At 37.8% G+C, this 72,089-nt stretch overlaps 1 protein-coding gene across 1 annotated transcript; it reads right to left on the bottom strand.

Moving 5' to 3' along the window:
* Nucleotides 1-27,103: 27,103 nt before the first annotated feature.
* On the bottom strand, nt 27,104-50,175 carry VRK1 (VRK serine/threonine kinase 1). The gene is given in 14 exon segments (XM_070931547.1): nt 27,104-27,377; nt 27,380-27,510; nt 32,118-32,211; nt 32,506-32,617; nt 36,732-36,904; nt 37,411-37,469; nt 38,951-39,071; nt 40,812-40,944; nt 43,621-43,713; nt 43,805-43,913; nt 45,229-45,316; nt 45,885-45,954; nt 48,717-48,772; nt 50,018-50,175. Coding segments are annotated over 14 exon segments (1,551 nt in total). The 5' UTR covers nt 50,175; the 3' UTR covers nt 27,104-27,222.
* Nucleotides 50,176-72,089: the final 21,914 nt, after the last annotated feature.

Here is a 72,089-nt window from a genome sequence, read left to right as displayed (position 1 = left end):
AAATGGGGAGGGAGATTTTCAGATAGTGAACATTGTCATAGGAATATTTATGTACCTTTTTCCATCCATGAAATGTAGAGAATAGATAGTGTGTTGTCATCAGTGAATGCTAGCTTTTCACTATTAAACTCTAATTTATCCAGTATTTTTCTTCATCTCAGAGAAGTATATTATGCATTTAAATATTACTGATGAATGGATTGATTAATTGCTTCAAAATCAGGTGATTATTCAACAAAAACAATTCTAATGGGTTGATAGTCCTTGGAATTGTTATTTTGAAAATGACTTCCTCATTATTCTGAGATATTAAATTACCAAACATCCACTGTGCATGTAGTGAGGAAGCTTTGTCTGTAGAAAATACATAATACACAATCTATACTGTTCATGAAAGAGTGCTGTGATTTATTCTCATCCAAAGGATTCAACCTTATCACCTCAGTAATTTCCCTTCTTTTTTTACTTAAAAGTTCTAGCCAAGTTACTACAGAATTCAGCTAATCCAAATGTTGTTTAACAGAGTCATATGCTAGCTTTCAAAATAATTAGCTTGATGGTAATGAGGACTTAATAGGGTTTGGGGCACTGTGGAAGGATGGAGGCAAATTCTTTGTTTTTTAACCTACTTTGGGCTAATGACCTCAGGTGGGAATATGGGAATCTTGCATTTGGAAACCTACATAATGAAACACCCTGAATATTGGCTGTAAATGTGCATCAAATTCCTTGTTAGAGGAGGTTAGAAGGAAAACAGGCCTGGAACTCAAAAGATCTTTGTGTTTTGTAAAAGAACAAACAACATAGGATAGATAAGCTTTGCTGAACTTGATCTCTAAAATTAGATTTTTAAAAAAACTAAACCAAGTTTGTGGAGTCCTCCTTTAATGACTTATATTGTTTTAAAAAGAATTGGTTGATTGATGATTGAAACCAGCTGAAAAACAAGGCATTGCATAAAAAGGTATATCCTGTGGTAACAGAAATGTCTATATCTGAAGTTTTAGTACTGCAGTAGGATAGAAAAGTAGTATCCCATGATAGGATGATGGTGGGATGAAATACAAACTAAATGGATCACCATGCTGTAGCTTCTTCTTTGGTAATGTTGTACAACTAACTAGAGCATACAAAACATTTGCTAGACCAATTCTTGAATACAGCTCATCTGTCTGGAACCTGCACTGCATATCGGACATAAATACAACCGAGAGAGCCCAGAGATATTTTACGAGAAGAGTCCTCCATTCCTCTAACTGCAGTAAAATACCTTATGCCACCAGACTCCAAATTTTGGGCTCAGACAACTTAGAACTACTCCGCCTTCAGTCTAACCTAAGCATAGTACATAAAATTATCTGCCACAATGTCCTTCCTGTCAATGACTACTTCAGCTTCAACCACAACAATACATGAGCAAATAATAGATACAAACTCAAGGTAAACTGTTCCAAACTCGATTGCAGAAAATATGACTTCAGTAACAGAGTGGTCAATGCCTGGAATGCACTACCTGACTCTGTAGTTTCTTCCCCAAACCCCCAAAACTTTAACCTTAGACTGTCTACTGTTGACCTCACCCCATTCCTAAGAGGTCTGTAAGGGGCATATATAAGTGCACCAGCGTGCCTACCGTCCCTGTCCTAATATTCCTTTTTACTGACTCTTTTCATGTATTCAAATTAGGTTTATACTTTTACCTGTTATCTTATATATGCTTGACAAAATAAATAAACTTAAACTTAAACTGTTGTTCTTTTCTTTAGAAAAACATGCAGTTTTTCTAAAGTAAGGGCATGGATTTACTACGGATTGGATATCCCGCCAAATTGAACTGCCATCTGCATCTCTACCTTCTTAAATGAAACAAGAAGTGGCCGGCCAACTGAAACAATGACAAGAAAACAATTTTGCTTTGACAGTTCTTCCGTGAGTTTACCCTGGGTACATTTTGTAATATCATGGTCTTAACTTTGAGTGATAGCCCATACTTAAAAATAGGGAAGAGCTGATCAGATCCAAAGCTAAAGTAGAATCAGGTTCCTGACACAGGATCTAAGGGTCAAAATAATGAAGCTGCAAATTCTGAGCCAAGGCATAAAACTTTTCTTTTATACACTTGCATAACATGATCCAGTGGTTCTGAATTTCTGGTCCAGGGACAATGACCGATGTTGAGAATTCCTCAGATATCAAAATATTACCAATTCAGAACTGATTTTTTTAATTGATTGGTTATTCTTTTTTTTTTATTCCTAACAATCACATAGCTTTTCTCTATTTATCCTTAACCTATTCTTTCAAGTCTCCCTATCCTGCACTCATTGCCACTGTAACTAACTCCATCCACCTTGCTGCTCGTTGTCTTCTTCTTTTTCCTTCCACCATTCTCAGCATTAGAGACTTGCCATCTAGCTAAATATATGATTGTATTAATGACAACCAATGGGATAGTAAAAAGCAAAAGAAGGAAGAGACAAGGAGTTGTCACCACTGATAGCCAATTGTAGAGAACTATATTGGGTAGTTATACCCAGTCAGCAACTGGATATGTTCAGAAAATCAAGTCCATCTATCTTCTACCGTATTTCCAGCACCAAATTATATTTCTTGCTTGCAAGGCTGGAATTGCTAAGTGGCACCTTAAGGCATACGAGTATTCTCATTCTCCTTCCAAAGAAATAGATCATGGCTTGATCAAGTTGTAGATAGGGAAGGCTTTTGTCTTCAGCCCCTGGTATGTGTGACTAAAATACAGGCATCCCTGAACTGTAGAGCTGGGATGGCACATATTTATGTTCCCCCTATCCCAAATATTCCATTCTATGGTATCTCTATTGCAATTTGAAAGGCCTGAAATGTCTTTCACTGATTGGAATCCAAATTATCATTGAGGAAAGTCAAGGCTGCCTTACAGAACATTGCATTTAAAACTCAATTCCAAATCTTGAGGCTACTCTTGAGCTATGAGGAAATGCAGTAGAAACTCAACGCTAGATAAAGAATTTTTTTCTTCCCTATCATCTTGTTTCTTTTGCTTAATTTATGCATTAGGATGCCTGTCCCGTTTTTATATAACTTTAATGTATTCCATTTAAATTCCAGACAAAAATGTCTGGTTACTTCAAGTAAATAAGCTGGCTGGTGCTATTGCGCTGCAAATAAAACCAAGCAGGAAGATGAAAGAGATCCTCTGGGAGAAGCGCTAAGAACCGTGTTTTTCACTTGGGTCTTTTGGGCCATGCCCTTAATTGGAGCTTAGTGTCCCATTAATGATTTGGCCCACTGGGAACATTGTGGCCATTTTGGCCTGCCTAATGGACAGTTGAACATCTTCAGTTCCTTGTAACTTTATCCCAAAGGCTCCCGCCGTATTAAATATACAGCATTCCTCAATTAACCCAGTGCTTATAAAACAAAGTGGCATGAAAGCTTTAAGGTCTATCTCTTTAGGAAAGTCTTTTGCTTAAAGAGATACAGTATAATTGTCCCTTTGTGCAAATATGTCCATTTGCAAAGACCAGCTTATGCCTAATGATAATGGAATGGATATCTCTACCTCTGTGACTAAGCAACAGAGATCTTTCTATACTAAGTGAGCATCATTTGTAAGGTATTAGGAAACAGCATAATGAATTTGATTATGGGGCTCTTCAGTCAACAGCAACAAATTCAACAAAGTGGGAGAAATTCTATTAATATGTTGCAAAGATAGATTTGTTTGTTTGTTTGTTTACAACTATGCACCTGTGTTTGGTGTACTGGCTGTTAGGCCTGCTTCCATTCAAAACCCAAGAAAGAAAACCCCCAACTCCATTGAGGTAGAGAAGGGGTACTTTTACTGAGTTTGAAATGATAGCAGCAAAAGCAAGGCAAGATCTGATTTAAAACACATGGAAGTTACAGATTGAAAGTTTCCCCAAATCCCTCCCCCCAGGGTCCAGTGCTGAGGGTCCAATCAATGCAGGGGTGAAATGCTCCCGGTTTGGACCGGATCGCCCGATCCTGTAGCGATGGCGGTGGGTGGTTCGGAGAACCGGTAGCAAAAATCCCTGCACCCCCCCCCTCCATGCCCAGCTGAGCCGCACGATCATCAGAGGCTTTTTTTTTTTTTACTTTTAAAAGCATTTTTTCTACAACTTCTTCCACCGAAAAAATGCTTTTAAAAGTAAAAAAAAAGGCCTCTGATGATCGTGCGGCTCAGCTGGGATCGTCAGAGGCTTTCCAAAGCATTTTTTTCTGCAACCTCTTCTGGGGAAGAGGTGGTTAAAAAAATGCTTTGAAAAGGCTCTGACGATCCCAGCTGTGTTGCCTGATGGCAGAGCCTTTTCAAAGCATTTTTTTGCATTTGCAGAAAAAATGCTTTGAAAAGTTTTTTTAAAAAAGTTGGCCACACCCACCCAGTCACATTAGCCCTACCACCACCAAGCCACGCCCACAGAACCGGTAGTAACAAATTTTACATTTCACCCCTGAATCAATGTCCAGTATGATGTTGTGTGAAGCTCACCTTCAGGTATGTCACCCATCTGGAATCCTAGGACAGTTGGCCTTGACAGGGTGTAAACAACTTCACTCAGCAGCACAATAATTCTTGAGAGCAAACCTCCCTTCCAGTTCACATGGGACTTCACCTCACCAGCTCACTTCCCCAACCCAAATACCATGCCCCCCCACCTGTTACTATGGCAGCCGATAGCAAGCATGAAGCAAACCCCATGCTGGAGATCTGGCTGACACTGGCTAAGGCACTGGGCTGAAAACTGGGTGATTATGAAGTTGAAGCTATGATTATAATCCTCAGGTCCAGGAAAATATAATGATTAATGGTATCAAAACTGCTGAGAGATATAGGACCATGCATTCCTTCAGTTGCATTCAACAAATTGTCCATCAGAATAACCAAAGTCATGTCCAAAAACTATTAATTATAGTTTCATCTACTCTTCCAACAAAAATGCCACCACTTCTACTCACTTCAGTTTGAGCCCTATAAACCTTCTTCACTTTGCACTTTACTCTCTTTTTTTCAGTTTGGCTGCAAACATTTAATAGTTCACTTCATCCTCCTTTTTGTCCTTTTGATTATGTCTTCCCCTTGTCCTAAAGTGCTCTTCCAAATTTTACTTCAAAATTTAAGTCACACACTTTTCTTCAGCACAAAGTACATATTTTCTGTTAATGAGTTTGATTTTCTTTATATCACACTCCATCCCTAATCTTTTTACCATGGTCCTTTATTTTTACTTAAAATAATCCCCTACTCTCCATAACACCAAACATGTCTCTAATACAGCTCCTGTTTCAGAACTCTCAAGAGCATTTATAGAAAATTAAGAATTCTAATATTCTTGTTCCACCTGTTCAGGTGGAATTAATTAGCTCTGATCTTAGAAACCTCTAGGTGGCACTAAGAAAAATATTGCAAATTAAAGCTGATGGATTCTACATCAGATCTCAACATATGCTTACATTGGCCAGTACTATTCATTCATTCATTCATTCATTCATTCATTCATTCATTTATTTATTTATTTATTTATTTATTTATTTATTTATTTATTTATTTATTTATTTATTTTTCTTGTATGCTGTCACAATTGCACATCTCTAGGCAGTTCACAAATTTAAGTCATAAAACAATAAAACCATAAAATCACATCATAACACTCATTAAAAAGAATACAAAATTAAGATACCATACTGCCAAACAGATGGCAGACTAAGTGTAGATATTAATCTCCAAAGGCTTGTTAAAACAGCAATTACGAAGATGACTAAAGTAGAGACTAACCAACTCTTGGGGGTGGGGAGCTTATCTTGGATGCATCCATGATCTGTCTCCTTACCTTCCAGACAAGGAGCACACAGAGCAGTTCAAGCCAGCTAAAGTTATCTTGAAAGAGATTATCCTGTAGATATCCTGGGCCCATACCCTGTAGGGATTTTAGGTGGAAAATGCCATTTGAATTGTACTCATAAATCATCTGGAAAGTGGTGCAGTACTTACAATATAGTCATTATATTGCTGATTTTCTTCATGTCAATTATTACGAGGGCTGCTGCATTCTGCACAATTTGGTAACCTGGGCCTCAAGTTGTTGATGGTAATGCCTATTTGAAGTAAAACCGCATTCACTATGATTTAGAGGGTGAAGGTGGTGTTTCTCACCATTGGATAATTAATGTTACTTCTGAGTCTGTCCCTAGATAAGATTGAGCTATAGGGACAGATTGGATAGTCTGCTAGTACACAAGCTGCTCAGTAAGCTAGTAGCTGCTAGGACACAAGCTGCCAGCAGGCTCCCCCCCCCCCCCGCCCCCGCCGCCCTTTGATTGGAATTTCATTGCTTTTTATTGTTGGGTGACTTTGGTCATGATCCTCTTGGGTTTGGTTCATGGGCAAATGTCATAAATTCATGGTCTCCATGGGCTCATCCCAAATAGTGGTTAAACTGTTGAACTAGAAATTGGACGCCTGTGATTTCTAGCCCTCTTTTAATTATGGAAATTGGCAGAGTGACTTTGGAACAGTCACTCTCTCACTCAACCCATGTTATAGCAATTGTTATGGGGAAAATAGGATGGAGCAATATGTATACACCTTGACTTATACAAAAATAAAGACAGGATATAAATCAAATCAATCAGTCATCTCAGATGCAACACATAGACAGGCATATCTTAGATCTTGTATTTGTTTCAGAGCAAATCTGCTGTAATCTGGATACTGGGTGCACCAGCCATGGTCAAATAATTTTTTGGTATAGTTGAGACTGACTGCCAGGTAGAACCTCTGTAGGATGAATGAGCCACAGGCATATGATGGATCTTTATGATTTCCCAGTGACTTTGCAGATAATCCTGTTATTTGCCTGATTAGCCATTAGTTACAGATGACAACTTGGGCACTTGATATAATTGCTTCCAAGTGGCTTAATCTCTGCCAGTTGATTCTGGATTTATCCAGGGCTTATCAATGCCTTCTGGAAACGCAAAGGACGCATCAGGAATATTGGTTGAGAATAGTGGTGGGTTTCTACCAGTTCGCACCGGTTCGGGCAAGCTGGTAGCGGCGAAGGTGAACTGAGAGTGAACCAGTTCATTCCGACCGTCAACTGGGCCATTCCGCCCACTCCTGCGCTATACCTATCTAGATTCCTTCATTTTTAGCCCAGCTGATAGGCGCTGCAGAATGGATTGCTGTGCCTCAGCTGTCCTGAAAGGCAATGCGCTTGCACAGAACACAACTTGGCGTGCATCTGAGCGAAGTGAGCAAGCACAAAGCATGTGTGCGAAGCAAACCAGTTGTAACATCGGTTGAAACCCACTACTGGTTGAGAAAGATGAAAAGTAAATCTTACCAACTTAGGTACAAGCTGAGGTTCAAGCCTACCCTGCAATGATAAGAGAAATGGAGCATCATTACCTCTCCTCCTTTATTCCATTAGTAGGTTGTTGGCTACTGTTCCCTTTTGGGGTCAATAGGTAAATCTCCTGGCTTTTCTGAGGAGATGGCAAATTACAAATTTTTCAGTCTTAACTCTTTGTAGGTAGAGACCATTGTGATGACTGGGGCAACATGCCACCTGGAACTCTTCTGGGCTGTGCACTACGTAGGATAGGGTACTTCTCTCTTACCACATCTGTTTTGCTTCTCTCTGATCACCTGTAAGTTGGATGCATGCCTTCACACATTCTAAGACAGGGGTCTCCAATCTTGGCAACTTTAATACTTGTGGACTTCAACTCCCAGAATTCTCTGGGAGTTCGCTGGCTGAGGAACTCTGGGAGTTGAAGTCCACAAGTCTTAAATTTGGTCCCTGTTGGGACCTGGAGATAGTTTCCTAGGCTGGATCTGGAAAATTATTGTTGCCTTAGCGTAGAGATGGTGGTGCCAGCAATCCATAGGATGTCACCTTTGTAACTCCCATATTTGATAACTGTCAGTCTCTAACTTCATTTTTTGAAGAAGATAATAGAGACTGTATTCAGTATTGATCTGAATCAGAACATAATGAGAGTATGGTAATGTCAGGCTTCTCTTCTGTTAAGACAAAACATTGAAAGAATATTCTTCATAGGACACAAATAAGTGAATAGGGAAACAATGGATGAAGCTGTAACAAAATAATTCAACCTGCCATTACAGACTTAAAAAGGAAATGTTTCAGCTCTGAGGGAATCTTTACAAGGAATGAAGGCAGGCATGCTGAGGAAGATTGAATTTCTTCTTACTTGCTGTCAGTTTTCAGTTGGGCCAGATTCTTGTCGGCAGGCTGGAAAACACAAGTGCTTCATAAATTATATGGGCCAGAGTGTGGAAAAATTCCACTGTACTATATAGAAATTATCTAGAATTCCAGGAAAATAAATAAACTGAGTGGTCAGGGGCCAAGGCTTGGATGACAAGAAAAGAGGAAGCAAAGGGCTGCAGCTGTGGTGCTATTTGGAGACCAGACAAACTCCATAGAACAGGGCTGTCAAACTCCCGACTCATGGGCCGGATGCGTCATGCACTGGCCATGCCCACGCCCAGTTTAGCGAAGGTGGAAAAAGTCCCAATACGTCACATGACATCGCTGTGATGACGTGAGTTTGACACCCATCCTATAGAGAAAGAAACAAAGGTAGGCTTATTCTAAGCAACCTGTGTGCACTTTTCTCCTTTACAGAGAAAGGGGGCGGGGACAACAATTCTTAGGCAGCATTATTATCCTGCTTTGAAAAAGATGACTGTTGCCTCTAAGGTAAGTTTCAAAATATAACTACTAAATACACAGCCAACCAAATGATCAGCCAATATTAAGGTCAACCTACCCATTTAAAAAAAAAAATTAAATGATTGTGGAAGTTTCTGTTCTGCACTACCCTCTTGTTTTGCTATATAACTGAAAACTATTTTCCCATATCTGTAGTGCAAAACTTCAGTGGATTTCTTTGTCTGAATGTTGCAGTTGGCTTATTTTTGAGTTCAAGTCTTGGAAAAGAGAAGCATGTTTACTTAGGATAGCACAGAAGGCTCTGTAAAAATACATTATCAAATGGAGAAAAATATAATTTCTTAACAAACAAGATGTCACTGCAATAGTACAAATGTCATATTTAAATTCATTCTATTAAGATGTATGGCATTTAATGGTGGGGCATGGAAATGACTTTATAAATTGAACATTATTCTCCTACAAAAGGGATGGTATATTTTTAAATCAAGCTTGTAAAAACTCACTCATCAGTGGTTTGTGAAACTTGAGTACACTGATGCTTCAGTACTCAATTAATGTCAAGCAATATGGATTTCAATCTGGCCTGAATATATTTAAACAAATGAACTAGAGACAAATGTTGGCTCTTCGGCCAGCCAGAGTTAAAAAATCCATTTTCTAGCCCATTTATAATAAGAGCTAATTTGAATGTAATTTATCTGAAGCACAATGGGTTTCTTAATTCTTACGTGCATCTATTACTTACAGTTTAAGGAATGGTTATATTATGGATTTGAGGGCATTTAAATAAATTTCATTGAAGTGAACTGCATCATCCAACCCTTCAAAAATAAAATGATATAAAAAGCTAATTTAGTATAGAAAGCATTTGAGGGTGCTGGAACTTGAAAGGTGTTCACAAGCAAGCCATAAAACAGGTATTTGAAAGCATTGTAGGGGAAAAAAGTGTGCTAAAATCAGGAGGTGTTTGGTAGAATACAATAACAGAGTTGGAAGGGACCTTGGAGGTCTTCTAGTCCAACCCCCTGCCCAGGCAGGAAACACTACACCACTTCAGACAAATGTTTATCCAACATCTTCTTAAAAATTTCCAGTGTTGGAGCAATCACAACTTCTGCAGACAAGTTGTTCCACTGATTAATTGTTCTAACTGTCAGGAAATTTCTCCTTAGTTCTAAATTGCTTCTCTCCTTGATTAGTTTCCACCCATTGCTTCTTGTTCTACCCTCAGGAGCTTTGGAGAATAGTTTGACTCCCTCTTCTTTGTGGCAACCCCTGAGATATTGGAATACTGCTATCATGTCTCCCCTAGTCCTTCTTTTCATTAAACTAGACATACCCAGTTCCTGCAACCGTTCTTCATATGTTTTAGCTTCCAGTCCCCTAATCATCTTTGTTGCTCTTCTCTGCACTCTTTCTAGAGTCTCGACATCTTTTTTACATCGTGGCAACCAAAACTGAATGCAATATTCCAAGTGTGACCTTACCAAGGCATTATAAAGTGGTATTAACACTTCACGTGATCTTGATTCTATCCCTCTGTTTATGCAGCCCAGAACTGTGTTGGCTTTTTTGGCAGCTGCTGCACAAAAGATGGTAGCATCTTTTCAGTCCAACAAACTATATTAAGGGGCATAAGTTTTTGTGAACTACAGCTTATTTCATCAGATGTAGTGATGAAGCAATAGAGTTTGTGATAGTCTTTGACTTTTAATAAAAATGTTCATTTGGAAGGATACTTACCAGACCTTCTGGTATTTGAAAGGAAACATTTTCCCTATTCCTATTGTTCTGGAATTAAAATGAAATTGCTCCTTGTTCACTTTAACCTATTGAAATTATTAGAGTTTATGTCTTACTGATATATGTGAAATTATGGTCCAGTCCTGGTTCAAGATTTTGGCACATAAGAGAGAAATCTCAAATTATTATAATGACTTTGGACATCCTTCTTAACATGTCTCTTCCCAGCAAAATGCAATTATTAGTAATTAGTGGTAGAAAATTTCTTTCAGATAATAGCAGCCCAATTGAAGAGTGCTCTTCTCAGATAGGTTCTTCTAGTGCTTAACTACCTTGTGATCAATAGATCTTTGTTTCTGAATTTTCACACACATTTAAACTTTGAGGATAAAATTCAGATTCTGAATTTAGACTCTGAGGACTAAATTCAGATTTAGTCTTATTTAAGAAGAGAACCATTTAAATAAATGGTTTTTAAGTTATTCATGATTAACTTAGGCTAAATCAAAGCAGCTACGCTTGTCCTATTATGGTTGCATTTTAATCCGAAATTCATTGATTACAAAAATCATTCATTGGCTATGTGGCAGATGTTCTTTAGGATATGAACATTTGCAGCATGGATGGATATTTCTGGTCATGAGACAGTCATGAGACAGTTTTGGAGGCCTCTAGGCTAGCACACGTAACACCACTATTACGTCACTGGCTGCTGATCTGCTTCCAAGTGCAATTCAAGGTGTTGGTTATTACCTTTAAAGCCCTTTATGGCATAATCCAGGACACCTGCGTAACCATCTTTCCCCACTTGTGCTGGTAGAAGGGGTCTACTGCAGATCTCATCAGCTAAGGAATTTTGGCTGGTAGGATCCAGGAAAAGTTTCTTTTCAGCCATGATTCCTGCCCTTTGGAACATCTTGCCACAGGAGGTAAGATTCACCCCCTCTTTTTCAGTCTTCAGGGAAGCCCTTAAAATGTGGCTATGCCAACTGGCATGAGATGTTGAAGAGAAGCTGCTGGCTGGAGGTGATAGGTATACTAACAGAGAAGGCATCCCACCCATCATTTTAATCCCTTTTTATATTTGTAGTTGTTTGGATATTTTTATTTATTTATTTATTTATAATTAAATTTGTGTATTTTATCTCATTATAAGCCATCAGAGTCGCTTCAAACCATGGGAGGCAAATAAATTTTATTATTATTATTATCTTTATTCATTAAATATGAAACTCAGTCAACTGAACATTCAAAAATGCATCACAAATACCATTGACTGGTGCTAATGGTTGATACGGGTTGCTGCCAGCATCCTAGGTATCAACCAAGTACTTTCTTAAGATGTATGATGTTCCAGGTAGCGCAGTTTTTTGCAGTTCCACTGGTGTTATTGCAGGAAGCTACAATTTGCTGATGTATGTTGTTGTTGTTATTATTATTAATAATAATACTAATAATAATATGGGAGCTAAAAACTATGAAACCATATTGAAAGGAGAAATCTATGTGTGATAGAAGCACTGGGTTCTTGATCTGTGTTCTTTGTCAATTGAAATCGTGCATTTTTAGGAGAGGGAAAAAAAGACAAGCTATTAAAAATTAAGTGTATAAAAACTAAAGTGGTTGGGTTTGACTGGGAAGATGGCGTGAACAATTATAATTATACAAAACTCAGTGGTTTTTCTACTCCTCCAACTGCATGAAATGTGAGAAAATATCTAAGCATTTAACCATATGTCTTGATTTCCCCCTCCAAGGCAGAAAAGGGGTGTGCAACAGATCCAACCTAGCCCAGCCTATCCTGTGACATTGCTTCTCTGGGGACTTTTCAGGCAAGAGTTTTCCGATTTGAGAGAAAAGGCTGGAAGTCAGAAGGGATCTGATATCTGCTGTTCTGTGCTGGATGATTTTTTCTTTTTAAAATAAACTATGTAGCGGATAAAAGATAGATGCCACGAAGCAGGAAAGGTCTTTAAAGCACAAAATTGATTCAAATAAGAGATATGAAATCAGCTATTTGCAATGGGAAAAAAAATCCTCACTGGCGCTAATGTGAGATTTCCTTCCATTGTTAATACAGATAGTTAAAATGAACCTGCCAAAGGTACTTATAACCCAATTTCAAAGTTATTATAGTTGTACCCCACTCCCAAAGTCACGTGATTGCATTTTGGGCATTTGGCAACTGACTTACCTTTATAGCCATTTGCAGTGTCCCACAGTCATCACAGTGATCACAATTTTTGACATTTTTTTGCTAGTTTCCAGTGTTTACTTCCAATTTCCAGCAAAAAATGCCCATTGGGTATAATCGATCTACACAATACTTAAACTACATTTAAAAATCCCAAATAAAAGATGCTCATATCCATATGTCCATAATGGTTACACATCTCGTATTAACCAAGAGGCTGGATAGAAAGCCAGACCTTCAAGGCTTTCTTGGGGGTTGCCACAAAGAAGAGGGAGTTAAGCAATTCTGAAAGGATCTGAAGGCAGGACAAGAAGCAATGGATGGAAACTAATCAAAGAGAAACGCAACCTACAACTAAGGAGAAATTTCCTAACAGTGAGAACAATTAATCAGTGGAACAACTTGTCTCCAGAAGTTGTGAATGCTCCAACATTGGAAGTTTTTAAGAAGAGATCGAACAACCATTTGTCTGAAATGGTGTAGGGGGTTGCCTGAGCAGGGGGTTGGACTAGAAGACCTCCAAGGTCCCTTCCAACCTATTCTATTCTATTCTATTCTATTCTATTCTATTCTATTCTATTCTATTCCATTCCATTATTATGACTTAGGGGGAAATGCTGTTTCAAAGGGCAGGCCCCAGAACAGAAAAAGTTGCTTCCTGATCCCACAAGATGGCGCTGCTTAAGAAATGGGATCCATGGCATACCAACCAAAGCAGAAATTGAAGAGAGGCAGTTCCTCAAACATCCAGGCCCAATGCCAGGTAGGGCTTTGAAGGTGCGATCAGCACTTTTAATTGTACCCAGAAATTGTTTGGTAACTAGCAGAGCTCACAAAGTAGAGATGTTTACATGGGCATTCACACCCATTACTATTCACACTGCTTTGGAACCAGCTGTGGCTTCTGAGTACTTTCCAAAGGCAGCTGAAGGTAGAGTGCATTGCAATAGTCCACATGTAAGTGTTCTTGGCATAGGTGATGGTGACAAAAAGCCTCCCAGTTTGGGAGAAGAAATTCTTGCTTGCAATAATAACTTGCTCCTCAGTCTAAGCTGCAACGATGGCAAAAGCGAAGAACTAAAACCCCATTTTTCTCTGGTCATGATCTAATTTAAGCTTCCCTATGCTGGATTTTTTTTTTATTTTTTTTTTTAGCAAATGAGTCATGGAAAGAGCTAGTGACATTTGGAGAAAATTAAAATTACAAGCTGGACAGCATTATGCACTCCTAACATGCCAGGGACATCTGCAAAATACTTTTGAAAAAATGTGTTGTGTTGCGTTCTTTCGGGGTTGTATTTCTAATTGATGTTCAGTGTGCTACTCAGAGTCACTTTGTTTGAGTTGGACAGCAATATAAATGCTGCAACTAAAGGAACCAACTAACTTCTCTTATCCTCTGTAATCTCTGGCTGGGGATTTTAGAAGTTCCTGGAAGAACAATTTTTTCATGGCTCTGCTGCTTTCATAGGAGCAACACTAAAAGAACATTGTAGAATTGGGAAAAGTCTCAGTCAACCTGGAAGAATAGACTGACAAGAAAGTGCAGTCTAAACTACAGAAAAGAAATCAAGGAACAAAAGAAAACTGATAATAGTATTATGAAAATTAAATGTATTAGTCAAAAGCATGTGGTGGGCTGTATGCTAAAGTAAAGCCAGGTCATGACACACACTTGAAAGTAAATCAGGAAGCCTGTAATGGCGGAGTGTGTCTGGCAAGAACAAAGAATGCTTATCTACAGGAAATATGCACGTGTAAACCTTGTAACAATTCTGGGTAGTTAGAGAGCTGACAACTTGCAGATCTCAGCTAACAATTAGGAATAGTGATGGCCTGCAGCCAATAAAATGTGTATTAGATAACTCCTGGGGCATTCATAGCAAGGTTTAGGAATAGGGACAGCTAGAGACAAATAATACAAATTGTAGAATTATTACTAAAATGTTTATTAGATGATATTTCTTATTATCTCACCTTGTCCCGCCTTCTTTTTTAGTGAAAATGTATAAAGCTTACTTAATCCTTGATTCTTGGTTCTTGGCATTTTGGCCAGGAGCCCTTTTCCTTGGAGTACTCCAATAAAAAGGAATCAGAAAACCTGCACCTCGTGTCTGGCGTCCATCATTGGCTCCGGCACCAGACTTCAGACCCGAACTGGAGACAACACATGAAGCACTAGAATTTATTCTGCATTGCTTCTTCTTTTAAGAGCCGTGGTAGCACCAGGAGTTTGATTCTGAACGGTTGACTCATTCTTCCATCCTTTTGAGGTCGGTAAAATGGGGACTGAGATTGTTGGGGGCAATTTCTGAATACTTTTTATCCCAGAGCTATAATTGCACTCAACAATGAACTAAACTGAACTGTTGAACAATTGGACAGCATTACTTGGTCTGTTGTGTGGATGTTTGGGTGGTTTAGGGGTGGGGAATTGTGGTGGGTGGGAATGTGTTTGGGGATTGTTATGTGCGTTGGACGTGGTCTTTGAGTGTTAAATGAATTTCGTTGTATGGGTATACTGTGTATACACGTACAATGACAATAAAGTTATTATTATATACTGACTCTGTGAACTGCTTAGAGAGGGCTGCAAAGGACTATGAAGCGGTATATAAGTCTAAGTGCTATTGTTATTCCTTGTAAAACACATTTTAGGCTTTGATACCCTTGCAATATGATACATATGGTTCGTTACACAGAAAGCCAGATCTGGATTTGGCATTTTTATCCACCCATCGAGTCCTTCCCAAGGACCTGGGAAAGGCTGCTGTTGATCTTTGATAGTGTTAAAGCTATTGATACAGGATACAAACTGTTCCAAATAAAGCTGCCTTTGCAATTGACTGGTGGTGATTTTGTCAATGCTGACAACATTCAATTGGTGCTCCAGTTTTTTTGGGATTGCACCCAGCATGCCTACTGCTATAGGTACTACTTTTGCTTTCTTTTGACACAGTTGTTTTATTTCTATTTGCAGATCTTATTTTATTATCGTTTTACCACAGAAGCCCTTTCGAATTCAGATAAATATTCTAGTGCAAGAAAAAAGACCACTTTTGTTTATAAGAATGACAATGCCATATTTGGTGTTAAGAGGGTAAATTTTCATCCATCCAATGGGATTTTTCCTTCCAGTCCACTGAAGTTCACACAAGCTCATATAATTGTACTGACTTTTTCCAGTCATTTAAAAAAAGCCTCCAAAATAATTGATTTTTCTATCAAATAATATTTTTTTCTGGTGGACATACTTTATTGAATCAAATACATTGTATTAAAGCAAATCAAATGAATATTTTTGGCTAACGGCTAACAGTATATATGATTTGTTTACAATCGTACCAAGACAACCGTATATGAAGACAAAAAGCGATACAAATGCAAACATTATGATCAAAAGCTTTTATTTATTGGAGGATTTTGTCAAAAAAAAATTTCAGATTCAGGAGCTCCAAACTGAAAAGATCTAACAAATAAACCCATTGAAATGTCCTTTTCAACCTGCTACACTAAAGATGACTAGAGGATATTCAGCAAATATAATGGCTCTTTTGACAGCTGAATGGAGCCTCTTGTTACCTTTAATCTTGAACTTTGACTTGACCCAAGTCAGGATTAAATGGTACTAGTTTACCATCTGTCATTGGTCAGGCCAGTGTAGGATTTTAAAGAGTACATTTTATAGTCTATAGCTTGGCCTTGATGTAGATGCTATATCTGCTCCTACAATAAACGTCTGTATTTAATTTCCTACCAACAGTTGGAGGAGTAGGGCTTATACCACTTTGTTGCTCCATCTGGATGTTTTAGGAGAAATAGAAAAGAGAAAGAGCCCAGCAACCAGAGGTGGGTTTCAGCAGGTTCTGACCAGTTGTTCTGTCCCCCTTCCTCACACAGGCAAACGTAATACCAAGCACGCCTGCCAATTTTTTATTAGGTAAACAGATTAGAATTCTTGGCAGACTAAGGTTTTGGCCCCAAACTGCCGAATGCCTGCCAAGACAGGTTTCACTCCCATAAAGCAGAAGAGGACTTATATTCAGTCTGTTCCAGGAGCAACAAATTATCCACGAGACAAGAGTTTAGTCAATGTTCAGTCCAAAATATATCCAAGCCAAATTTCAGAGATCACGATGTGACTTTCAGGGTTTAACTTTGTCCATCACAAAGCCTGAAGAACAATCCCACCCACTTTTATTCCTGGTGGGGCGTGGCTCCGTGACTCAGCTCAATCTCTGGCTCTCCCACGCCTCTTCTGTTGCTGCACACGCTTCTCCCTCTGACACTGCCTGGGATCAAGCCAAGATTCATCCTCCTCACTCCCTATCATTTGGTGCTCCGATATGCCTTCCTCCTGGCACATCCCAGGCTGTTCCTCCTGGCCTTCGGATGGAACCTGAGGCATTGCCAGAAAGGAGGGTCCTGGAGAGGGAGGCCTTGTCAGTTCCTCTCCATCACCTTCTGAGTCCTCTTCCTCTGTTAGGACAGGCTCGGGAGTCGGGGTCACAAAACCAGTTCTGGAGAACCGGTAGTGAAAATTTTGAGTAGTTTCAAGAACAGGTAGTAAAAATTCTGGCTGGCCCCACCCCCATCGATTCTCTGCTTCCCAAGTCCCGGCTGATCAGGAAGAAATGGGGATTTTGCAGTAACCTTCCCCTGCCATGCCCACCAAGCCATGCCCACCAAGCCACCACAGAACCGGTAGTAAAAAAAATTGAAACCCACCACTGCCAGCAGTGCCCTTGTTGTGTCCAGTGAAAAGGTGAAACAAAAGTGACTGGGGCATAGATTGGGTCACAGAAAATTAATACATGTCAAGGAGCCCCAAGTAAGTCTTAAAACATAATATTAACTCCTGGAATAATGGGAATCAATTCAGGTGCTGCCTCCATGAAGATGACCTGGCTGAAAGCATTTTGATATGATGCTGATTTTTCATTGTTTTACATCTTTGAACTGGAAAAAAGTTTTCCCATATTTATGTAACTGCTTCACAACGTTTTCATCTTTGCCCCCTTTTTCTTCTACACTAACTGTATTTTCCAGAACACCACATTATTACACTGCTAAATTAAATGTAGGACTACCAGATGCAGTAATCAAAATTTAGGTGGCTTTCAAACTCACCAGGGGACAATATATTGATCTCTATGTAGAGCGTCAGTATTTATGTTCAGGGTAATTGTTTGAGGTTGGGTCTGGTCACTGTTGAAAAGATGGTTGTACTAGTCCTAACCTTAGTCTCCTCTACTCTAAGTCATATCCATGCCAACAGTTTTTTGGGTAATTCAGAAGAAATAGAAATTATCAAGCATAGCAACTTCGTGGAGCCCCTATCTTGTTTTTATATTAACTACATACATAAAAACAAACAAAACAAAAACCCAACATAAAAAGGGGGGGAAGCTGAAAGAAACAAAAGCATACAAGATATATATTTAGAGACATCAATAAATTGAAGCCATAATTCACTGATATAGTTCATAATCAATTCTGGACCCATATATTTGTTTCTGCAGAGCTAAACTGTAAGCCTTTTGACACGTAGGTCCACTTCGTTTGTCCAGAACTGAAAATCCCAAAGATGAGTTAATGCAGATAATTGCTTTTTAATTTAATTTAAAAATTAAATTTAATATTAATTTACCTACATCTCTAACAATGTAAATGGAATAAAATAAATTCTAAGATATTATTTCTTGCTGGAAAAAAAGATATAATCTAAAAAAGTCTACTGCAGTTTTTAACATTTCTTCTTTTTTAACCGGTTAAATAAAACATGAAAGCAAAAATAAAAAATTAAATTAAAAAATGTACATATACATACCTAATGTGGTGGAATATATGACATATTTAATTATAAATAGTTGTTACACAAAGTTATTTGTTACTTTACAAAAATATTCTATCTGCCTAAATTTGATTTAGACAATAATATTTTGTGGATTGAATGAATTTAAATTAAAAATGGCTTAATTTCTGTTACAGATGAATTCTAAATAATATAACATTGTTACTTTTATCTGCTTATTATGAAACCGAATACTGAAAGCTGGAAAAAAATACTAATTAAATGTGAAAAATAATCCACATTGCAGTTAAATAAAGATTTTATCTGTGACTTTTGTTTTCCATTTATTAACAAGATACAAAAAGCACTGTTTCTTTTCTTTTCTCTTCTTTTCTTAACAAAGCTGAGAAAAGCAAGTTGGAACAAGGAAGAAAACAAGATTCAGAATGTAGTTTATGCCACCTGAAACACTGTAATCAGTCTCAATTTTTGAACCATAAATCTTAATAATTTTTACTTTTTCTGATTTTTTAGCATTTTATCATTTTCACAGGCATCTATAAACTGAAGCAAGCTATGCATTTTACCTGTCAATGTAGCACTTGATTTGTTGTAAGCATTTCCAAATACAGTCTAACTTCTTTTATATGGTAACTATTTTATGTCATTTAAAATAAAATTATTAGGAGAGATTTCTTTTTCTGTCTTTCTAGAAAAGAAAAGAAGAAAAGCCCTCAGGAAACTTCTCTGCTCCTACCGCCATTTGTAAACTGAACAGTTGGAAGAACTGTTTAAAAATACCCAAAGTCTCCAAGTTATCAATCCAGTGGTAGATTGCTCCCGGTTCGGTCTGGTTCTATAGAACTGGTAGTAAAACTGGCGGGAGGCTCTGCCCATCCGCCACGACATCATCATGGGTGATCTGCACATGCACAGAAGCGTGCACGTTTCTGCTGCGAACCAGTAGTAAAGGTAAGTGGAACACACCCCTGTATCAGTCTGATATGCAACTCCACCAGTGTTTATAAAAGTAGCTCTAGAATCAAAAGTACTACTGCCTCCTGTCTTGTGGTTCATCTGTGCAGAGCAGGGGTGGGTTCTTTACTACCGGTTCGCAACAGGATCGTGCAGATCGCCTATGACAACATCAGAGGCGGTGGGCGGAGCCCCCTGCCGGTTTTACTACCGGTTCTTGCAAACCGGTCCGAACCGGGGGCAACCCACCACTGGCGCAGAGAGAATATACATATCTGTTCCTAAGTCCCCAAAATGCTTTTTCAAGAGGCAATTTGACTTTCTTTGTTTTTCCTTGATAACTTTTCGTTTCTCATCCAAGAAGCTTCTTCAATTCTGACTGAATGGTGGAGAATGGAAGGATTTTTATTCTTTCCAGTCATCTGGTTGTTAGCATTCTTTCTGAGAGTCGTTGAGACCACTTGGAGGTTTAATCTATGCCCTCAAAGTCACCTGAATAGTGCAAAAGGATGTGAGTGTGGAACTTTCTTGGAATTTCAAGAAAAAAAAAAAAGAAAGTCCAGTTGACCCAAAGGTGCTTTTTCAAGAGGCAACTTTCTGGTTTTTCTTTGAAGACATTTCGCTTCTCATCCAAGGAGCTTCTTCAGCTCTGATTGGATGGTGGGGAATGGGTGGATTCACCATCCAGTCAGAGCTGAAGAAGCTTCTTGGATGAGAAGTGAAACGTTTTCAAAGAAAAACCAGAAAGTCCAGTTGCCTCTTGAAAGAGCACCTTTGGGATAACCATGGCCTTGATGACTGAGACAATCCATAGACAATCTGTTCCTAAGGTTGAGATGGACTACTGAAGCCCACCACTGCTTGTACCTGGAGGTTCTTTTGCTAAACTTTAGTGGCAAGTTTGTATATTTTAAATTACCTGTGATTTCTCCACTCAAATCCCAAAATAGAAAGCAAACCGTTCCCATGCTTTCATTCCCACCCTTGAAACCTCTAGATGAAATTATGAAAAATTGAACATATGAACAGCACAGTTCTCATATTTTTGGTAGGAATGGAAATAATTTTCCTCTCAAAGGACTCATTCACATTTAACAAATCTGTTAAATCCCACTGCAGTGATATCCCTGTAGCTCCAGCCCTTAGCAGCTTGCACATTTCTGCCCCAAGAAATGTGGCCCAGAAGCCAAAGATATTCCAATTTCAGTTGAGTAGGTGCTCTGGTAAATTCTATAGCAATTGTCTAGGTATAGGCTGCCTTTGAAGAATAGATCAAAAACTTAAATTAGTCCCAAATGCAACTGCCAGGTTACTAAATGAAACTAATTATAAGGTCTTTAAAGTATCTCATTGTATTTATAGCTCAAAACAGAACCCAAAAACAAACAACTGGTACAGATTAGGCAAAAAACAACAACTCAGGTCTAGTTCTGTTGATCTTTGGAGAGCAATTTCTTGCACTAGTTTTTTTTTTTTTTTAAGATAGTTCCACACCACTTGTGCTACTTATATATTACTAAAACTTTTTTTAACTTGACCTTTAAATGGGTGAAACAGTGCATCATAGGGTAACAATTTTTAAACCAAGGTTTCTCAAATGGACTAATTTAGGAAATGTTTACAAAACCTAGCATACTAAAAAGCAGAGACATCACCTGCCAACAAAAGTGCATCTAGTCAAGGCTATGGTTTTCCTAGTTGCAATGTATAGCTGTGAAAGCTGGACCATAAGAAAGACTGAGCGCCAAAGAATTGAGGCCTTTGAACTATGGTGCTGGAGAAGACTCCTGCGAGTCCCTTGGACTGCAAGGTGATCAAACCGGTCAGTCCTAGAGGAGATCAACCCTGACTGCTCTTTAGGAGGTCAGATCCTGAAGATGAAACTCAAATACTTTGGCCACCTAATGAGAAGGAAGGACTCACTGGAGAAGAGCCTAATGCTGGGAAAGATTGAGGGCAAAAGAAGAAGAGGATGACAGAGAATGAGGTGGCTGCATGGAGTCACTGAAGCAGTAGGTGTGAGCTTAAATGGACTCTAGAGGATGGTAGAGGACAGGAAGGCCTGAAGGAATGTTGTCCATGGGGTTGCGATGGGTCGGACATGACTTCATAACTAACAACAAATACAAAATCTGGAACACATGGCTTCCAAAGGAAACTGCTCAATGAAATTTGAGGCTGTTGTGGATCCTTCAATGCTACTGGCTGTTGCTGTTCTTCATTCTGAATGTTCCATGACAATTTCCCAGCCAGTCTTGCAATCTCTTGCTCTGTCCCCACCCAGCAGAAGTTACTTAACTGTCTGCGGGGAGGGGAGGGGAGGGAGGGAGGGAGGGAGGATGGATGGATGGAAGGAAGGAAGGAAGGAAGGAAGGAAGGAAGGAAGGAAGGAAGGAAGGAAGGAAGGAAGGAAGGAAGGAATGTCAGTCAACGGGGAATCTGGCAGGAAGTCAGAAGTTACTCCTGTTCCCACTGCTTTCTGCCAACTTGTGGTCATTCTGGTTCTCTGTTTAGGCAAAGAAATATCTCTGAAATGATGACCCAACGGGGCACAGGTTTTTCAGTAGTTATCTAAAACTCTTGTTGGCCTTGTGCCAGAATCTCTTGAACCTTGCAGATTTGTCTGATGTGCATCAGCACTTGCTTCTGCAACAAAACCCAGCATGTTTTCATACAAAACAATATTTAAGAATAAGGGGGAAAATCACATAATAAAAGACAGGCCAATGACAACAAGGTCGACTTCATTATCCTCCTCTGCCATGAAAAGCAATGGAAAGGTAAAGATGGAACACTTTGCCATGCATAGCAATTATTCGGCTTGATTACCTCCTGCCCAGCGGCACCGAATATACACTTGCAGAGGTTACATTCAATGTTGATAGATCTAGAAATACAAGGTATTGCTGTTCCCTTTCCAGCTGCATCTAGTGGAAGCTATTTGCCAGCAATCTAATTTTTTCCCTGCAATTTGAAGAAATGTAGCATAATATTTATTTCTCAAAAAGAAAGAAAATGAAACGCAGCTCTTTTATTAGCATTATGAACAAAAGCACTTTCCATTTGAAACCTAACTTGTATAAACAACTAGAGACCATTGTGCCTTTACCTGCTATTATGTTCAATATTGTTGGTTATAGTTTATATTCTATGTAATACACTGAGTTATCTTGCTGATATTTTTATTTTCTTTTTGCCCAAACAAATGAACTTACCGAATCACTATCATATTAACCAAATGGTTGAAAGTATAGAAATGTAACAACATATTTTTCTGTCCGAGGTATATCATAATGTGGCAATTTCTGTTTCCATTTAAACATGAATTTATACTTTATAATGTGTGTGTCTGTACACACACATTTATCAGGAATAGTTCTTTCTTTGGTTCCTATTTGTAGTAAATCAGTATTTCCAATGCCCCACACACAATTTTTTCTACTATGAAGGGAATATTAAAAATTGGTTCTTTGAATTGCAAGGTGGCACTCCAAAAAATTTCTATTAGCAACATTTCCCAGCATGCAATCTTCTAGATTTTCCAGAACGCCTCAGAACTGAGGCAGTTTTTATACCCAAAATATCCCAAGTTAGATTAACCTGCACTCCAAAAGCACCAGAGTAGGGTTGGAATAAATGTGGTTTTTAGTATGCAAGATTCTGTGCACTGAGCCGAGAGTAATTCCTATTTAATTCAATGGGACTTATTTCCCATAGAATATGCCTAGAATTAAGCGGTAAAGTCTTGCAAAACCAGAACCAAACAATCAATCCCAAGTCATTAGTTTTGCGTTTATAGAAATGTGTAGGATTCATGGAAACCCTACCCCCTCATCTCAATTTTCTTTATGAAAACCAGAAGCTTAAATCAGAAAATCAGAATTTGATTGAGGTATCAGAAAATGGTTTAAAAGAAAAACTCCTTGCAGACATCTCTAAAAAGGTTTGTTGCTGTTCAATCGCTAAGTTATGTCCGGCCTTTTGTGACCCCTTGAATGCCATTCCCCCCCCCCAGTGTCTCCCAGTTTGCTTAAATTCATGTTCATTGCATCACTGACGCTATCTAACCATCTCATTCTCTGCCATCCCTTTCTCCTTTTGCCTTCAATCTTTCCCAACTCTAAAGAGGTAGTATACTGCAAACCCAAAAAGGAGAGAGAGCCCAAAGAAGAGTATGGAACATCCCATCCACTTCAGTTGATTCAAGATTAGACTCTCCCAGTGTCTAATAACACTTGTCAGCATACAGAGCCAAATGCTTAAGTTGCTAGGTTGTTCCTCATCATTGTCCATCCAGCTGATGCTATTGGGAGTTTTCATTCATTATTAAAAGGGTATGGGATTCTCATCTTTATATAAGATACCCAATGAAGAATAACTAATTATCTACTTTCAGTTTAACCATCTCTAACCTTTGATTCTACTGCTGCCTATCATGCAAGGGTGGACATATTGTCCTACAGATATTTAAGATGATCCATCTGCAAGTAGTCTTAGCCAGTATAGCTGTTAAGTTAGTGATTGGAAATTGTAAAATTTGTATTTCCAATTATCTGATGGGCACCAGATTTTAAAATGGTGGTTTGGGACAACTACCAGTATTTCAGATTTGCAGCTCCCATACTTTCTTTTTTTCTTTTTCTTGGCAGTCCTCTCATATATCATATATGAATTCTAACTGAAGTTTTAATTCAAATGAGAAATCCCTGGAGTTTTCAGATGCATCTATTGGCAGCTCAGGGAATTACTCCTATCAGTATATTACACTTGAAGCCAATTGCAGAGTTTAAAGCTATCAGGAATAGGCATTCCCAAATGATTCCTGGCACTTCACAATCGGTGGCACAAGGAGCAACAAAGCAATATGCTAACATCAGGCCAGAATACTGTCTATTTCAAATGACGCTCATCTTACCACCAGCAGCAGGCAAGCAATGCAATGGAAATTTAGTTAATTGCAGCTTTGTCATTTGCCGGTCTTCTCGTAGTCTGCAATGATTTTATTTCAGCTGTTGACTTATGTGACCTACTTTACAAAGTGCGTTTTTACTGGTGCAATTTCAAAGTGATGGGAACATGTGATGTAATTTGGCCACGTGCAACATTTCCAACAATCCAGGAATAAAACAGAGTGAATCGCACGTTAACAGAAAACAGGCCTATTACATTTTAAGAGTTGATGGGAAGCAGCATCATAAAGTCATTACAATTTTAAGAAAAAAGTGTGCATACAGGCCCTAAGTTTTCCCAGAGTTGCTGCACTTGTACTAGCCAACACAACTGAATTAGTAATTCTATCTTAATGAACCTTTTGTAATGAACCATCGTTTAGAGATACTTCATATATTTTTCGTCCTTCAGATATTGCTTGACTTTTTTTGGGAGTAATTGGACTTGACATTCAGAGAGCTAAGGGATCCATTTCCTCTTCTTTTAAAAGGATTGAGCTTCAGAACAGCAGTCAAAGAAGTGAAATCCATGCCTGGAACAACTTTCAGCTTTATTTCCCACTGAACTAAATCCAAATAAAAAGGTAATGGCAAGGAGGTATATGTGTATGACTAAAGCCTTCAATTAGAAGTGGTATTCACTACCCACATGTTGGCATTATATACTTCCCTTCTCACCTTAAAAATAGCAAGACAATTTATAAACTAACCACTACAAGATTACAATTCCATTAGATGGCGCTTTGGGTATTTTTGCTAATAATTTTGATTACATAGATAAACTAGAGGAAATACTATGGTTTTAGCTAGGATCTCATGTATGGTTATTGGATTTCCTAAACTAACATGCAATTTTATATTCAAAGTGGCTTTTTCTCAAATGAACATAGATAAAATTGCAGTCCTTGTTTGGTAATTCTTTGAACATTTTCAAAGCAACATGGAACACGTTCTTTTTTGAAAACACCACTGAAGGCTGCCATTGCTAGTGTTGCAAACATAACTGCTAACTACCATATATTGGCTTTTTGCTTTAATAGCCTTTTAACCAACTTTCTTAATGGACTGAATACAATTTAGATATAGAACTTGGCTAAAACGTAGCTTCAATTGGCTATTAAAATTTAAGAGCCAACTTAGCTAATTACAAAAAATAAGAGGAAGAGTGAGCGAGCTCTGGTGATAATGCTAAGCAGAGTAAGTAATAGCAAATGACAGTCTGTCTAGTCTTATTCTCAAGAGGAGATAAAACTTTTAACTGAGAAGTCAACCAGACAATACACAACCTTCTCCCTCACCACCCACCCTCCACCAATTCTAATTGTATTAATGGTGTTACGGCATGTCAAATCTGACAGCTCATTCAAACTTGAATTTTAGCGTATCGCTTAAAGTAGCAAACTGAATATGAATTTATAAATACAAACACTGAATTGCAGGTGTGTAGTCTGTATATATGCAAAATTACTGTTTGTATGATGCCATATAGCTGTACTTATCTGTTTTAATAATCGTTAAGAATCAATACAAATAAAAGAAAATGCAATTATAAAGCAAGCAGGTTTGCACATGGTTAAAAAAAAATAAAGAAACTAAACTATGCTTACAATTAAATTGGATTCTCCCTGCAGATATTTTAGATTAGAGGGTAGGAAAGTAAACAAGGATCTGCTGAATGTTTGCCACTAAAAGAACTGTTGAACGATTCATTATCAATACTCTTATTACACCATCAGTTGAAGAGCAAACTAGCTCTCCCGTGAAAATGTCTTATGTATGGTGACCACTATGAAAAGGGACAAGGGGGAAAAAATCCCAAGTATGTGGCGTTGTCTTTAATATTCCCTGACTCAAGTATCTCCCTGCTGTGCCTGTAAATGTCAGTCCGGTTTTTTCATGGCTGCGTGCACAGATTAGAAACAGCAGGAGAGCTTGGGAATATGACTACAATACCGGTAAGGACTCTCGTCTTCATGGCAGTGCTCAAGTAATTCTTGGAATGCAGGACCCTGCTGTTTTCTAATATTTACACACAACTGGAGTCATCAAGAGCAGTAAATGCAGGCTATAAGGGAAGCTTATTTTCTTTGTGTAAGGGACTTTGCATTCAAATCAGGATTCCCAAGAGCTGCCACCCCTTCTCCACCCCACCCTCAAAAACGCAGGTTATTGCAATATTTTTAACATTGTCAAACACTTTTCCATTCTCTCCTTGCTTCTTTAAAGCACCACAGCTCTTAGGAAACATACTTGTTTGTTCTTGAAGCTTCTCTGGAGATAGACAAACTTCCTGGTCTTTATCTTCAAAATTACATTTCCTGCCTGGATCTATCTTCTATCCCAACATTCCCTTTCTTATGATTTCCACTCATCCAGTTGTAATATATTTTCCCATACAACAGTCTTCTGTTCCTTGAAATGATTTAGAGATTTGTCCCTTGCTGATCCATGTTTAGAAGTATCTCTATTTCTCTTCTACTAACCCACTGCTCAAATCTCACATTTTCAAGGAAGCATTGGGAAAATTGATATCCTATTCCAATTACGCCAAAATATGTATCTTTGAACTAACAGTACATTCTCCCTGTTCCTCTGCCTCCATTTGATTTTTTTAATCTGGTTGTTCCTTTTTATTACTTTTTTAGACGATAAAATTGTAAGTATAGGTTTGAGCCAGACTGATTACACACACACGCACATATATGCAACCAACAACTTATAATTAAATTTTCAAAATTTATTTTACACAGACATTATTTCCTTTTAATTCACGTTTATACAAAATAGCGGAATGCAAGAATGTGCAAAGAAATGCCAAAACACTCTGAAACTTTTGTAAAATTATACTAAACCATACATTCTACATATAAGATTTAAAAACTTTTTCAAGCTAGCACAATATGGCAAGTTTAGATGTATGTTTAAACAAAGATACAAAAGAGGAAAAAGCCAAGTGCTACTGTAATAAGGTAAAATTAAAAGAAGAAAAAAAAAACCAAGGACCCGCTACTCAGTGCAAGTAGGAAACTCATTCTGGGCTTTTTAACTTCTGAACTCTCTTCCTTGGTTTCAAGTTTGTCTTGGGTTTGGGTGAGATCTTCTGTAATTTGGGTTTGGTGGCTCCAATCTCTATAGTTATTATGAATAAAGACAATTTCATTATTAAAGACAATTCACAGAAATTCTGAATTTAATCAAATACTTTTTACTTACTAATACTTTACAATCCACATCAAATTCAGGATATTAATAACTCTAAAAATGGTATCCCTAGCTCAGGGGTGAAATGTAAAATCTGTTACTACCGGTTCTGTGGGTGTGGCTTGGTGAGGGAGTTAATGTGACTGGGTGGGCGTGGCCAACTTTTGTTTTTTTTTAAACTTTTCAAAGCATTTTTTCTAATGCTTTGAAAAGCCTCTCTGCCGATCAGGAACTCAGCTGGGATCGTCAGAGACTTTTCAAAGCATTTTTTTACCACCTCTTCGACCAAGAAAAAAATGCTTTGAAAAGCCTGATGATACCAGCTGAGCCGTGCGATCATCAGAGGCTTTCTTTTTTTACTTTTAAAAGCATTTTTTCATCGGAAGAGGTTGTAGAAAAAATGCTTTTAAAAGTTAAAAAAAAAGCCTCTGATGATCGTGCGGCTCAGCTGGGCATGGTGGGGGTGGGGCGCAGGGATTTTTGCTACCAGTTCTCCGAACCACCCGCCGCCATCACTACTGGATCAGGTGATCCGGTCCGAACCGGGAGCATTTCACTCCTAGCTACACAAATTATATTTGATTGGCACACATGAGTTTCTCCATTCCTTCTTGTACCAATTGGTTTATTTGTATCCAATCACATAAATACCTTTGGTTTTTCTCCAGAATTATTTTTAAATTTAAGTCACACAAATGAAAAATTTAAAACTGGGCTTTACATGTCTTTGCCTAAAGAAATTTGCTGAAACTATTACAAAACAAAGTCAGCTATGGGTATACATTTAATAAAACTAAAACTGCATGCAAACATTATTTGGTGTAAGTTACAATACCATCCTCCTGCGAAGACACTCATGAGTGTAGGGTTCCAATAAATGACATCATCAATTAGAGGGCCAATTTCTTAGTATCCCATATAATATTTGCTTCTGCCCACGTTCCCAGGAAATTATACAAGATTTTACACAATATTTATTGTACTGTACTATTTCTGCTTCAGCATGCAGAAAATTTTTGGAACCCCTCTTGATAAAAAAATCAATTTGGCCTGATTCACATCAAATTGAATATTTAATGAATTTAGACAAGGAGGTATCACTACAGAGGCTAACAAGCTTTATACAGGGTGCTGCTAAACAGAGATTTTATTTAAATTCCCAATATTTCTCCATTTTATCTGCTATAATAAAGTTTTAATATTCTTACTGATTTTTGCATATTATAATGTATGTTATTAAAGTATGGATACTTTTATGTATGTTTTAACTTATTTGGTATGGCTGCCTATCAAAAATATAAACATATTGAATTGAATTGAATTTTTGATTGGAACAAGGAACTGGCAACCCATCTAGAGTAAATATCTAGCCAACTTTCTCTGGCTCCAGCAAATTTCCTGAAGGGACAAAAAATGTCAAGAAGGAAAAAATGATTTTGAAGACAGAAGCAATAGTGGAGTTGCTTGTTCTGACTTACGTTGTTTATACTCAAGTTTTAAGTCTTACTCCAGCAACTGATGTGGAAAATGAAGTAAACAGCTGTGCTTTCAGTTTGATTGCTCAAATGGAAGCATAGGGAACATTTGTCTATAGCCACAACAACAAATGTGTGCTTCCCATGCATCCTCATAAACTACCAGCCTTGAAATTGAGGGAAAGATACACTTACTGAAAAAATATAATCCATCCTGAAGCAATGTTGAAATACTTCAGTTTAGCTCTCTATCCTTAAGTGAACTTTGCATCTAGTCAGAAGTGTCTAGTTTTCCATATATGTTATTAACGTGGGATAAATACAGAAAAACATACATTTTACTTGTAAGAGAGATTCTTCTTAGATTTGTTTTTAACCATAATGCACTATAATAATAGTTGTGTTATCTCAATATTGAAATTACTTTAATATTCACTAAAATTCACAGGCCTTTCATGTTGCCTGCTATGAGTTTCACATGTAATTCCAGACCATAATCGGAGTCCTAAGTTAGAATCCATTTCAAATAACATCTCTGCGGTTTCTGCATAACTTGTGACTAAAGCATTAGACAATATTCCTTATGGGTCTTGGGGATGTAATAATTCCTTGATAATATATTGCCCAAGATTGACTATTAAGGTCAAGCAAAAGAGGACTGATGAGGTGCATATCTAGCATGTGATAAATTTCCCATTACACCAGGGGAAATCTCCATCTCTTGAAAGAAACAGTGCTATAACTCCTAAAGAGAACTTGCATCAGAAAGTATTTTATAATGAAAACCTAACTACACAAATATGGTGGATCTGACTGCTAAACAGACTCTCTGGGATTGGAGTAGAAGGCGCTTTTCTTCACTGGTTGCACTCATATCTATGATCAACTCTTGAAGTTGGCTTTCAGGAGTTTCTACTTGGTCTCATGGCTGCTGAACTGTGAGATTCCACAGGGATCCATTCCATCATCCTTATTGTTCAACATTTTTATGAAAAAACTCATTGAGTCCATTGGAGTCTGGGGTGAAGTGCCATCAATATGTTAACACCCAGTCAAGTGAAACAATGTAAGCGTTGAATATCCATTTGAGTCAGCTGATTGCCAATAAACTGAAGATGTTCTTAAGAATGAGACATTGTGAATTGTCTAGGAGCAGGAATCTGCTCTCAGTTTCTAAATAAGGTTACTCTCTCCCTGAAAAAGCATGTATACAGCTTTGCTATACTAGTGCAGAACACAGCTGGTACATTCTTCAGAAATTACGTAATGCTGAACCTAAAATAACTACACTGCCCGCCTAATATGAGAGCCAATTTGGTGTAGTGCAGAGGGCAGAGCAAGCAGCAGGCGAGCACGTGAAGCTCCACTTGCGGAAGTGTTCACACACAAGCCTACCACTCACAGAACCATCGCCTTCCCCCCTCCCCACCCGCTGGAAAGGTTGGGGCCTGCTGGTGTTGTGGTTCAGATGCAATAAAGTTGGAAAAGGCTCAGGGTTGGGAGAGATCAAACTGGAAATGGCTTGGATGGAGGTAGGTCCTGTCTAGCAATTGGGAGGGATTTAGTTAATGATGGCAGTGATAGGGCCAGGCCAGGCTGGGTGCATCAGCAGCAGGAAGAAAAACACAACAATGGTCAACTAGCTGGCAGAGACAGAACATAAACTGAACATAAAACAGCAGGCCTGGTAGAGACAGCATTGTGCCTGGTGATCAGAAGGGCAGAAATGGGGAATCAGGGTAGGGGAAGCACCTATTCTATAATTGTAACTGCAATTGCAGGTGGGCTGCCAAGCACCCAAATTTTGACCACCTGATCACAGTGTGTGTGTGTATGTGTGTGTGTGTACTACAGCAGCCATAACTTTAGGGACTGGTCTTACATACCAGTCATTCAGCGCTACTAACTACAAATGGTTACTGAACAAATAGTTGTTAAGTGAGGACCACTTGTAATGATATTCAAGGCCTTTAAGTCCAACCCCTGGGCCGCAACCTGATAGTAGGCTGCAGCCTGTTCAGAACCAGGCCACACATGCGATGGGTGAGCATGTGGAGCACAGAACCATCCCCTCTTCCCCCCCCCCATGCCTCCAGTGGCCTGCAAAACCGAAAAGGTTGGGGTCTGCTGCTTTTAAGTGTCAAGTACTGATACTTGAAAGAGCATATCTCCCAGTATCTAAATGCTCAAATGTTAAGACCTGGATGAGCAATAGTAATGGCTGCAGATATGTAATGGCATTTCCCTTAAGGCCAGGCTTGTTCTGACATATTGTGTCTTTCAATATGAGTTGCCATTACTGTCACAGCCTGTTTATGCCTTCTGACCTTTAGCTGTATCTTTGTCTTGGTCATTGTGGCTGTGTCTTAACTTGGCTGAAGTTATATTTAACTTGGTGTACTATTTTTTCTTGCTATCTTATAGATTGTAGTTTACCACAAGATGCTCTGAATAATAGGTTGGCTATAAATGTTTTAAACAAATAAAAATAAGAATGCCAATAATATTTGCTGTCCAAAGCAACACAGCTTCATTTTGTGGAGCTAGCTCAGTCAGATCAAAGAAGTAATATAATTCAAGACAAGCTTTAACTCAAGAAAGCAGGGCACACTGCTTCAACATTTTTAATAGAAACATTGAGGTGGGCTGGAACCGCCAATCCAAGTGTCTTCTGGGCATGAAAACTGTTGCAAGCCTTTGAAGTGATTGTTTTGATGTATACCAGGTGCCACTACATTTCACAGAACTGCCTCAAAAGTGCACCTTGGTTGAGTTTTCTTTCGAAGGGAAGCAATCCTTTGATGCTTTGCACAGTCCTAACTTGGAAATGATACCATCTGCCACAGTGCCTTTTAGAGACGGGCTGTAACTCACAGGCAGCAAATGTGTGAGGTCCAAACTAATTCCTGGCATTTCCTGCTAAAAGAATTGGCAAGCCTCCCTTTCAGTCGTCCTGCTGATGTGCATCTGCTGGTCATAAACTACAGATTATGCCAAAATACTACCAAGATTTTATAGTCTATCTGCATAACTCCCTTTTCTTAAAGTAACTGCACTCACTGTTGCAAGTGACTGCTGCTGCTGCTGCTGCTACTGCTGGTAGCCTCTGGCTGCAACCTGCTGTGATGAATTGGTTGTGGGGAGTCAGCACTTCCTGACAGTGAATTGGACAAGATAGGTGAGGATAAAAATGAAAACAGAGAGGAAAATAAATGGTGGGAAAAGGGGTAGGGAGCCATCGCCAACAACTTTCATCAACTAACTGTCATCAGTTTTATACGATGAGCAATAAATATATTTCACATTTGCTACTGGCAGATAGCTGACAATCTTTCTTTTCCCATGTTACCCAACAAAATAGTTAACGTTTATTGTGGAATTTAAACATCTTTGAATTTTTCTACAGCGATAGATCAGTGACAAATACTAATAAGAATGTTTTACTTACTCGGTGATGCAGGCTTTCTTTTTTTGGTATTTTTCACACCATCAACAGCTATTTCGGCATTGTCCTCATCAGCAGTAGCTGTCCCTGATGCAGCAACTAATTTTCTTTTTGTCTATCGTCCAAATCAAAACAGAAAAAGTGCACACAGGCAAGTTAAACAAATGATAACGCCATACATAAAATTGCTAACCATATTTCTCTATCAAAGTTTCCTATCCTCTGAGTAATTAACTCAAAAAGCTTTTAACAGAAAAAGCATGTTATCTTAGGAATCATGCTATGATTTTTAATATCTTATTTTGTACAGGTTCCTGCATGAAACTATTTTAGTCTATTCAGCAACAAGAGTGTAGTTTACAGTAATCAGGTACAATTACAACAGCATATTGAGTGTGGGCCTTCCATACAACAATATTTCTTATGCATACAAAATTTGCTTCTTGCACTGCCTAAGCAGCCCCCTTTATATTCAAATTTTATTTTAAGTGATTGGAGGGATTCTTGTCTTGTACAAATTGCAAACACGTCTCTGCTAAGAAACTCAGGTTTTACACACATTTCTGTAAGAATTTAGATATTCGCTATATTTCATATATTCGGAATAGTGAAATATAGTGCTAAGACAATGAAAAATACATATTCCAGTACTATTTTGAAATTATTTTTAAAAGAATACCGATTTAAAAGAATACCGATTATCATATAATTAGTGTAGAAATATAGATCATGTAAAAATCACACGAATTGGAAACATTCATTTATTATTTAAGATAAAAGTTTAAGCTATAGCCAGTGAACCCCAAAAGTTGAATTTCAAGCAGCCACCCATTGCCAGCCTCCTTTCCATTTTGATTTTTAATAGTTTGAAAGCATTCCAATTAGAAAAGAACATAAATAAATAAAATTCTGGCTCTTCCTGGGATTCATTTTTTATCGTAGAAGTGATTTCTAAAAGCTTTCAGACTTATTTGGGTAAAATGTTGTTGTTATTCCTTTACCCTCCACAGCGAGAACTGCTTCTCAACCAGAAGCAGGTTAGACCCCTTATAAGAGAGGACAATATGCTTCAAAAGAAACTGGAACTATATATTTCCCCCATTTTACTTACGTTAAACTTATGTTTATGTTAAGAAGCCAAAATATTTTTCAATGTTCTTAGCCTATCAGCATAAAAATTATTATTAAACTTCCACTCACTTTTTTGGTAACTTTGATCAAAGTATATCCAGAGTGAAATAGCTCAAGTGGCTACATGCTTATATAGCCGATGAGAAAAGGGGAGAGTGCATTACATCTTTCCAAAGTGTTGCTTCATGATTACCATCTAAACCCTGCTGGGCTGAACAGATTGGTTCGATAATTACATACAATAACTGCAGTGGGCAGGTAACCCTCAGCTGGCACAGGGCAGCTCCCCTGGGAGAACTTCTATATGCAAACGGCACTGATGGAGTGCATTAGGTACATCTTTCTTGCCGGTGCACAGGCCTGATTAACACCAACCCAAACTCCAAGGTTAGCATGTCAGCAGTTTTGTGATGCATTAGGCAAGATTAAACAGACATTTTTTCTCATTCTGACCAAAATTAAGAAGGAATATTTCACCATTGTATTGCTTTTATATACAGGATATAAATGCATTCTTCCTGTCTAACTGGAATAGAGCTGTGCTTTTTCAAAAGACTTACTGTTAAAGTGGCTACTCAATACTGTCCACACACTAAAATAGTTTCCCAGCTTATACACTAAAAGGCACATTCTTAATCTTGATCCAGGCCAGCTAGATAGCAAGGAAAGTCAGGTGTTGTTCTCTGACAGAGGCAACACTTAAGTCTGATGCAGCGTCCACAGCGAACTATGAATTACTAATTCATATTTGTTTCAGTTCAAATGTTTTCTAGCTGTTATCAAATGTCATCAATGGGCTCATCACTAAGCATATTCCATGGCTTGAGTAGTTTACAAGCTCAATAATGGATATTTTCACTGCATGCAAATGAAGGAAATTTCTCTTTTGGCAGAAGTTAACTGAACAAATGTAAATGTTACAGTAACATCATTCCTTTCATATGAAAGTGAATTAAATTTAAGCCTAGTAGGGAATGCTCTCTCATTAATAAATCCCAGAACCAGAATCACTTAAAATGCACAATAGAGAAGATGAATAACTCCCTCTATAACCAATTTCAATTAGCTGGGCAGTGACTGTTTCTACTATTTCTCAATTTACTAGCCATTATGATATGGCATCATCATATGTCCCCCAACAGAATGCAGTTTTGAGGTTCAACTTGGAATCGATTCCTAGCCAATATTGAAATTGAAAAATGTATTGTGCAGTTCTATGCATAATCAAAAGTATGTTGTTACTGGAGTTTGTTCCCTGGCAGGTATGCAGCTGTACACCGGTTAAAAACATAATGTTCTACAGGAACTCATTTGGGAGGGGGGAGATGGGTAGTTCATCTTATACTTGTCTGAGAGCTAAGGAATATGGCAATCTAGCCAATCTCCTGAGTTAAGAGCCTGAGCATCCTTAAGCTTGTATACTCCTTCCCTTTCCTTCATATCTAGCCATCGTTTGAGAACCAAGTAGTTTGAAAAATGATGGCATATATATAAAACTTTATACAAGATCTTCTACAAAAACAGAAGGGAAGAGACCTTTGTTCAGGTGGGGAAAAGAGTGTGTGAACAAACCAGAGAATTGTTATGCAAGTCTTTATGGAACTGCAACAGATTTAAGCAATAAATCCTTGGAATCATCAGAATAATCAAAACAATTCTTTCTAATGAAATGCTACAAGGCTTATCAATCCTTTCTACCTACCTTTGTAATAGCCTGCCTCATTTGAAAAGGAGCATTTATGACACATAAGGCAGGTTTTTACCAATGCAGCATCATTGTAAAGAGAGTTACATTTTATGCATTTCGGAACTTACTCTAAAGAATCCTACTCTATTTTTTATTAATTGAGTTTCTTTTCCAATTATAAACTAAATAAATGCTTTTAGGATTTTTCTTCTACAAAGCACAATTAAATTGACACAGTAGAACTGAAAACCTCAGTACACAAAATCTATCAAGTTAGACCTTGGAACTATATTAAGACAACCATTTCTATTTTTTTTTTATTTCACATGCTAATCAAAAAGCCCAAAGCGTAAAGTAAGAATAGGAAGCAAAGTGCAAGTTCCTTGAATGTTTAAAAGGATTCATGTTTCCAGTTAGCTCCTTTGTAAATCAAATTTTCATCTGAAAGACATTCTATTCATTTGCAATCCCATTAGGCTCACAAGGTGCTCCTTGCTTTGTAACACCTACAAACAATAGTCCTCGACTTACGACCATTTTGTTCAAAGTTACAGCAATGCTGAATGCAGGGACTGAGAACTGATCCACAAAGTTATGGCTGTTGCAGAGCCCATGGTCACATGATCGAAATTCAGGCACTTGGCAGCCTGCCATGCTTACACAGAGTTGATCCAACTCTCCCACCTGCCTCTCTCCCCATCTCTGCTCTTTTGTCCCTGCACTCTGCAGCCTCTGCGGCCCTAGCTGACTTTTGCCATCTTGTTCTCATTGGCCACATTAGGCTTTGTTGTCCAAGCTGCTCTTGGTGGTTTCCTTACAGGACTTGAGGAGGATGGGATGGCCTTGTGTGGCCAGCAGCTGGCTCATAAAGGGTCAGGCTGGGAATAGATGGCCAGTAGCAGAAGCAAGAAGATGGCAAAGATCACTTTGGGTGGCAGAGCACAGAGCAACAGGGGCCTCAGAATGCAAGGCAGCAAGGTGACTGTGATAGGGCCTGGGCTTCACACTGCAGCTCAGGGGCTTCTTGCAGTCCTAGAGCTGCGGCACATGAAGAAGCCCCTGAACTGCAGTGTGACAAGCAGCTCCAGGGCCTCAGAGTTTGGATTGCGGTAGGACCTCACGTAATTGGTGGAATTCAGTTAACAACAGCAATGTGGAGTGCTGGGATTGGTGTTGCTAAGCAATGCGGTCACATGATGGCTTGCTTTATGAGTGTATCATCTAGTGACAGAAACTCAGCTCACAATTGTGGTCATAAATCAAGGACCACCTGTTCACTTGAGATAGGCATCTTCAAGTGGAGACATTCAGCTCTTTCATCTGGAAATGGGTATATTAGAAGCAATGCTACTTTCGCTCTTATTTCATCTGAAGAGAAGATACATTAAATACAGATCTGAATTAAGAAGACCTTAGGCTTTGCTGGAACATCGCCATTCAACGAAACTTCAAAATCTAGTACGCCATCATCTTTGTGACCAATGTCTTGCAGACCTTGAAGAAATATTTCTCGCAATTCCTCATATGGTGGTTTTTCAGTGTAGGACAGAGCCATCACTTTTTCCATATACCTGGCTATTTCATCTAAAGAAAGCAATGGAAAGTCCCAATATGTCAATTACATTTTCATGTAGCAATATAGTGATACGGTATAAAATTCAGATATTACTACAGTCATAGCTATTATCCAATATGGTAAGAAAAATATTTTCTTCTTCTCTGCTCACAGAATCTATTTTGTTTCTGGAGACAATCTATAAAATACATAAAATTCTGCTTGGGATAATCAGTATAATAGCCAGATCCATATACTTATCACAGAAGAAAAGGAGAACTTTCCTGATATATTTCACATCTTCAAAAGAAACTCTGGAGGGGATAGATTTGTCAAATGAAGAAGGGCATCTTCTTCCATATTTGTCAGGCTCTAAACAGACCTGAGGCAGTCATTTAATCTTCCTAGATTCATTTTATTCACAGAAATATCAAATTTCATAGTACACATAACATGAACTCTGTATCTTTTTTCTTTTCTCACATGAAACAAATACATTTGTTTGATGAAATAATTTAAGCAGGCTCTTACTTACCTGGCTTATTTTCTTTAGTGAAACATTTCAACATGAATTCAGAAACGTTATCAGTATACCTGGGAGAAAAAACAAGATGCCAAATTGTGTTTAACAGATCAGAAGTTAAATTTTGATCTGTTAGATTTTCTTTCCTTTCAAATATACAATACATATATGCAGTACATGCAATAGACACATACTGTATACTGGTAACAATAATGAAGAGTAATAAAGCTATCCTAGTTTTTTAAAATTACACTCCATTATTGAATAATATATGTTACAATCATGCTGTTATGGGTAAGGACTGAAAACATTCTGACAATTAAAATCCTAGCATAGAAATCCTGTTGTATTATGTTTCTGATGAGAACGTTAAGAGAAGTGGGAATCTGTAACATGACATCTTATTTTTGATAAAATAAAACCACAATGATTGCCAAACTAAAATGACATTAGCATCTGGCTTTATCGATGTTACATGTGAAAGATGTCACAACAGGATAAGTAAGCTAGGACCATGGTGTCTATGACAATTCACTACAGTCATCTCGCCACAGGACAACTGCAGCGAAAGGATGCAAAATGAGGGACAAAATGAAATGTGATTGAATGATAAAAATTAAAACAATTGTTTATTTATTTTAAATAATTAAATTGAATTGTTAAATTGTCCCGCAGTACGTTGGCCATGGTCAGCTGTCCCATTTCAAGGACCATGTTCACTTCTCATGTTTTCAGCTGTCAAAGGAATACTATAGTCTTCATTTACGGCCCATGTGGATTCAGCAGTTAGTAAAAATAGCATTTAGTGAATAAACATTTATAGTTCTGTTCATATTAGAATTCTGTTGCAAGCTGAAGTTAAATAAGCTTTGGGAAGGGAGGACAACAAAAAGCATGCACCACTTAAGAATAATATAACAACATTTAGCATTAACACTTTACAGGATTTCTAGTTTCATTGTTTATGGCTTTATCTCAGACTGCAGATAAAACAGTACAAAAATCAAAGTGTGCAGGTGTGTACCTATAATAAAATCCCTAAATTTCAACATCAAAAGTGGTATTATTTATGAAAAAATTATGTTGTACTAGTTCAACATGCACTTTGCTTGTTTACCTCTTATTTTTCTTTCACATTAAGCATTTTTATCCCTTCTTGTAAGATTCAACTCTACCCTCAACCCTAAACCAAAGGCTCTCTGGCTGATTTTGGGTCAATTGCTCCTTTCTCAGGTTAACTAATCTCACTAAGTTGTTCGTTATGGGGACAAGGGAAGGGAGTGCTATGTACACCACCTTGAGTTTCAGAAAGGTGGTATATAAATCCATCAATCAGTGTTGGAGTTGCAATACAACACTGCAATATCTAACTGCATAACTGAAATAAGAACATCATCCAATTTCCACCCAATAATTCAATTTCAATTAAACTTGTCAAGTCTGTCTCACCTGGATTTTTAAGATGAAAATATATTTAGTTTCAACTAAGCACATCTATACCAAGCAGTTTGAATACATCGAATAGTTGTATTGTTAAATACATTAAAATTACCTAATTTTTGACTCTTTGACATAATCTGGATTTTTCAGGTTATCTTCCCAAGGCAGACTACCACTAAGCCAGCAGATCATACAATAACCCAAAATTTCCAAGTCACCACGTCTTGAGGGAGCTAAAAAAGAAAAAAGTGCTAAATTCATAGTGAAGATGAAAATAGTTATAAAAAGTATCATTAAAGAACAAAAGGAATAATTAACTTAATATCCCTATGTCTTTTAAAGATGATTAAGAAGTTCTCCTTTAGGAAAAGATGTCAGGTTTATTGCATTGCAATATTAGTTACAACCTATAAAGGCAGAACACTCACTATGGATTATAATTTCAGTTACACCGGAAAGGAGTTATTGGTTGGAGAGTTTCAGATTGCCGTGACAAATTTAAGACCACGGGAAAAGTAGTACAGTATATAAAAAAGGAAAATTTTAATGGAATGAGACACGATTGGGGCTTTGACCGAAATAGCTATCCAAATTACGTAAGAGAGTAACTGTTTTTGGCCAACATTTTTCTTCTGAAACAGATCTCTCCTGTCTCATGAATCAAACATATTCTTGAAAGGCCATCCTGTATCATGAATCAGAAGCTATCTTAAGAAACTATGATGGTACCCAACAATGTTGACCAACTTTTATACAGCCTCCAACTTTCCCTCTTTATAGAACGCTGTTGAGAGGATGGCTTGTGCTCAGCCACAGAAAAACCTGGATTAACTAGGCCTTTTCAATCTGGGTTCAGGCTGGGGTATATTCCTAAAAAATCATGGGCCACGCTTGTGGATGCCTTGAGTGAGAAGTGATGGAACCATTATAGTTGCATTATAACTCCTCTTTTATGAAACTGCTGGTATGGTCATTCAGGGCATTTAATGTGGTGTCATCAATATCTTGATGAAACCCAGTCATATATCCCCACCGTGGGCCAGGCAGATGATGCTATTGCTGGGCTGGCCCAGCCTCTCAATGTTATGAATATATGGATAGCAATAGCAATAATATTTAGATTTATATACCTCTTCACAGTGCTTTACAGTCCTCTCTAAGCTGTTTACAGAGTCAGCATATTGCCCCCAACAATCTGGGTCCTCATTTTACCTACCTCGGAAGGATGGAAGGCTGAGTCAACCTTGAGCCTGGTGAGATTTGAACTGTCAAATTGCAGGCAGCCGGCAGGAAGCAGAAGTAGCCTGCAGTACTGCACTCTAACCACTGTGCCACCTTGGCTCAATAGGGAGAAACTGGTCCTAATTCAACCATGGCAAGAGGGATTGGCTGTGTTTGGGTCTACCAGAGTCTGACAATGTGTCATATTTGACTCTGGATGCAGTGGCATCCCATTGGACACAGTGTTGGTGGACAATTCCGGGGTCCTCCTAGATTTACACCTCCTATTTAAGGAACAGGTTGCAACTGTGACCAATGGGTCTTTTGCATAGATAAATCTTATGTGTCAATGGTGCAGTTGTCTGAATTGAAAGGCCTTGTTTATGGTCACTCATACTCTGGTACTTTCTGGAATGTGGTGAGTGCAGGAAGGCCAGGGAATGAAGAGAACGGCAGAGTCAGAATGCAAGAAGGTCAAGGGGTGGAGGGTGCATCAGAGCATTAAAAAGTGCAACTGTCCACTGCAATTGTCATAAATGCAGGCTGTTGCCAAGAGCCTGAATTTGTGGGGGTACTGCAATGGCCCAAACTTTGAGGCCCAGTTGCAAGTAGCACTGGCTCAGCACTGTTGCAACTTCAAACTGTTGCTGAATGAATGCTTGGTAAAAGAGGACTTACCAACATACTAAACAACTCTGTTACCTTTTATTTGTAAGAAGAATGAATATGCATAAAAACAAAAACCATCTTACACGCTCCCTTGTGTGCATCAATACTAGTAAATTCAAGAGTTCCATCATGACATCGTTTGGGGTTTTCTTTGTAATCCTTGTGATTGCCTTCTGGAGAGTATCGAAAAGCAAGGCCATAATCTACCAAGTACACCTGTGCAGGTTTCAAGTACAACAAAATCAATCCAAGAATTAAAAACAGCCAACCAGAAGTTGTACTTTATTTATATAATACTGACACCACGTTCTCATTATATCATTAATGTCGGGAAATGTCATTCAAAATATAAGCATGTATTCTCTTTTTGTACCAAGATTCTTCCTAAGATTAAAAGCATAATTATCTATCCTATGTACTTCAGTAAAAATAAAACATTATATTATTAAATTTAACAGGACGCCCAAGCAAGTTAAAGTAAGCCTACCTACAATCCAATAACATTAATCTAATATTGATGTTAAAATAGCATCAAATAGCAAAATATTATCTGCACCCTGCCTTAATAATTAACCAGCTCCTGATTGAACTGATGTAGAACAAATTGTCTCAGGGGTGTAGATGGTGATTCTAAATATCGTATTACCAGCACAAACCTAATTCAGAATTATTTTTAATAACAAAGGCTCACTATACCAGTGGATGCTTTCAATTCCCACCTGAAGTCTCATGCTGCTTTTACCACCAGTCTCAATTTCATTTACATCTCACAAACTGTTACAGAAACAAGTCAGCACCAGTCTTATCCTCTTTCTTTCCAATTCAATCTGCTGGGCTATACAAAGCCTTTTATGGCATTGGGTCAGGTTATTGAAGGGATCACCTATCTCCCATGGTTTCTGCCTTCCAGTAATATCAGACAAAATTGGTGCTCCCTCCCCAAACAACTGCATCTATCAGGACCCAGGGCTTCTCTGTTGCAGCCCCTGGCCTCTGAAAGATTTGTGTAGCTCCCACTCCGATGAACTTGTGAAAGGCTTTTTAAAAATGGCCTTTCTCCCATGCTATGGGCTAGAGTACTTGTGGACCCTGTTGGTTATGGCTTTTTGATATATGGGGTATCATGGTTATCCAGATCATGGGGGGTTTTCTTTAACATTTTCTGTTTTTAAAGTATAAGCCTTCCAGAATCATTTTGGAATTTGGTGGCTTCTAAATCAAATAAGTACGTAAATTCATTTCCTGGCTCCAAATCTGGGTAAGTGAAAATTACTATAGGTTGTAAAAAGTCTGTGCTTACAGAAAAATCTTAGACTGGGGCTGCTAAAATTTCTGGCTTGATGAGCATGTCATGAGTTCTCACAAGAGTTACCATGTAAGAAGGGGTCATCTTTTCATCAACATAAGATTAGTCAGCTACAAAATACCCATTAACCAGGAGGCCATTTCCCCCATAATTCTAATGTGCCTGTTCTGAACCTATTGGCAAATTTTTAAACAAAACATTAATTTTGGTCCCATTGGGAATAACTGTAAGACTTAGTAGCAATGTCTCTGCTTTGCACTATGCCAGCTTCCATTTTACCTTCATTAGAAAAATGTAAAAAAAGTCAGATGAATCCATCCCAGAAATGTATTATATAAGAAATAAATCAATAATCTTAAGAATATTTGCATTGTCAACTGTACTGTAATTCTGAATCAAGCTAAGAAAGTTGTGGGAGCTTCATTACTGGAGGCTTTCAAGAAGAGATTGGACTGCCATTTGTCAGAAATGGTGTAGGGTCTCCTGCTTGGGTGGGGGGTTGGACTAGATGACCTACAAGGTCCCTTCCAACTCTGTTAAACTGTAACTAAAAGGATCTGTCATTTTGATGGGAAAAGTGTCTTTGAAGAGTGAGCTCCTGTGCTACGAATTTATTTCTTGATTGAAATGCAAACAGTGTCAATATAAACAACTAAACTTTTGTCTTTAGAGTATGTAATATAGGTATATATTTATTATAGAAATTCTACTATACAACCCAATCAATCATTTCCCTTTGATTTATGAAATTATTTTCATTTTTAGATAATTCTCATCTTCCAAAATAGTATTCTTTATCAACAATTCATACAATGGTGATAAAAACTGTGAATGTAAGGCAAAAACTTTGATCTCAGGTTTACAAACAACAAAAAGAAATCTAAAGTGATGGGGTGATCAATCAATCTCATAATACCTGAAACAATGTGGTGAACAAATGAACTATTTTATCCAGATGAAACTAGGAGCTGATCTTTTACTGCCATCCCTGCTTTAATAAAAGCAATGCAACCATCTAGTAACTCTTGGACCTCTTGCCAAAGGAAGAGACAAAATAACCCTCACAATGTTTCTATCAATTTACATGGGAATATGAAATTGTCATCTCAAGAAAAGTACTAATGACTACTATAACTAAATGATAATAATAAACAGACAGCTAAAGATATTTCTGTAAACCATTTGATTTGAACTAATATGTTAAGAAATCAGGTTTTCAAGTAACAGAACACTTATGCTTGATGGATTCTTCAAACAAAGGAAATAAAAAATTGACAAAGCAGACAAGCAAACGTAATTCACTGGTGTAGTATATAATTTTAAACTTCCACCCCCAAACAGCTATTTGAAATTCATTTTGTATTGCAAGCATTCTCTTGAATATTATTCAGGGCAGAATAGCCAATTTGATCAACTGCCAGCAAAGTGAATAAAAAATGTACAACATTAACTAGATATAAATGTCAAGCAGAAATATTAACGCAGTACACATTCATAAAGGCAAGATTTCTGCTGAGGTTCACAGCAGTTCCATTTTCTTTAAAACAATAGGTTAAACACTGAAGGAAGAAAAGATTGAAACTTACCTGATTTGGAATCTCGTGGCCCAGGAGAAGATTTGAGGCCTTGATGTCTCCATGTACATATTCATGTTCATGAATATATTCCAAAACATTAAGCTAAAAAAGCACAGAATGTCAGAAAAAAAACTTCAATAAAATTAATTTCAATGAGAACATTAACATTAACACAGAAAAACATTTAACTTACTATTCTCAATCCCAACTGTAACACTGTTTTGCGTGAAAACTGCTTTCCTTGTTCTTCAAATATCTTCTGAAGATCTTTCCCAAATCTGTCCATCACCATAAATCTATAACTGATTTAAAAAAAATGCATTTAAGGAAATTGAAAACAAAGTACAAAAAATAACATTCAATCTTGAGGATTGTACAGACATGGAATTTTCTTAGCACCAATTAACAATTGTGTGCCATTAACCTCTTCCAGGTCTTTTTTGACTTCCCTGTCTATTTTCAGACCTGGTATTTCTTAATGGTCTCCCATCTGCATACTAAGCAGGACTGACCATTATTAGCTTTTATGACGACAAAGGTTCTAGGTGCTACTCCCAAGCAATGCAGTGGCATTAAAAAAAAAACTTTAAAAACTGCTAAAACTTACTAAACAACCCCATTCCAAATTTTCTACAATTTCAGGAAAGTATGCAGGAACAAATGAAATCAGAACAGGATAGTAGTTCAACTGATACTAAAGGCAAATTTCTGAAGTATAACAGATATCAGGTGTGTCTCCTGACTGAAGGAGATGAAGAATCTGTGGTATTCTAATTAACCAAACTTCTGTGCCATACTTCTGTGGCACCTGAAGCATGATCTCATTTAAATACCCCCCTTAGGAAACAATAAAAACACAGTTCTGTTTTCACTCATTAAATAACTTATAAAAAAATTCCAATAGAGAAGAAAAAGGTCTTTTCAGTTTCTTTAAACAAATCCTTAATGCCTGTCACTAAACTACAAACCAAAGAGAAGAGTTAATCTCATTAACATCCCTTTCAATTAATACATCTCTTGTTTGATATTTTCTTAATGGTTTAATTTTAATGATAGCCGATTTTTGTTACTTTTGTTGTTGTTGTTGTTGTTGTTATTTTACATATCTAGCAAGGTATTTTCAATTATCTCTTTGGACAGATATTTTTGTAATTTAGTTGCTAGGTAATATTCAAAATGAACTATTGCCTATTTACTCTGTTCTGACCTTGGGAGCAAGAGAATAATAGCTGATGTTTAAATCCTACTACTTAGCCTGAATTCTTTAAACATATTTACTTTTCTTCTGATGGAATAAAGCTAACCTGGAAAGTTTAAACACCTTATACTTCCTGAGAACTACCAAGCACATGTATTAAATTTAATAGAATATCATAAAATTGCCTTAAGATTCACTTAATACTGACCACAATGCAAACTTCCAAGTTCTCTAATAAAATACATAAAACTGTACCAATTCCTTGATATATTAATATGATAAACTTAAATGACAAAGACCCTCACTCGACATTATTGTTATGACTCATTTTAAGAAATATTGTAGAGTTTGGAAAATTGAAATTAAGGGAAGTTACATTATAAAGTCTTTTATATTCTAAAATAAGAAATGGTTTATACCTTTTGCCATTCTTTTGATGCAAACCAGAACCCCAATATTTTGGTACACCTAAATATTTCAGTTTGTGAGAAGAAATCCATTTTTTAACTGAAAAGAAACAAATATTCAATATACATTATGTATATTATATATTACCACATAAGGTTGAAAACTATTATTACTATTAAATCTTAATACAAACAGAAAAGGATGTTTTTTTTTAAACAGGGAACCTCTCCTTCACTGAAATTAATGGCACTGAAAAGTTTAGAATCTAAACTGTAGATGGATTGCATTTTTTTTAATGTTTATACATTTTATCCTTGATTCTATAGTTTTAGCAAATTAAATATAACAAAGGCACCCCACATGAGCAAAAAACTAACAAACATGCTAGCATGTTTAGCATATCATTTAAATAGTTGTTTATTATTCCTTCCCCCCTTTTCAATACTATGAGTTTTAGACTCATAGTATTAAAAAAGGACAAGTTTTAGATCCACTTTATAAAAATTATTTTCAATAAATACTCAATACTGTATTGTTATATGGTTATGGTTAAAATAACCATTTAGAATCCTATATGAATTACAATAACTCTGTATTTCCCATAGTTTTCTTATATTTAAGGATGATTACATTGTTTTATTGAATAAACATGGGTTGATTTACTTACTTAGTTCTGGTTTAGCAGCTCGCATGTAGAAACTTAACTCAGTAAAGAGTGGTCCATTATCACTGGGTTCCTTTAAATATTTTATAAATAAATGCAATGTTTTAAATTTGATTTATTCTTTTTTCAACCAAAGGTTTTACTAATATATAAAACATTCTTCTATTTTCCTATAAAATAGAGCCATTTAACCATTTAATTTTTCTTCCTTGTAATTCAGTTCCTTGGTAATTGTTATATAATTGGGAATGAGATAAATAATTTAAAAATAAAGCATTTTCATATATCACAATAAAAATGTTTACCTCAATATGGGATCTAAAAACCTAATATACAGTACAGCTAAGTTAAGTATTTAAAGGACCCAAGCAAAGCAACCCATCTAATATGGAAGCATCTACATTCTCCAGAATGCTTACCACAATTGCTCTATGAACATTCCAGGGTTGTATGCATCCTTCTACAGGTACAGTGAATTAAACAAAGCAGCTGGCTAGGCTAGTGGTGAAATGTAAAATTTGTTACTACCGGTTCTGTGGGTGTGGCTTGGGGGGGGGGGGTAATGTGACTGGGTGGGTGTGGCCAACTTTTTTTTTTTACTTTTAAAAGCATTTTTCAGCCAAAGAAAAAATGCCTTTAAAAGTAAAAAAAAAGGCTCTGATGATTGCGCAGCTCAGCTGGGCATGGGGAGGGCAGGGATTTTTGCTATCAGCCACCATCGCTTCCGGATCAGGCGATCCGGTCCAAACCAGGAGCATTTCACCCCTGGTTTAGGCACATATATGGAGAGACAACTTGAGAAAGACTTTGAAGTAGCCATAAAAAAACTTTATGGAGCATGAGGCAACCTTGCTGCTTTGTTCCTGTCAATATACTTCACCAAACACTCTCATTTTCAATATCCAAAATAAGACATATATTAACCTAGTTGTCTCATACCAGGTCAAGCTAGTAGCCTATCTAGTACTGTGCATTCTATTCTGCCTATCAACACCTTTCCATGATCTCACGAAGAGTACTTCCCAAATAGGGTATGAACATGGGTTCTTAAACATTATGTCCTTACCATTAATGGCAACAAATTAATGCATCAAGCAATCTACCAGAGAATTGAATTGGTTTACATGGCTTATGCAATTCTTTTCTGATCTTCTCATTTTTCAATTGGTGTCATTTTTTAACTATATCAAAATATGATTATAGCAAGACTAAATCATTAGTTTTATTTTTGTTTTATAGAACTGTAAAAAGAGTTTTGGTCATGGACAGTCAGTGTGTTATTTGTGATAGTCCTTTCCCAGATGACCCTGACTTAAGTGACTGTAATCATAATGCTTAATAGACTTAAATGTCTACATACAATGTAGTTAACTCTATCCTATAAATCTATAGCTAGTGTCAAATGTCACCATCTCCAAAGGATATTTTTTTCAAGCTATCTATTCATGCATAAATATAATTTATCACCTTACATTTAAATTCTAAATTATATCACAAAGCACAGATTCATATAAATATTTATCAGTCACCTCTTCTACTCATGCAGATCACCTCATGTACATCACCAATATGAATCACTATGCATTAATACTTTTCAATATATTTAATAGTGAAAAATGTGACATATACATTATTTTACATCATAATTGTAATTGATTAATAGCATCTATAATGCCATACAGAAGATAAAAAGTAGCAAGAAAAAGGCAAGTCCACCTGGTGCTGCTATCAAGCAATAATATTTGCAGCAACATTAAAATGCATTCTATAATTTGGCTTTTTTAATCGGTAGTCTTTTCTGATAACATCACAGTATTCAGAATGTCTAAACTGAAGGACCAGGAAATCATGGTCCTATCTATCCATTCACCCATATTGGTTAATGGGAATATAAATGGGGTAACGAAAGGCAGATGAGAGGAAAACAGGCCCAGGAGATGCCCCAACTTTTTTGAGACATGCTGCATGCACTATTACTAGCTATATGGAAATGATTGCATGATCCCAATTCCTGCTATTAATGAACTCATGATCAGAATGAGCCTTAACAGTTCTTAGACTTCATAGCACACCGTGCCTTTTATGTCTATGTTTACCCTCAAGAACTCTTAATTTTCCAAACACAAAATTCATGAGGATACAATGATAAATTCTTTTCCTTTACCACATATCTCTAAAGTAAAATAGCTCATAATTGCAATTAGTTATAAAATAAAATATACAGTGATTGCCCTAGAGCAGGGGTGGGCAATTGTGGCTCTTTTACAACCTGTGGACTTCAACTTCCAGAATTCCTGAGACAGCCAAGCTGTCTCAGGAATTCTGGGAGTTGAAGTCCACAGGTTGTAAAAGAGCCATAATTGCCCACCCTTGCCCTAAAGGCAATCTACAAGCTACAGGTCAGATTCCAGATTGTTTGTCCCAACTTCACAGAAATTTTATTTCCTATGCAATTTCATAACACCTCAAAGGAAACCAGTGTAAAGCACGCATGTCATTCCACTATTCAACACTCAATCTAAGGAATATAATAAAATTAGAGATTATTTGAGCAAGATGACAATAGCATTTGTTATTTTTATTAAAATATATTAGTAAAGCTTAAAATATATACTAGTTTAATTTAATCTACTTAAACAATTCATATAACACTAGCTGCATGAGGATTTTCAAGAATTTCACAAACCTACAAGTGGAAAAGTTTGTCTTTTCCATTTTATTTTTCAAATGCATTGAAAATGCAAATGCAACTATTTCAAAAGAAAAAAATTATTTCCAGTCAGTCTGAAGTCAGGCACACCAAAAATGAATGAGTGAATAATTAAACAAACTTACCACTTTTATAACATAGGGTGCATCACTGGTAACTGATTCAGATGAATTAACATCAGCTGTTAAAATATAAGTAGTTTTTATCAACAGGATTTAAAAGTATCTTATAATATCTCAGCAGCAATTTTTACCTAACCAAGAGAGTAATTGGATGAAAACCAAATACAAATTCATGAATATATTTAATAATATTGTATGGTGGAGCCTTATGCATTCTTTGCACAAATCTACCTCCATATCACAAACACTCATACAATAATACAATTTGATACATTTTACATATAATATTTCAATTTTGATGTAAACAATGAATGCTACATTCCATTTTTAAAAACGGTATGAATTTGCCAAACCTAACCACAGTCAATCAAACATACTATTCTGCTTTAAGAGCAACCAGCTGGTGCTGCCAGATGTAAATAAGTCAATTTAAATGTCCCATTAGTGAAACATTCAGTGATTTTGGTGGGTGAATTGAAGCAATAAAGCCTTTCCTAAAGAACAAGATTATGAACACCAAGTCCTTATTAGGAACAAGGTAGTAACATCCATAACAAATATTTTAATTAGCACTGAGTCCAGAGCCACCTTGCCCTCCAAAAAGATTTCATGTTCTTATATTATCTGCTGGAACAGACTAGGGAAGATAGAGGAAGAGGGGGAACCCATTCTGTTAGAAGAGTCCATTCTACTGGCAGCATCACTGGATAAAATACCAACAAAAAGTATTGTGACAAAGGCCCAGCCCTTATAGTAAGGGGAGCATGAAGGCAATGAAGAAAGTCAGAATAAGCAATAGAATCAGGCACACACACCCAACCACTTTCTATTCAGTTCACCAGATGCTGTCACCAACCCCGCAGTCCCCTCATCAATCTGCTAATCAGCTGAATGGCAGAATCCCAAGAACACTATTTGGCCTGTGGACATCCTTTCCGCAGCATGATAACCATGCATTCTACAGCAACTGCTTGTCAATTGATTGGCAAGCTGGCTAGAGCTGAAGAGCCTTGAGGAGCGCTATACAACAACACAGCAAGCTTTCTACAAATTGTTTAAAGGGAAAAAAATAAAGTCTTATTGTCCCTTTTCTAAGGTCACTGCTTTTCTACTATTACAGGAAGAGAGAAGTTGCAAAAAGTGATGAGGTTCTCCTCCAGGCAATTCTATTAGTTGAATATTTTGAAACAAAAATGTTTGTTCTGTAGGAAAATATATCCATTCTGCATATGTGTTGAGAATACACATTCTAAAATAATTATATGTTGGCTGCTATATTTTAGCAATCTTGACAATATTCTTACCAAGGTACAGACAGCCAAAACCACCTTTGCCTATAACGGGACCAAGCTTCCATTTTTTCTTTAAAAGGTCAGTAAAAACTTCTCCAGGAGGAAATTCTTCTGCAAGTTTCCGTTTTCTTGGGCCTCTTTTTCCTGCCGACTTTTTGATATTAGGCATAGTCACTAAAGGCAATTGAAATAAAATAAATTAGAAATAGGATAAATTTGACTTATTTTTAAATCTAAAAGGTCTTTATTGCCTTTTTCCATTTGTCACCCTGTTTGACAAAACAGAAGAATGAAAATCAATCCCAAACAACTTCTGATCATGAAACTCTTGATGATTTTAGTACTGAATTTTTCTAGGACAAATTGATCAAAATGCAAATATGAAAATGTATTATTTTAATTCCTATATGATACTCGCACCTCTGATAAAGGTGTAAAAAATGCTCTACAGTTTGAAAATAATATATATTCTTATCAAGTTCTCTTATTCACATTGCAGCAAATAATAATTACATTTCTGTAAAAGTTAAAAGAGGAGCATATCTACAGAACCATTACTAAAATGGACAGCTTGTATCTTTCCAGATATTGCTAAACGACATTATTATTCATTCTGGCTATGGTTATTGAAAATTGTCATTAAGCTATACCTAGATGACCACAGTTTACCTATCTTTTGGTATATGTCACAGAAGTGCAGCACAAAAGTAGTGTCCATTTTCTCTTTTTTCAATCTCTGAAAAAAGAAAGTTCACTAATTGTGCTCTTCTTTTACAATATTTTTTATTTTAGTTTTTATTTTGATGTGCCATTTAATTAATGGGAAATTAGCAAAAACTGTCTTCCCTCATACTGGTAATTGCTTCCATTTTGCCATTTCTGAGTTGAATTTTTTAAATTGAGAGTCAGTGATTAGTTTTACCCCTACTATTGCCATCAACTCTTCCAAAGCATAGGCTGACAGTTCAAACATATGCAATCAAGCAGGCAGATGAGGTTTGCCTTCCAGATTTCATACTTGCACCTCTGATAAATATGAAAAAATACTCATAAATAGCAAGACTTAAATTTTGGCAGAATCATTCATCATTAAAAAATCAAATGTTTATATTCTAATATTATTTATGACAATACTAACCATTATTACTATTAAAACAGGAGCTGTGCAACAGAGGCCTCTTGATGTTGAATTGATACTTCCACTATCTTACCATTATATTAAATAGGTTGATAAAAGCAAGAATTCAACCATATCTGGAGGGCCATACATTGTTTAGACTTCCTTTGTCATATCACATTATGTTAAGCATTTGCCATTCCATGCTTCTTTGTGGAACTTTCAACTTCTGTATCACTTTTGCATTTAATGTCAAAGTTCCACAATCCTATGTCAGCACAGACACTATACACATTTAAACAATTTCCTCAGAAATGCGGTGGGTAGCCATATTACATAATGAACAGGATAACAATCAAAACAGGACAACAGCAATCCTTTATCAAATATTGACACTTAAAAAAACCCATTAAAATATCCAAAGAAATACTGGGCAAATGTAATGCAATTTGAAGGTGTTAACTATAACTATTTGCACTGCACAGGTGAAATTAAAAAACAGTTAAAGAATCCTTCTTGCAATGAACTCATTTGAGCTAATGAAGATGATACATTTATCCCTAAAAATATCAAAATATAAAATCTGTGCACTGACAAAATTGCCAAGTACAAAAGGCCACACTACTTACATCTGCATGTATACTACACTAATACATTACTACATCCTATGTTTTGGAGAAAAACTTGATGTGTATGAAGGCCAACACCAGCTACACAGCTAGCAACTTCGATTTCACATTGTTGTGCACATTATATTAATATATTAAATTTATAAGCCCCGATTCTCAACTCTGAGCACTTTACAAATTGTTAAAAACATTTAAAAATAAGGAACAATATAAAAACAGAAAAAGAACACCAAAGAGCAGAGGAACTAACCTAGATGTTAGCAATGAAAAGAAAGAAAGGAAGGGGTAACAATTGTACTTGACAAAGGCCTGGGCAAACAGCCAGGTCTTTATGATCTTTTGAAATACCAACAGGGTGGGAGCCCTTCAAACCATTATTCCACAGGACAGCACTGCTACAGGGAAGGTGCACTTCTGGGGCCCTGACAGGTGTTATTCTTTAATCAATGGAATCTAGAGGGCGCCAAGTCTGCCAGATGAAAGTGAGCTTATCCTTTCTGCTTTGAATCTATTCAACAAACAATAAGTAATAAACTGCATACTTTATTCATTTATTTGTATCTAAAAACAGACATAGCCTACTAACGTAGTGTAGTATCATTTAGATCAGGGGTGTCAAACTCGCAGCCCATGGGCTGGGTGCATCATGCACTGGCCACCCCCACACCCGGTTTAACTAAGGGGGGAAAAAAGTCCCTCCGTGGCGATGCGGGTTTGACACCCCTCATTTAGATGATATGACATTAATTTGATACATAAACTTTGCAAGCTTATCAATGCCTACTTAGGAGAGTTAACAAAAAAGCAGAAAAAATAGGTGGAACCCCATCTTTTCCCATTAACTCATAGTCCCTCTACTTATTTTACTACAAAATTAGCACAATTACACTAGTTTACTCATATCTGAATGCTATGTGGCATAATTACACATTCCCTCCCCCTTGCTCTCTGCTCTCTATCAAACATTTTATTAGCATATTGATGCATTCTCATATTTTCTTTTTATTTTATTGTTCCATTATTTTACTTCTATTTTGTTTACACTCTTTTCAATTTTTTTGTTTTATTGTTGTAAGCCACTTAAGAGTAGCCCCATGGCAAGATACAAGGCAAATAAATTTAACGAAGAAAAAATTAATACAAATTGAAGTCACAGCAGCTTCAATTATATTCTATGGGCCACCATTTATCACTTGAAAGAAGGCCAACCCACCTCACAGAGTTGTTGTGGTGGGGGAAAATAGGAGGTAGAAATGCATGGAAAATGCATTGGATATGTATGCCACCTTATTTATAAAAAATAATACAATAAATGAATAACCCTGGCAAAACCAGCAATGCAGTAGATATGCAGACTGGGGGAGGGGGGGAATATGGGGAATATTTAAGGACCTAGTACAGCTTTCACCAACCCTGTAACTTCCAGAAACTCCTAGCCTACAACTATAACTTCCTAGAATTCCTTGCATACGTGATAGGTAGAGCCCCGGTTATTAACAGATATCACCCATCTCCTCCCACTTATGACTGTATGACTGTAACTTGTTGCTTGTATCCTTACAATTTATATTGATTGTTTCCAAGTATGATTTGATAGCTTATTTGTACCCTATGACTATCATTAAGTGTTGTACCTTATGATTCTTGACGAATGTATCTTATCTTTTTATGTACAGAGAGCATATGCACCAAAGACAAATTCCTTGTGTGTCCAATCACACTTAGCCAATAAAGAATTCTATCTTCTATCTATCTATCTATCTATTATTCTTATTAAGATAAATGTTAAAACTGTGAATAGCAAGAGGCTGTCTTAGGAGTAAACAAACAATAGCAATCTTAATAATTAAATAGCTCTAGATATATATTTGGCATTTCTTATACCAAGAAACAATTCTGACCACCATCATTAGTTATAACTAAATTAACAATTATTTAGCTGGTCCAAAATAGGGCTATCAATTTCATTGCTATTGTAATTTTTTTTTCATCTCCACTTTCTTTAGTTTTCTTCCTATTAAATGTTTCCAACCACATTGTTTCTACACTGTGAAATGCTGAAGGTATGTCCTTCATTCTCTAATACATCACAAACTGTTATTTATGTCAGCTCCCTTCTGGCAAACCCAAGATACTCCATTGAGCAGAGAGCATACTACCTCCTCACCTAAAAAGGAGGAACATTTGGCTTATATTTTACTTCAGTGAGCCTACAGTCACAGAGGCCTTCTGAAAAATCCTATGAATTCAAACTATGACTGTTGAAAATGAGGAAGTGTGTCATTAACCTCAGGTGGGATGTCACCATCCCCAATGCTCACCTTATATTGTAGACCTACTCACTTCCCCCAAAATGTTTCACATTGCCTTTAGCATCCAAACTACACCCCCCACACACCCACCTTATTTTAATAGATCACCATTTATAAAAAAAAAAATGGTCAAAAATTGTTTGGAACCCTTTTTTCTAATCTGGACCTTCTAACTGTTAACATTAGGTCTCCTAGTAGCTTTCACTATTAGCCAAACTGAATTAGGGCTTAGGGGAGTTACTTTCAGTTTGAACTAAATCTCCTGTCCTGGATCGATTTATCCAGCCTGTCCAATGGAGCAGAGGCAATGGAAGACATACCAAATCCCGAAAAATTCACAATAGTGCTAATTGACTAATTTTTTACGCCGACATGCACAACTAAGGACGGAAAAGGGAAGCCAACGGCTCCTAAAAAGGGCTGCCAAAAAGCAGAGTCAGGCTACAGAGGGGCTAGGAGGAGGAAAGTGAAAGCAACAAGGTCCACCTTGGGGCAAAGAAAATGGGCACCACATGGCTTCCCAAGCTCTCCTCCCCGGGGGAAAGGCGGATGCAATTCTCGCCCTCCTCCAGAGCCACAGCGAGAGAGAAAGCTTCGGGCCCATACCTCCTCAGTCAAACGGACTCTGACGAGAAGGTCACACCAGGCGAAGAGCGCGACCACCCCCGACCGCGTCACGGACCAAACTCACTCCACACCGGAAACGGGAGGGCGGAAGTTCGGAGTTGCCGCGCAAAGAGAGCTTCCGTTTTACAAACGGGATATAGTCCCTGTAACTGTCAAAGCGAGGGGCGGTCTTGCCTCCCGCGCGCCAAAAAGTGGGCGCGGCTTCAGTTTGGCGCCGGGGGCAGGTATTCGTCTCTCTCTCTCTCTCTCTCTCTCTCTCTCTCTCTCTCTCTCTCTCTCTCGTTCGCGCATGGGCAGGCGTCGAGTGTGGGCTGCCCGAGGAAAAGGGCTTTTATTTAGCGGCGTTTCTGCTTGATCTTAGATAAATCGCCGAGGGGGTTTCTTCTAGTGCAATTCTTCGAGAAATTTTGATTTCATACGTTTATTTCAGTTGTACGTCTTCACCGTGCTTTTTTTAGCTCGCGAATTAACCCCTTCTTGTTCTTTGGCGCAATCAGAAATAAATCCAATTACTTTCAATCGCATTTGTTCCTGGCAACTTCGACTGTTCTTCCAATTTTCGCTCTATATTGCTGCGACCTCGGTTGCCCCGCTTGCTAAATCTTGTTTGTGAACGACATAATAATTACCGAAATAAAATACTTTGCATTAATTTATCCTTGGAATCTTCGTTGCCCCAACCTCTATTAACGGCAGCTTTTTATAACTGTTCAGAAAGATTGCATTGTTGCCAGGCAGGTGAATTATCTAGTATTTTTCTTTTAAAGTGATTTTATTATAGTTACCTTCTTTTATGTACACGGAGAGCATATGCATCAAGACAAATTCCTTGTGTGTCCAATCACACTTGGCCAATAAAAAATTCTATTCTATTCTTACTGTTTTTCCCCAAAGATAATAGTTTTTGGTGGGAAGACTGTAGGTTTAACAGTTTAACAGTTAAACTAACATTTTTTAAAAAAAAAATAGTATACAGTGTATTTTAGGATGTAGAATATGACATCTTTTAACAACCATGATAATGATTGTACTAGGTGAAAATATTTTAGAAGAAAATATTAGGATGTAATATTAGACATTACTTTTTTAACAAAATATTTTGGTTTAATACCAAATAAGTAACAGAAGGCAATAGATTATCAGGTAATTCAGTTCACTGTATCATTTTACAAAAATAAATTCTCTCTTCGTTTAATGGGGGTTATTCATGGATGGGCAATAGAGTTGTAATTTTATTTTTGAAGTCAACAAAAACTTTAGATTCCTATTATGAAAAAAGTCCTAACATGCTTTGAAGCTTGCTATCCATCAGCTGACTGAATATAGCTTCTCTGAGTGAGGGTGCCTTTCCCGCTGCCTTGAAAGAGGCGGTGGTGAGGCCCCTCCTCAAGAAGCCTTCCCTGGACCCGGCTGAATTAGCTAACTACCGTCCGGTCTCCAACCTTCGTTTTGTGGCGAAGGTTGTTGAGAGTGTGGTGGCACGACAACTGCCCAGGCACCTGGATGAAGCTATCTATCTGGACCCGTACCAGTCGGGCTTCAGGCAGGGGTACAGCACAGAAACGGCATTGGTTGTGTTGGTGGATCTCTGGAGGGCTCAGGACAGGGGTTGCTCCTCTGTCCTTGTCCTGTTAGATCTCTCAGCGGCTTTTGATACCATCAACCATGGTATCATGCTGCAGCGGTTGAGGGGGTTAGGAATAGGGGCCACCGTTTTGCAGTGGTTCTCCTTCCTCTCCGACTGCTCGCAGTTCGTGTTGACGGGGGCAGAGGTCAACTTCGAGGCGCCTTGCATGGGGAGTGCCGCAGGGGTCGGTCCTCTCGCCCCTTCTGTTCAACATTTAAGTGAAGCCGCTGGGTGAGATCATCTGTGGTTTTGGGGTGAGAGTCCATCTGTACGCTGATGATACTCAACTGTACATCTCCACCCCAGACCACCCCAACGATGCCCTTGATGTGATGTCTCGCTGCCTGGAGGCCGTGCGAGTCTGGATGGGGAGAAATAGGCTCAGACTCAACCCCTCCAAGACCGAGTGGCTGTGGTTTCCGGCGCCGCTATATAGTCAGCTGGTGCCATCGCTGACTATTGGGGGTGAATCTTTACCCCCCACAGAGAGGGCCCACAATCTGGGCGTCCTCCTGGATGCACGGCTGTCTTTAGAAGAACATATGACGGCCGTGGCCAGGGGGGCTTTTTATCAGGTTTGCCTGATCCATCAGTTGCGGCCCTTTCTGGACCACGACGCCTTGCGCACAGACACTCACGCCCTTGTCACCTCCCGACTGAACTACTGCAATGCTCTCTACATGGGGCTCCCCTTGAAAAGCACCCGGAGGCTCCAACTGGTCCAGAATGCGGCCGCGCGGGTGGTTATGGGCGCAACTCGTTGTGCCCACGTGACACCCCTCCTGCGTGAGCTGCACTGGTTCCCAGTGGTCTTCCAGGTGCGATTCAAGGTGTTGGTTACCACCTTTAAAGCACTCCATGGCATTGGACCTGGGTACCTTCAAGACCGTCTTCTGCCACCAGTAGCCTCCCACCGGCCAGTCCGCTCCCACAGAGAGGGTCTCCTCAGGGTGCCATCAGCCAAATTATGTCGGCTGACGACACCCAGGGGGAGGGCCTTCTCTGTGGGAGCCCCTGCCCTTTGGAATGAACTCCCCCCAGAAATTCGTAAAATCTCTGATATCCGTGTATTTCGCTGTGCCCTCAAAACCATGTTGTTCCGCCAGGCTGGGCTATCAATATAAAGATTTTAATTGGTTTTAAATGGGATTTTAAATTCAGGGTTTTATAAATTGGGCCTATTATTTAATAATTTTATTTTTAAATATTGTCTGTCTTTGTGTTTTTAATTAGGCTGTACACCGCCCTGAGTCCTTCAGGAGAAGGGTGGTATAGAAATTAAATAAATAAATAAATAATAAATAAATAAATAAATAAATAAATAAATAAATAAATAAATAAATAAATAATATGCTTCAGGGTAGTGTATCTTCAAAGTACTAGTGCTAAACTGAGAGTTGCTATGAACTTTCAGTCACACTATAGAAGTTACTGCTTTTCTGTAGTGTCATTCAACAAAGATGGTCCTGAATTAATTTACCACAAAACTGTTTTAAAAATTCTGCTGTTCTAATATCTCATTTTGCATTTTATATTAAAAGGTTCCTACATGGAATTTCTATGAGGTCCTAACAAATTTTCATACTTAAACTTGGTGATATCCTCTGAACAGCCTTGATGCAAAGACTGAAAAAATATCCAGAGAGCTATGGAGTTTATGTGTAGGCAAGAGGAATGTGTAGGAAAAGTGCGTGCATCTCTGCCCAATATAAAACTAGCAAGGTTTACAATAGTGTATTTTGGGTATTGGCTTGGAATTTTCTACTGTTTTTATAATTTCATCTTTGTACTTGCATTTCCCCAGAGTCCTTTGTGATGGGGTGGGGTTATAAATATGGTTAACAAGTGGAATTAATTTGTAGCTTGGCATAATACAGGAAATATTGGCATCATTTGCTCAATACTCTTGATCTGGATAAAATGGAATTGAGTAGTTCATTATGTTGTAGGAAACCTAATCCTAGTTTTATATTGTATAAATCATGCTATCACATTAAGATGTAAAATGATTTATTCATAAAGTAGAGCACATTATATAAACAGCACTTGTGATTTTATGGATAGATACATCTTTTAATCACCTGAGGAAACAAAAGAGGAAGTTGTTTATAGAAGGCTACCAAACGAGGGTCCCTGAGCAACTCTGGGCAAAGAGAATTAGAATTAGAATTCTTTATTGGCCAAGTGTGATTAGACACACAAGGAATTTGTCTCTAGTGCATAAGCTCTTAGTGTACATACAAGCAACAAGTGATAAATCATTATTATAATCAAAAAATATGTTCATCATAAATCATAAGCTACAACACTCAGTGATAGTCATAGGATACTAAATAAGTAATCAACATAAATCATACTAGGATATTAAATAAAACTATATAAATCATAAGATACAAGCAACAAAGTTATGGTCATAAGAAGATAAGGAATAGGTAATAGGAAAGATGAGAAGGATAATAGTAATACCGCCCTACTAGATAGATTGATAGCGTTGTGGGAATTAGTTGTGAAGATTACCATGTGGAAGGCTTGCTGCCTAATCCTGTCCTCATATACTTCTCTCAGAAGTGAGAATCGTTAGTGGTTCACTGAGAAACCAAAGGAAATGAAGCAATTAGAGTGATGTGCAGAATGTCTTCTTCAGGAAAAAGAAAACCCTTTCTGTTCCTGCCTGCTTATTTGAAAAGTATAGGAGATGACCAGGCTGAGCCTGAGGGAAGGGTCAAATGTGTCATTAGTCTCAAGTCCCTTTGTGCCCACGACAGAACTAAGTCAAGCTCACCTTCAATTCCCTTGACTTATCTACCACCAATTTACGTTGACCATTAGTAGCTCAGATTCTTTTTTTTTTTTATTGAAAAAGTTTTAAAACAAACACATTTTCCCCACAACCCCCCCTCCCAACCCCCCCTCCCCCTCCCCGACTTCCCAGAGCAGAACACAAGGTATTTCTATTGATCTTTAACAATAATCTAAATTGCATAACCAATCATTAAACTAACATCCCTATAAAAAAAAATTCTTAACCCCCCATATATAAAATCCTATTTCTTAAACATAATACTTCTAATATCACTTATATAACGCTTATACAAATAAAAGAAATCATTCATAAGCTATTTGATATTTTTTGGTCTGATACTTATTTTGTATATAATCAATCCATCTTCTCCAGTCCTGTATGTACCTTTCTTGTGTGTGATCCTTCAGATATGCTGAAATTTTAGCCATTTCAGCTAAATTAGTTACTTTCAATATCCAGTCATCAATAGTAGGCAAAAAGTCCTTCTTCCAGTATTGTGCTACCAACAATCTTGCTGCTGTTATCAAGTTCAAAATCAATTTAGTCTCTGCAACTGTACAGTCCGTAGTTATATCCAGTAAGAACAACTGTGGAGTAAATTTCAGTCTCTTTTTAAGAATATTCTGCATCACCCACCAAATCTTTATCCAAAATGCTTTGATTTTTCTACAAGTCCACCATATATGATAATAAGTTGCATCATCACAGTCACATCTCCAACATTTAGCTTGCACATTAGAATACATACATGATAATTTTTTAGGATCTAAATGCCATCTATAAAACATTTTATAAAAATTTTCTCTTAAATTTTGTGCTTGTGTAAATTTCACATTTCTAATCCAAATCTTTTCCCAAGTTTCCATCATTACTGGCTCTTGAAAATTTTGTGCCCATTTAATCATACAGTCTTTAACCAATTCCGTCTCAGAATCTATTTCCAATAAAGCATTATACAACCTTTTAATATGCATTTGTTTTTGATCTCTAATTTGTTTTACCAAATTCTCCTCATTTTGCACAAAGCCAATTTTTTGATCTTCCTTCCATCTAGCTTGAAGTTGACCATACTGAAACCATGTATAAATTATACCTTCTTCTCTCAGTATATCTAAAGATTTCAAATACATTACCCCCCTTTCCATAATAAGAAGCTCTTTATAGGTAATCACCTCCTGTTTTTGTTCTATACTTATATTTTCTATTGCATGTCTAGGATTTGCCCATAAAGGTATCTTATAATTTAACTTATATTGATATTTTTTCCAAACCCTTAACAAAGCATTTCTTAATATATGAACCTTAAATACTTTATCCACTTTTTTGTCATATAACAAATAGGCATGCCATCCATATAACAAATCATAACCTTCTAAATTCAAAATTCTCCCCTCAGTTAAATTAAACCAATCACTGATTTGTGATAAAACCGCTGCTTCATAATATAATCTTAAATTAGGCATTTTAAGACCCCCTCTTTCACGTGTATCTTGTATAATTTTCATTTTTATTCTGGGTTTTTTCCCAGCCCAAATAAAAGTATTAACACCTTTCTGCCATTCTCTCAGATTTTCATCTTTCTTAAGCACAGGTATCATTTGGAACAGAAATAAAAATCTAGGTAAAACATTCATTTTAATTGCTGCAATTCTTCCCAATAAAGACAACTGTAATTTTTTCCAATTTTCCATATCCTTCTGTACCTTCTGCCAAAGTACCTCATAATTGTTTTTGTATAATTTTGTATTTGAAGCTGCTATGTATACCCCTAGATATTTAAACTTTTTAACTATTTCAAAATCTGTTAATCTTGCTAGTTTATCTCTTTCAAGTATAGTCATATTTTTAACTATCATCTTTGTCTTATGTGAATTAACTTTAAATCCTGATACTTTCCCATATTGATCAATTATATCCAATATGTATGGAGCCGATTCTATAGGTTGGGTTAAAGTAATAACCAAGTCATCTGCAAATGCTCTTAATCTATAATCTTGTTGTCTAATTACAATACCCTTCAATTTTTCTGAATCACGTATCTTATTCAATAGTACCTCCAAAGTCAAAATAAATAATAATGGGGACAGAGGACACCCCTGCCTTGTTCCTTTCTCTATTTTAAAAGCCTCTGTTAAACCTCCATTAACTATAATTTGTGCTGTTTGCTGCTGGTATATCGCTGAAATTGATTGTGTAAAATATTCCCCAAAGTGCATTTTCTCCATTATTTTAAACAAAAATTGCCAGTTCAAACGATCAAATGCCTTCTCTGCATCCAAAAATATAAACGCTGCAGGGACTTGATTATTTTTTTCCAAATATTCCAGTAAGTTTACAATTTGTCTAACATTATATCTCATTTGTCTCCCTTTTATAAACCCTGCTTGATCACTGTGAATTATTTGTTGCATGACTGGCATTAATCTATTAGCTAATATTTTAGCAAAAATCTTATAATCAGTATTCAAAAGTGAAATTGGCCTGAAATTCTCAGGTTTAATGGAATTATGATCCTCCTTTGGAATTAGTGAAACAAAGGCTGTTTTCCAAGAGGGTGGTACCCCTCCTCCTACTTGTATTTTGTTAAATAAAATTTTGAGTGGTTCTAGCATTTCAGATTGTAAATGTTTATAATAAACAGCTGTTAGTCCATCTGTTCCCGGAGCCTTACCTATTTTTAATTGTTTAATTGCCCCAACTATTTCCTCGGAAGTTATTGGTTGATTCAATCTCTCTCTCTGTTCCAGCGTTAATTCAGGAATCTCCATCTTTAAATATCTATCAATATCAACATCTTGGATTGCATCTTTAGCATATAACTTTGTATAAAACTCCAAAAAAGCCTTTTTTATTAAGTTCTGCTGATAAATCTCTTTACCCCTAAATTCTATCTTGTCTATAGCACGTGATTTCTGTTTTTTCCTCATCCTGTAAGCTAACCATCTCCCCGGTTTATTAGCATTACAAAATGTATTATGTCTGGCATATTGTATGCTGGTTGCTACTTGCCCAGCCATTAACATATTGAATTGCTCTCTTAAAATATTAATCATATCTTTTGCCTTTTTATCTCCCGGGTTAATTATAAGCAATTGTAGCTCAGATTCTTGTACAGAGCTTTAGCATGCAACAAACCTATATATTCATTTGGACTACCTGGATTCCTGATTTTTCTGTGCCTGACATTATTCCATTTGAAATTAGATTCACTCCCATACTTGTTTTTCTGAAAGTCATTGAAACCTGGCTTTTCTAGAGAGACTTCAGAATAGACCAGTGATGATGGGAGAGTTTCTTGATATGGGTTTGTATGTTGTGGGTTGTTCGCTGAGGTACTTTTACTTTTAACTATTTGTTAAAATGGTTTACATTTACCTATTTAAAGAAACACTCTTTTGTAGAATGCAAGTACAACCATCATTAATATAAATTAAATGCAATCTGAAAATTACCGAAATTAATGTTACAATAGTTAAAAAGAATCAAATCCTCCACTAACCTACTAATCAAAAAGATCTTGAAGCATCTTTTAAAGGTCATCAGACCTTTACAGAAGTGAAGGAGGGAGCTGATTCCAAATCGTAATTCCCTAAAAGCCCAGAACTGGAGAACCCATTCCTGAAATTGGAAACAGAAGACCCTGTCCAGAAGAATATGAAAAATGAGTAAGGTCATAGAAAACAATAAGGACAGGCACTGGAGTTGTTATGACCAGAGGGCAATAAAGATAAGGATCAGCAGGTTAAACTGGGTAGCTCAGTGAAGACTCCTGAGAAATAACAAAACAATAGAATAGTGATGAAAGTCCAGAACAGCATTTTAGACTAGCATCAAGTAATGAAGAAACGTCTATTGACTTATAAGTGTAGGTAGTCCTCGACTTACAACAGTTCATTTAGTGACTGTTCAAAGTTACCGTACAATGGCACTGAAAAAAGTGACTTATAACCATTTTTCAAACCATTAGAGCATCCCATAATTACATGATTAAAATTTAGGTGCGTGGCAATTAACTTACACTTATGACAGTTGCAGTGTTCTGGGGTCACATGATCATCTTTTACGGCCTTCTGACAAGCAAAGTCAATGGGGAAGTCAGTTTCACTTAATGATCCCCTGTGCCCCTCCTGAGCTCCATTTTCGCTGGCAGAGTGCTGCAAGAGGCCGTCACAGTGCAAAATAGAGCTTGGGAGGGCTGCCCGTGCCCCTCCTGAGATCCGTTTTCGCTGGCAGAGTGCTAGCAAAACAAATTATTAGCAAAAGTAGCATTTGATCATAAGGCAAGGAGGCATTGAGAAATACAGTCAGGTCCAGAAATATTGGGACATCAACACAATTCTAACATCTTTGGCTCTATACACCACCACAATGGAGTTGGAATGAAACAAACACAATGTGCGTTAACTGCAGACTGTCAGCTTTAATTTGAGGGTATGTACATCCAACTCAAGTGAACGATGTAGGACTTACAGCAGTTTGTATATGTGCCTCCCACTTGTTAAGGGACCAAAAGTAATGGGACAATTGGCTTCTCAGCTGTTCCATGGCCAGGTGTGTGATATTCCCTCATTACCCCAATTACAATGTGCAGATAAAAGGCCCAGAGTTCATTTCAAGTGTGCTATTTGCATTTGGAATCTGTTGCTGTCAACTCTCAAGATGAGATCCAAAGAGCTGTCACTATCAGTGAAGCAAGCCATCATTAGGCTGAAGAAACAAAACAAACCCATCAGAGAGATAGCAAGAACATTAGGCGTGGCCAAAACAACTGTTTGAAACATTCTCAAAAAGAAGGAATGCACCGGTGAGCTCAGCAACACCAAAAGACCCGGGAGACCACGGAAAACAAGTGTGGTGGATGACCGAAGATTTCTTTCCCTGGTGAAGAAAACACCCTTCACAACAGTTGGCCAGATCAAGAACACTCTCCAGGAGGTAGGTGTATGTGTGTCAAAGTCAACAGTCAAGAGAAGACTTCACCAGAGTGAATACAGAGGGATCACCACAAGATGTAAACCATTGGTGAGCCTCAAAAACAGGAAGGCCAGATTAGAGTTTGCCAAACAACATCTAACAAAGCCTTCACAGTTCTGGAACAAGATCCTATGGACAGATGAGACCAAGATCAACTTGTACCAGAGTGATGGGAAGAGAAGAGTATGGAGAAGGAAAGGAACTGCTCATGATCCTAAGCATACCACCTCACCAGTGAAGCATGGTGGTGGTAGTGTCATGGCGTGGGCATGTATGGCTGCCAATGGAACTGGTTCTCTTGTATTTATTGATGATGTGACTGCTGACAAAAGCAGCAGGATGAATTCTGAAGTGTTTCGGGCAATATTATCTGCTCACATTCAGCCAAATGCTGCAGAACTCATTGGACAGCGCTTCACAGTGCAGATGGACAATGACCCAAAGCATACTGCAAAAGCAACCAAAGAGTTTTTGAAGGGACAGAAGTGGAATGTTATGCAATGGCCAAGTCAATCACCTGACCTGAATCCCATTGAGCATGCATTTCACTTGCTGAAGACAAAACTGAAGGGAAAATGCCCCAAGAACAAGCAGGAACTGAAGACAGTTGCAGTAGAGGCGTGGCAGAGCATCACCAGGGATGAAACCCAGCGTCTGGTGATGTCTATGCATTCCAGACTTCAGGCTGTGATTGACTGCAAAGGATTTGCAACCAAGTATTAAGAAGGGAAAGTTTGATTTATGATTATTATTCTGTCCCATTACTTTTGGTCCCTTAACAAGTGGAAGGCACATATGCAAACTGCTGTAAGTCCTACACCGTTCACCTGAGTTGGATGTACATACCCTTAAATTAAAGCTGACAGTGTGCAGTTAAAGCACATTGTGTTTGTTTCATTCCAATTCCATTGTGGTGGTGTATAGAGCCAAAGATGTTAGAATTGTGTTGATGTCCCAATATTTCTGGACCTGACTGTATTTCCCCTTTTGCATTTGAGCATCCAGGAAGGGACAGGAGGAGAAAGGGAAAGGGGAAAGACAAAGAAAAAGATGGGAAGAGAGCAAGGAAGGAAAGAGGGGAAGCCTGAGAGGGACGGTGAGGCTCCTCTGGAGGACAAGGGTTTGGCGCTCTCTCTGGTCTTGCCTTCCTCTGCTGGAGACAATGGATCTCCCCAGCCCCACCCAGGCCACCACAGGTGCCCAGTTGACATTGAACTGACCATGCCCACACCAGCCCTCCAATGTCAACAAAACCCTGATGTGACCCTCAATGAAATCAAGTTTGAATCCCCTGCTATAGTGATTCATTTAACTATGGCAGGAAAGGTTGTAAAATGTGGCAAAATTCACGTATCTCGCTTAGCAACAGAAATTTTGGGCTCAATTGAGGTCATAAGTCAAGGACTACCTGGATGGTAGATTTGTTGGGATGGAAATTAATTTGCATGGGACTAAGAGTTTGATATTGGGAATTTATCTCCCAAATAAAAACAAAGTATTGTTTTACAAATAACTTGGACAGAGTAGTAGATGTTGTCTTACACCAAGGAAAATATTTATCAGGATGTTGATATCCTGGGCTTGCACAGTGAAAGACAAGGATTAGAGTATTTCTCTCCAAGTTACATTTATTTTTTTAATCTTATTTTTATTTACCCATTTGGCCTTAGTTGCAGTGAAAATGTGGCAACACATGCTTGTGGCCTCATAATTTTAGAGGAACCAAAACCTTGTGGCTTGAATATGTCACAACTGAACACCCATGTGCATCCTACTGAAATCTTTGAATCTGTTTGTCCCAGACTGACTAGGACCAGTCAGCCATTGCCCGATCCAGTAACAATGGCGGCGGGTGGTTCGGAGAACCAGTAGCAAAAATCCCTGTCTCCCCATGCCCAGCTGAGCCACGTGATCATCGAGGGTTTTTTTTAAATTATTTTTAAAAGCATTTTTTCTAAAACTGCTTTGGCTGAAAGGTTGTAGAAAAAATGTTTTTAAAAGTTTTAAAAAAAGCCTCTGGTGATTGCGCGGCTCAGCTGGGATCATCAGAGCCTTTTAAAAGCATTTTTTTCTAGAACCTCTTCAGCCAAAGAGGTTGTAAAAAAGATGCTTTTAAAAGGCTCTGACGATCCCAGCTGAATTGCCTGATCGTCAGAGGCTTTTTTTTTTCTTTTAAAAGCATTTTTTTTAAAACTGCTTTGGCCGAAGAGGTTGTAGAAAAAATGCTTTTAAAAGTTAAAAAAAAAAAAGTTGGCCACGCCTACCCAGTCACATTACCACCACCAAGCCACGCCCACAGAACCGGTAGTAACAAATTTTACATTTCATCACTGGTCTGCAGGTAATCTTATGTTATTCTATTTTCACTCATAATAATTTGTATCCCATGTAAATTAAGTATTCTGCTTACTTATTGTTCATTTCATTCATTTCCTGATTCTCTGATTGCCAGATATGTTTCTTGGTGTCCTTATATTTTACTTTTTCAGATAAGCCAGACATGAAACCTCTGCAGAGCTCATCTACAGGTGTCCTACTGGTACAAGTTATCCTACTCAAAAAGTTAAAATACAAGCTCACTCAAATACACACATGCTTAGTTAATCACCACTGACATCCTCTCATTTGTTCCAGAAGCACACCAAGGATTTAATCGCATGCGCTATTGTAATCAACTTGCCAATCACATGTTGAAGTGTTTTATTTTTTATGACAGAATTACAATACAATCCCCCCCATCCCAATCCATCTAAAACATCAAGATGAAAAGATTGATATTGCGTTACAAAAATGAAAACTGACAAAAAAAACAAAAACCATGCTTCCCTTCAGAAATGCTAAAATGATTGGGAAGTATTAGCATCTTTGCCCTATAAATGGGCAGCTCTGTAAAGATTACCAAGAACTTTATCACATTTAATTCAACAGGAAGCAGTTATAATCCTAGCTAGCCCATTTTTTCCAATTTATATCTTGACTTTATTATTTTCGCCTAGATTACATGGATTGAATGATCATAGCTTTTCAGGGTTTCCCTGAAAATATGCTGTATGTTTGTGTCCTCACTGGCAATACAAAATCCTTGTGCTCAAACATGTATTCTGTCACTCAGTCACAATCGTTTCTTTAAAAAATAAAACAGTTTCTAGACACTAAAGTGACTGCCTCTTATATACAGTAGTTTCAATAATAACTGTGGTTACTTTGAGCTTATCCACAACCAAGGTCAGCCACCAAGTTTTGAGGGCAGGAACAAACGATATCGCTGTTTACTCAACTCCCTCCCATCACAGATACAATCTCTGAACACAATTTCAAGTACAGTTTTCCCCTTATGTCACTTCAAGTATTCTGGTCCTTTTGGCCTGGTGTGCTCTACGAAGCTAACTTCAGCTGAATGGAAAACAATGAAATGGTGTTGCGCTAGTGTTGAAAACAAACAAACGAAAAAGTTCTAGGAAAGAAATAATAATGATGATTCTGCTAGGTCTCAAACTAGCCCATTTCTATTTACAACAAATGTGTTCTAAAATAGTTGTGGGTTTGGGACCCCAGGGTCAGGAAAGGTGACATCTTTGATTTCTGACAGTGTAGCACTCCCACTTCTTCTTTAAATGAAGATCCCAGAGCTGGTGCACAATTTGGGGGAGGGCGGTCCTCCTGGACTCATGGCTCCTGCTAGAAGAGCAACAGAAGGAAAGAAGCATTAGGGGGAAGATTAGGATTAGGGTTAGTCGGGGTCAATGGGATGGCTGCTTTTAGCAGCATGGGGGAAAGGATTTTATGTTGTTCTTTTTTCTAGTTTATCTTGTTTTCTGGTTTCTGTGGTGCTTTCTGGTTTCTGTGAGCTGACTAGGATCACTATGTGAGATAAATGGCCATGTGAGTTCTTTAAATAAATAAATAAATACTGCTGTTTTGGCACTAATGATAAGAACAGCTCAAAAGGACACTTTGAAAGAAACAGGCCAGAAAGAAAACAATTTTTAAGCTGTTTGTTGTGCCTCCCTGTTTTTGATCCTTTAACCTTAGCAATGTAGGAAGACACACACACACACACACACACCAGATTAAAATATTCTTTATTCTTAATATTACAAACAGGCAGGATAGAATATTTCCCCTAAAGGAGAAATGGAGAAAAATCTTAACAAAGACAGAAAGCAGCCCCAATCTTCCTGCCATAGGAAAACAGCCTCAAGCAGAAGCTTGAAGAGGCTGATCTTTAGAAATGGAGATTTTTGCACCCATTTGTAAAGACTGAGTTAATATAATGAATATAAGCACAGAGACTCCAAATAAGACACACACTTAGGCAAGCCAAAGCTGACAAGATTAGCTCAGACAAACACTTAGGATATGCATTTCCCTTTTTGCCTGTAGAGCCAGCCATGACCCCTACATGACCCCATAGGAATCTGGCAACAGCCATTAAAATTCTGTACACATTCTTACACAGGAACAGGCATCCCAATCACAAAGCCCCAAAGTATATATAAAAACCCACCTACTCTCAACCCCATTGTGTCAGCGACTCCAGAAACACGGCTGACACTAGTTTCTGGCTACCAAATAAAGAGAGACATCCTTTCCTGCAACCTGCTTCCATTTTATTTCTAGTGCCTTTCTCCTGGCTTGGAACTGGACCGGATTTTTCTTCCAACAATAAGTTTAAATTTAATGCACATGCACAGGTAGAAATACATAGTCCAGGAAGACCTGCCTACAGGATGGAAAAGAATCGGGGAAGGTGGGAAACAACAGCAGCCGAGTGGACTTGTAGTTTGTAGATTCCCTTGCAGCTGTTACAGGGGTGAAATCTACTTACCTTCCCTACCGGTTCGGAAGTGCACACACTGTGTGTGCCCTCTGCACATGCGCAAACCCTTCTGCACATGCGCAGAAGGTAAAAAACAGGTTACTTCCTGTTAAAACCAAGAAGTAACGATGACTGGGTGGGTGGGCGGAGCCTCATGCTACCGTCACTACCGGTTCTCCAAACCACCCACCGCCATTGTTACCGGTTCAGTCGAACCGGTCCGAACCGGTAGCATTTCACCCCTGAGCTGTTACCAAAATGTTTCAGCCCAGAGTCCAAATTGAGCTGGCAGAAGCAGTTTAAGTGGTCAGTCTGGATATGCCTAAAAAGATTAAAGAGTTTGGAGACAGCGACGGAAATGAGAAAAGGGGACTTCCAAATGAAGTAGGGATTTGTTCCAGTAAGCAGAGAGGCAGGAAGCAAAAAGCCAGAGATAGGAAAGCATTGAAATGAGATTTGGAGCCATGTTTGAAAGCAATGTGGAGGGCAGGAAGACATCAGGCTAGGAAAAAACAACATCTAAAAGTTTGCTAGAAAGAGGAAGCCTAAGGAGATAAGGGGAATTAAAGAATATACAGGGTAGCCTGTTCTCTAACCCAAAGAGAAACTACTTCTGAGCAAGAAAGCGGGAAAAGAAAGCACAGGAGTTTTCTTTCTCTCCGCATCACATCGTCCAACCGGGAGTCCCTTCCCTGCTGCGATAAAGGAGAGAGAAGCAGCTGGGGATGCAAAGGAATCTGGACATCAATTGGCAGTGCTCTGGCAATGGAGAAAAGAGGCTGTAAATCACCCAGGGAAGCCAGTGGGAAAGGGCTGGATCTAAGAAGTCAAGAAGAAGTAAGCAGGATCAGAGGAGTCAGGATGAGGGAGAGCGGACTCAGAAGGAAAGATTAAGCAGCCAAGCAAGGCAAGGGGTAGGATGGGGGTGTTGTTTGTTTAAAATGTACTGCACCTTTAAGGTGACTGTCATTCTGTTGTATATTTGAGTGTGTGAAAGAAGAATTGTCAGTTTCTTACACGTCCAACCCAGGATGGCTTATGCATTAAAGCAGCAGCTACAATGCTAATCTATAAATTATGGTTTGACAATTGCCTTGATTTGGTTAGTACAACAGGCTGAGCTTAATATAATTCAATTGGTGTTTTTTTCTGTGAGAACAGCTTTAAAATGTGTTTTCTTTAAATATGGGCCTTAGGAATTTTGGATCTTGCTGTGTTTCTTGTTCTGAAGAAGTGAAAAGTGTGTGTGTGTGATTTTTGGCTCAGTCTGTTTATTATTCTGCTATTTTTAACTTTGTTTTGAAATGCATGAATATACACATAACCAAGGAGGGGGCCGTAAAAAGCGAATACAACTTACCAGTAAATCAAAATTTCACTTCCTCTTAAAATCTGAAATGCAGTTTTTGTAGCAAGGATTTCTTGGTTCAGGATACCAACTATTAATAGCTTGAAAAAGGGTCTTTAGGATATACATGATATCACAAACCACAAGGGGTACAATAGAATCCACATCCAAAACAAGGATTTGCATGCCAGAATTTTTGTTAGAATTTGTGTGGGGTTTTTTTTTCATAGTGAAATTTATGGTCCAATTTTTTTTTTAACATACTTACATATGCCCTACACCTTCCAGTACATGGAAAAATATAGAAGCAAAAAACTGTTGACATAGCTATCCATCTGTCAAGAGATGACTTCCCCTGTTAGAATTTTTTTTTTTTTACTATACTATGTAGTACTTTACACTTTTCAGAGAATTAGAACTGTTTCTCCTCTGCTATGACAATAGGTTACATCAGGATCAAGCTAGTAATATGAAGAAGTTATTACAATATGATGACCATTTTGGTGGCCTCCAGAAAATAATTTTTTCATCCCACTCCAGTTTTGTCTGCAGACAGATGTCCCCTCTCACACCAGCAACTGTCACTGTTGGCAGAGGTGTCCTTGTTGGCACTTCAGCCAGTCCCCACTTAAGAGGCTGGGGACTGAGCAGACTGGGGACTGATGTCCAGCATGAAGATATTTGTCCTGCCTGTATGATATTTGCAAAAAAGCTGGTTGAATTCTCTTCTGGAAAATTCCAATGTTTCTTTTCTGAAATATTCAGCTTCCTTTTTTCTTTAAATATCCAGCCCTTTTTAATTTTAAAGATTTTAAGTAAGAAGATGCAAAAAGAATTATTCTGCTGGTTATGCTATAGGAACTAATATTTGTTCTTTTTCGATCCTCCTAACTGATTGATGAGGTGTTATAAGCAATGGCAAATAACTATTTAGGCACACGGCTCTTGTTTATTCAATTTATTAAGTTGTAATTATTTAAAGCTACAGAGGTAGGCTTTGTTTTTTGTTGGATTCAGACTTAGTTATGCTAAACTCACTGTAATCAGCGGATCTTTATTGATCATAACTAAATCTCACAGATTTTCTGAGTTCACTCTAATCCTGGATCTATTAAGTCACAAAAAATTCATGGGCACCAGGAATGAAGATGAATGTTTAGCACATCATTTCTAATTACCAGGGGTGAAATCTACTTACCTTCCTTACCTGTTCGGAACTGCGCATACAGACCTTCTGCGCATGTGCAAAACCTTCTGCGCATGCGCAGAAGGTAAAAAACACATTACTTCTTGGTTAAAACCAGGAAGTAATGATACCCGGGCGGGTGGGTGGAGCTTTGCTCCGCCATCACTACCGGATCGCCGAACCAACAGCCAAGATCGCTACCGGACTGGGCGATCCGGTCCGATCCAGGAGCATTTCACCCCTGCTAATTACTCTATCCCTAGTAGGGTCTGGAAAAGACTTCAGACCAATCCCACTAAACAGAAAGAAGCAATCATTTTGAAATAGTCAGGATTATTATATTACATCCCAGAAAACAGGATGAATTCAAGATAAATATAAGCAAAACCTTTCTCTTTTTCTGCACAGGAAGTGGCAGCATGCTAAGCCATAAACTAAGATATCCAAACCACAATGTTCCCACAAATGAAGCCGGGTTGAAATCCAGCAGGTTCTAACAGGTTCTGAAGAACCGATAGCGGAAACTTTGAGTAGTTCGGAGAACTGGCAAATACCACCTCTGGCTGGCCCCAGAATGGGGTGGGAATGGAGATTTTGCAATATCCTTCCCCTGCCACGCCCACCAAGCCACGCCCACAGAAC

This window comes from Pituophis catenifer, unplaced genomic scaffold (assembly GCF_029215685.1).
Source record: "Pituophis catenifer annectens isolate HBS135680 unplaced genomic scaffold, rPitCat1.0.hap2 SCAF_1, whole genome shotgun sequence".
In the NCBI taxonomy this organism is placed as follows: Eukaryota; Metazoa; Chordata; class Lepidosauria; order Squamata; family Colubridae; genus Pituophis; species Pituophis catenifer.
This window is presented reverse-complemented; position numbering and strand designations above follow the sequence as displayed.